This window comes from Polypterus senegalus, chromosome 1 (assembly GCF_016835505.1).
Source record: "Polypterus senegalus isolate Bchr_013 chromosome 1, ASM1683550v1, whole genome shotgun sequence".
NCBI classification, from domain to species: domain Eukaryota; kingdom Metazoa; phylum Chordata; class Cladistia; order Polypteriformes; family Polypteridae; genus Polypterus; species Polypterus senegalus.
Window position 1 is genome coordinate 54114753 of NC_053154.1, and position 72089 is coordinate 54186841.

The window sequence follows — 72089 nt, forward strand, 5'->3', positions numbered from 1 at the left end:
TCTGAGGTTTAATGGGCACAATCAGATGGGAGGAGACCCCGGGCTCACTGGGAGAATTATATCTCCCAGAAGAAGGTCTGGGAATGCTTTGGGATCCCATATAATGAGTTTGCAAATGTGGCTGGGGAAAACGATATACAGTATGGGTCTTACTGCTAAGACTGTTAACCTCATACCTGGCTTTGAATACATAGTGGAAAATTGAATGAACGAATGATTATTTACATTCCTTCATCAATTTAGATAGATGATAGATAGTTTATTAATCCCAAGGGGAAATTCACATTTACTCACTAAGCTGGGCAATACATAACAACAACAACAACAACATTTATTTATATAGCACATTTTCATACAAACAGTAGCTCAAAGTGCTTTACATATTAAAGAATAGAAAAATGAAAGACACAATTATAAAACAAAATAAATCAACATTAATTAACATCAAATAAGAGTAAGGTTCAATGGCCAGGGGGGACAGAAAAAACAAAAACTCCAGGCGGCTGGAGAAAAATAAAATCTGTAGGGATTCCAGACCATGAGACCGCCCAGTCCCCTCTGGGCATTCTACCTAACATAAATGAAACAGTCCTCTTTGGATTTAGGATTCTCACGGAATGGTTTGATGATGGTCACGTAGACTTCTGCCTTTTAATCCGTCCATCATTGTTAGAGCATCATGAAGCTTTGAGTAGGTGGTGGAAAAAGAAACAGAAAAGAGAGTAGGGGTCAGTACCGATTTTAGAGCCACCATGAATAGTTATTTTGAGGAGATTGAACATATAGAGTATCAGGATTAAGTTAAATTACGATTAAAATGAAGTTATAAAAAGGCCATGTTAAAGTAATGTGTTTTAAAGTGCTCTACTGTATCAGCCTGGCGAATTCCTATTGGCAGGCTATTCCAGATTTTAGGTACATAGCAGCAGAAGGCCGCCTCACCACTTCTTTTAAGTTTTGTTCTTGGAATTCTAAGGAGACACTCATTTGAGGATCTAAGGTTACGATTTGGAATATAAGGTGTCAGACATTCCGATATATAAGATGGGGTGAGATTATTTAAGGCTTTATAAACCATAAGCAGAATTTTAAAGTCAATTCTGAATGACACAGGTAACCAGTGTAGTGACATTAAAACTGGAGAAATGTGTTCGGATTTTCTTTTCCTAGTTAGGATTCTAGCAGCTGCATTCTGCACTAGTTGCAAACGATTTATATCTTTTTTGGGTAGTCCAGAGAGGAGTGTATTACAGAAATCTAGTCGACTGAAAACAAACGCGTGAACTAATTTCTCAACATCTTTCAGTGATATAAGCGGTCTAACTTTACTTATGTTTCTTAAGTGAAAAATGCTGTCCTAATGATCTGATTAATATGTGATTTAAAATTCAGATTACAGTCAACAATCACCCTAAGCTTTTTACCTCCGTCTTGACTTTTAATCCTAATGTATCCAGTTTATTTCTAATAGCCTCATTGTATCCATTATTGCTGATCACTAAAATTTCAGTTTTCTCTTTATTTAACTTGAGAAAATTACTATTCATCCATTCTGAGATACAAGTCAGACATTCTGTTAGTGAATCAATAGAATCAGGGTCATCAGGTGCTATTGATAAGTACAGCTGTGTGTCATCAGCATAGCTGTGGTAGCTCACGTTGTGCCCTGAGATAATCTGACCTAACGGAAGCATGTAGATTGAGAATAACAGCGGACCCAGGATAGAGCCTTGTGGAACACCATATTGGATATCATGTGTCTTGAGTTGTAATTCCCACAACTAACAAAATATTTTCTCCCTGTCAGGTAGGATTCAAACCAATTTAAGACCTGCCAGAGAGGCCCACCCATTGACTAAGGCGATTTCTAAGAATGTTGTGATCAATGGTGTCAAATGCAGCACTCAGATCTAAGAGGATGAGAACAGATAAATGGCCTCTGTCTGCATTTACCCATAAGTCATTTACTACTTTAACGAGTGCAGTTTCTGTGCTGTGATTTGTTCTAAAACTGAAATTTATCAAGAATAGCATGTTTATTGAGGTGGTCATTTAACTGCATAATGACTGCCTTCTCCAGAACTTTACTTAAGGCAGGTTGGAGATGGGTCTAAAATTTTCAAGAGCTGAAGGGTCGAGATTATGTTTCTTAAGTAGGGGTTTAACTACAGCAGTCTTAAGACAGTCTGGGAAGACCCCAGTATCTAGTGACAATTTACTATGTCCAGAACATTATCAATTAGCACGCCTGATACTTCTTTGAAAAACCTTGTTGGTATCGGGTCAAGGACGCAGGTGGAGGGTTTTAATTGAGAGATTATTTTCTTTAAATCAGGTAAATCTATCCTAGTGAAAGAGTTTAATTTGTTTATAACAGGATGCTGGGGTTTAGGAGGATCCTTAGTGTTGGGGAGATATACTATGTTATTTCTAATATCATTAATTTTTGATTGAAAAATACAGCGACAGCCTCACAGGTTTCACTGGAAGCACTTAGGAGGCATTCCTTTGAGCTACCTGGGTTTAGTAGGCGATCAATTGTTGAAAATAAGACTCTGGGATTACTAGCATTGTTATTTATAATCTTGGAGAAATAGCAGCGTCTCTCAAGACGGACAGTGTTATTGTATTCTGTTATTTTGACTTTTAATATTTCGTGGTGGATAGTAAGTTTAGTCTTCCTCCATTGACGCTCAGCTCTACGGCATGTTCTTTTTAAATCAGACACTCTTTGGGTCTTCCATGGTATAACAATGCTAGAAGATTTTTTCACTGTCTTTTCAGGTGCAACTATGTCAACAGCAGCTCTTACTTTAGAATTAAATCTTTCCACCTTACTATTTACATTGTCCTCGCTATTATAGCTGGCACTATAAACAGACTGATTGCTTAAAATCATAGAAACTATTCAATTTGAATTATTGTGTTTTGTCCTGTTAGGGTCCAAGGTGACAGTTTTCACTTTTAGACTTTAAAATGCAGACCTGAACAGAATGCCCCAAACTCTCTAGCCCTGGTCTGTTTTCTTTTACCAGCCAGCACACTGTCAGGAATGACTGCTATTGTAGTTCAATACTTCCCCCTTTATTTTACATCTATAACCCCATTCAATTATGTGGAGTACCAGAACAGGCAGGAGAGAAAGTTAAAACTATATTTATAGATTGACTTAAGGTTTCCAATTGTTCAAAGAATATAAAATGGGGTAAAATAGTATGACAAGAACACAAAACCAACCTGTATAATAATTACTTTTATTTGCTCAGGCTACCAGGTGGCTCTCTGTCTCACTATGCTGATTGGTCTAATGTTCAATGTGGTACAGCATAACACTTGGTTGGAATGGTGGTAAAAACAGTATAGCCCATTTATTAGTGAGATAGCAGAGAGTGTAGCATGCCACAGTAAATCTCAGTTTATCCAGTCCAGATGGACCTTGGCACACATCTTGCACCAGTGCGGGTGTATTTCATCAGACTCATTGTATCCTTGCCCTTTCATCTCAATCACCTGTTACGTTGGGCTACTTATTTTCTCCTGCAAGTATAACTTTAATATGTCACTGTGCTCTATGCAAATATTTTATAAAATCTGATTTTTACTCACATGCAGTACAGCAGACACAGCCAGATTAAGCACAGAAGCAGACAACTGCCAAGCAAGCAACATAACAAAAAGATAGACTACAACAAATGGAAACTGTGCGCAGTCAAACTGAGAGATATTACAAAACTGTGTGCTATTCCTATTTGTTATGTCAGCTCAAAGTTGTATCCTTGTTTGGAGGGCACTGTTGCCTTGTTTGGAATTGCATGCTCATCCGAGGGAGCCCTGGATGTGGAAAACAGTGTAAAGCCTTGGGACATTGCCAGTCACACCTCTGAAGCCAACGAACAGATGGAAGACTGTGCCACCTGTTTCTGAGAATGCCTTCCACATCTGCATTGAAGACACAGACAGACTCCACTCCTCGGGCCCCCATTCCAGGACTGGGTCTTGTCACTGGATTCATTCGTCTTTATACTATTTGCAGTATAAGCAGACATTAAACAAAGTTATCTCTTTTCTCTTATGTGATTTCTTAGCACCATATCATTAGGGAGGGGTATCATCTTTTATGTTGTAACTATATAGATTCAGGTTAAGTAACACACCGTGGACACTTCCCCTTGCTTGTTTTGAGGGTGTAGATACTCTAATTGGGGGGGTTTTAAATACCAGATTATTAATCTTTAGGTTTTTTTATTCTTTTAAGCTTTTTTGGCAATTTACTTCTGCCATTATTGCTGCCATTTTGGATAGTTATGGTTGGTGCTGTCTTGTGTTGGTATGTCTAGGGTTGCTGTTGCTTATCCAGGGGTCGTGACCTCTGAGCAATTACCCTGAAGGTTTAAAAGTTGCTCAGAAAGTTTAGTTTCCCATCTGAACTGATGGATTCCAGAACCCTTTATTGATCATTCTTGTGTTTATTAAATCCTCATTCTGGAAGATTTTCTGGTTTTGACTAGTTTTCTAGTAGAACACCTTTCCAGAAAGAGAAGGTGTGTTAATGCATATAAGACTTGTCCTTCTTCTGGAGGCTCATGAATTCTACCTGTACGACTAAATCCATACTTCTGATGTCACAGAACAAATATCAAAACAGTAATGTCTATCCTCAGTGAGGGGAATATGTTATAGCAAAGCACTCAAAACCAGATTGATATAGAGCCTTCAACCCTCCTACCAGACATTGCAAAGCTCAGTGTTCAAACTTCAAAATGAAAGCCAGAAAAAATTTGAGGAAGGAACAAGAAAAGAGACAAGTTTGAGGAGAGTAAAGGTTAAAACCCAGGTGAGCACATACTTTGTGATTCAATCTCCCTTGAACTAGACCTGCAATTTGTGACATTTACATAATGGCAATAATGTCACACCACCCCAAAGCATTGTGGGTGATATTATGGTAATGAGTGTCACAAAACTAGCAAAATGGAGGTGCCAATTGGAAAAACAAAACTGCATCAAAAATATTAAAATTCTAAACTATTAAATAAGGTCTCTAAATGAAAAACAGAAGTCAGATTCTCTTGGTCAGAAAACTCCAGAAAAAATGTATAACAATTTAAAAGCTTCAGGAAAGCCCCCAAAAATTAAATAAAAACAAGACTAACAGAGGCCATCTAGTCTAATCTGTAAGGCTTATCCTGGACCTGAACATAAAACCTGAATAGCAGTTTAGGAGCTTGAATCTCACCAGAGTGGACCCAAAAATGATCCTTTGGAACAAAATGCTTCCAAAGCTCCAGGTATTCTACCCACCCACCCTGGCAATGAGAGTCTATAATGGATAGAATTTCATATTTATTCAAACTGTCCACCGAAACAGGGGGTGAGACAGGTTTGCTCGAATAGGAAGGACTATGCCCTACTAAATTCAGAAAGGTTATATGAATTTTAAAATGAGCAGGTAATGGTAGACTAAGATACCAGACCCACACATTTCACAACAGCATAAGGTCCAACATTTGATGCCAGTTTACATCGATGGAACATAGGTGATGTATTTGTGATTGGAGATTAAATCGTACGAAACCTTAACATCTCATGCCCCAATCAGAAATCTTTTGTCTCTTGTTTTCCCTGTGCTCGTGTCCGATATGTTATGAGATGAACACCAGTCTTTGAGAGGCACAAGAACAGGTCAGTGGGATCCATTGTGATACACGCCAGGGAAAACAATGTGAGATACCAACAGTTGGAGATTCTCAAAAGCGGACTTCTCGGCACTAATTAAAGCCACAAAAGGAGAGGACCCCGGCTACAAGAATTTTCATCTCGGGTCCCCTAACTCTCATTAGATCGAATACGTATTACAGTCGTCGGTTGGCATTAAACATCTGGCTGAAAGGATTCTGCAAGAGTCAAAACATCAGGTTCGTAGACAACTGGGAACTCTTTTGGAAGAGACTGCATTTCTTCAAGTGGGATGGTCTGCATCCAAATAGATTCAGCGCACAGGTCCTCTCTGAAAACATCACTAAGGTAATTCGTCGCTCTATTTTTACTCCTAACCCTTTCTGTAATGACTTTGCTAGGATGTGATAATTCAGTAACAAAATCTTCCTCAAAAGTGCACTGCATTAATACAGTAATAATTAACCTTAAATGCATGTATATAAAAAAAAAAAAAACTAGGCAGTGTGGCATAAATGCAAATAAATTACATTTGCACCTCTAGATGAACAATTAAAAATGTAAAAAACATATTATAGATTAAATAAAAAATATGCACAGAGCACCACGAATAAAAATAACCTAATTTCTATCTAGAATACCCATAAACGCACATACAATTCAGTTCTGCTCTTCCGAAACATTAAATATGGCTTTATTAAATGTTAGAGCATTAACCAACAAGATGTTTTCCATCAACAATCTTATTATTGCAATAAAATCAATTTTCCTATCACTAAGTGAAACATGGCTTAGCTCTGATGGTGCAGCCGTTTTAATCAAATCTGTACATCTGAATTACAGTTTTGCTCATGCGGATCGGCAAGGATAGAGGCGTAGGTTTAGCAAACATTTACTCGAGCCGGTTAAAGTGTAAAGATGTCAGCTTTGGTAAATTCAAGTCCTTTGAGCATCTTGCTGTTATTCATGGAGTTTCTCAGTTTCTAGTATTATCTGTGTATAGACCTCCTAAATACAATACGTCTTTCTTTGAAGAATTCTGAGACTTGGTGTCAATTATAATTACAAACTATGACATGTTCCTAATAGTCTGTGACTTTAGCTTTCATATCGATAATCAGTGTGACCTGAAAATAAAACAATTCATGAACCTTCTGGACTCTTGATTTGAGCCAGCACAATAGTCAGGCTACACAAAAAGCAGGGCATACATTAGACATAGTAATTACTAAAGGACAAAAAGTTGATGTGAAGCAGATCATTGATATTGGTCTATCAGACCATTTTCTCTTACTATTTAATATAGAAATAATGACAGAAAATATTCAGGAGAAGCATAGTGTTAAAAAAAACAGTTCTTTGTAAATTTTGAAGCTGCTGATGAATCAAACATTCTGTAGTGCTTACTACAATAGTGAGAATACAATACAATTTATTTTTGTATAGCTCAAAAATCACACAAAAAGTGCTGCAATGGGCTATAACGGGCATTACCTCTTGACAGCCCCCCAGCCTTGACTCTCTAAGAAGACAAGGAAAACTGTAAAAAAAAACCCTTGTAGGGGAAAAAAATGGAAGAAACCTTGGGAAAGACAGTTCAAAAAGAGACCCCTTTCCAGATAGGTTGGGCGTGCAGTGGGTGTCAAAAAGAAGGGGGTCAATACAATACAAATATCAGAACAACTCCTCAATACAGTATAAAAATAAAAATTTTACAAGTACAGACCAGAATTTAACAGTAGATGATATCACATAATATAATTTGGATTTGCTTAGAGTCCTGGAGACCTCAGCTATCAAGCTGCCTCCCACATTTGGCCATTCCACGATTCCTGCGATCCTCCATCAGGGATGACTTTACCTTAGGCAGGTAAAACTTGTCAAACTAGGTGGGCCATGGCACCGAGTGCCAAATTTGAGTACCAAGAAAAGAAACAGAATAGGTTAGTAACAAATTATAACTATCATGTTAGTAGTGTGTGTGAATAAAAATAACCTAATTTCTATCTAGAATACCCATAAACGCACATGCAAACCGCCAGGGAAAAAGGGGGGGCGGATTGGCTAACATTTACTCGAGCCAATTAAAATGTAAAGATGTCAGTTTTGGTAAGTTCAAGTCCTTTGAGTATCTCGCCGTTGTTATTCATGGAGATTCTCAAGTTCTAGTACTATCCGTGTATAGACCTCCTAAATATAACGCGTCGTTTTTTGAGGAATTCTCTGACTTAATGTCAATTTTAATTACTAACTATGACACACTCCTAATAGTTGGCGACTTTAATTTTCATATAGATAATCAGTGTGATCTAAAAGTAAAAGAATTTATGAACCTCCTGGATTCTTTTGATTTGAGACAACTCATAAATCAGCCTACACATAAAGCAGGTCATACATTAGACTTAGTGATTACTAAAGGACTGAAAGTTGATATAAAACAGATCATTGATATTGGTCTATCAGACCATTTTCTTCTACTTTTTAATATAGAAATAATGATAAAAACACTCATGAGAAGCATATTGTTAAAAACGCTTCTTTGATTCGGCAGCAGCTTTAAAACTTACAAACATTTTAAGCAATCAGTCCGTTTATAGTGCCAGCTATAATAGCGAGGACAATGTAAATAGTAAGGTGGAAAGATTTAATTCTAAAGTGAGAGCTGCTGTTGACATAGTTGCACCTGAAAAGACAGTGAAAAAATCTTCTAGCATTGGTATACCATGGAAGACCCAAAGAGTGTCTGATTTAAAGAGAACATGCCGTAGAGCTGGGCGTCAATGGAGGAAGACTAAACTTACTATCCACCACGAAATATTAAAAGTCAAAATAACAGAATACAATAACACTGTCCGTCTTGAGAGACGCTGCTATTTCTCCAAGATTATAAATAACAATGCTAGTAATCCCAGAGTCTTATTTTCAACAATTGATCGCCTACTAAACCCAGGTAGCTCAAAGGAATGCCTCCTAAGTGCTTCCAGTGAAACCTGTGAGGCTGTCGCTGTATTTTCAATCAAAAATTAATGATATTAGAAATAACATAGTATATCTCCCCAACACTAAGGATCCCCTAAACCCCAACATCCTGTTATAAACAAATTAAACTCTTTCACTAGGATAGATTTACCTGATTTAAAAAAATAATCTCAATTAAAACCCTCCACCTGCGCCCTTGACCCGATACCAACAAGGTTTTTCAAAGAAGTATCAGGCGTGCTAATTGATAATGTTCTTGACATAGTAAATTCGTCACTAGATACTGGGGTCTTCCCAGACTGTCTTAAGACTGCTGTAGTTAAACCCCTACTTAAGAAACATAATCTTGACCCCTCAGCTCTTGAAAATTTTAGACCCATCTCTAACCTGCCCTTCTTAAGTAAAGTTCTGGAGAAGGCAGTCATTATGCAGTTAAATGACCACCTAAATAAACATGCTATTCTTGATAAATTTCAGTCAGGTTTTAGAACAAATCACAGCACAGAAACTGCACTCGTTAAAGTAGTAAATGACTTGCGGGTAAATGCAGACAGAGGCCATTTATCTGTTCTCATCCTCTTAGATCTGAGTGCTGCATTTGACACCATTGATCACAACATTCTTAGAAATCGCCTTAGTCAATGGGTGGGCCTCTCTGGCAGTGTCTTAAATTGGTTTGAATCCTACCTGACAGGGAGAAAATATTTTGTTAGTTGTGGGAATTACAACTCAAGACACATGATATCCAATATGGTGTTCCACAAGGCTCTATCCTGGGTCCGCTGTTATTCTCAATCTACATGCTTCCGTTAGGTCAGATTATCTCAGGGCACAACGTGAGCTACCACAGCTATGCTGATGACACACAGCTGTACTTATCAATAGCACCTGATGACCCTGATTCTATTGATTCACTAACACAATGTCTGACTAGTATCTCAGAATGGATGAATAGTAATTTTCTCAAGTTAAATAAAGAGAAACTGAAATTTTAGTGATCAGCAATAATGGATACAATGAGGCTATTAGAAATAAACTGGATACATTAGGATTAAAAGTCAAGACGGAGGTAAAAAGCTTAGGGGTGATTGTTGACTGTAATCTGAATTTTAAATCACATATTAATCAGATCATTAGGACAGCATTTTTCACTTAAGAAACATAAGTAAAGTTAGACCTCTTATATCACTGAAAGATGCTGAGAAATTAGTTCACGCTTTTGTTTTCAGTCGACTAGATTACTGTAACGCACTCCTCTCAGGACTACCCAAACAAGATATAAATCGTTTGCAACTAGTGCAGAATGCAGCTGCTAGAATCCTAACTAGGAAAAGAAAATCAGAACACATCACACCAGTCTTAGTCACTACACTGGTTACCTGTGTCATTCAGAATTGACTTTAAAATTCTGCTTATGGTTTATAAAGCCTTAAATAATCTCGCCCCATCTTATATATCGGAATGTCTGACACCTTATATTCCAAATCGTAACCTCAGATCCTCAAATGAGTGTCTCCTTAGAATTCCAAGAACAAAACTTAAAAGAAGTGGTGAGGCGGCCTTCTGCTGTTATGCACCGAAAATCTGGAATAGCCTGCCAATAGGAATTCGCCAGGCTGATACAGTAGAGCACTTTAAAACACTGCTGAAAACACATTACTTTAACATGGCCTTTTATAACTTCATTTTAATCTTAATTTAACTTAATCCTGATACTCTGTATGTTCAATTCATCATAATAACTATTCATGGTGGCTCTAAAATCGGTACTGACCCCTACTCTCTTTTCTGTTTCTTTTTCCGGTTTCTTTGTGGTGGTGGCCTGCGCCACCTCCACCTACTCAAAGCTTCATGATGCTCCAACAATGATGGATGGATTAAAAGGAAGAAGTCTACGTGACCATCATCAAGCCCTTCCGTGAGAATCCTAAATCCAAAGAGGACTGTTTCATTTATGTTAGGTAGAATGCCCAGAGGGGACTGGGCGGTATCATGGTCTGGAATCCCTACAGATTTTATTTTTTCTCCAGCCGTCTGGAGTTTTTTTGTTTTTTCTGTCCCCTGGCCATTGAACCTTACTCTTATTCGATGTTAATGTTGATTTATTTTGTTTTATAATTGTGTCTTTCATTTTTCTATTCTTTAATATGTAAAGCACTTTGAGCTACTGTTTGTATGAAAATGTGCTATAGAAATAAATGTTGTTGTTGTTGTTGTTGTAGTGCTAATGGTTGACAGAGATGCAGTCTGTACAGTTAATCAGCAGCTCTAGTCAGGATATGCTAAACTGAAGTAGTGAATCTTCAGCCAGGATTTAAAAGCCGTGACCGAAGGGGCATCTCTTATAGTAGCAGGCAGACAATTCCACAGTTTAGGGGCCCTGTAACTAAAAGCGTGACCTCCCACTGTTATTGTATTAATCCTTGGAATCTTAAGCAGACTGGCATCTTGAGATCTTAATGTGCGCTCTGGTTTGTAAGTCATGATAAGTTCAGACAAGTAAGCCGGACCTTGGCCATTTAATGCTTTACTGTATATGTTAAAAGGAGGATTTTGAAATCTGCCCTAAACTTAACTGGGAGCCAGTGTAATGATTTAAGAACTGGAGTTATATGTTCATATTTTCTTGTTCTTGTGATAATTCTTGCAGCAGCATTTTGGATTAACTGGAGGCTGTATAAAGAACAGTTTGAACATCCAGTGAACACTGCATTGCAGTATTCAATCCTACTAGAAATAAATGCATGAATTAAGTTCTCAGAATCCTGTTTATTTAGAAAGTGCCTTAATTTCCCAACATTTTCAAGATGGAAGAAACATGATTTGGACAACTTTATAATATGCACTTTAAATGACATGCTAGAGTCAAAGATAACCCCTAGATTGCAGGCTGATTCAGTAAAATTAATGGTGATTCCAACTGAGTTAAATGACAGAATATTGTTGTGATCAGCATCATTCCCTCCAACAATTAACATCTCTGTTTTATCTGTGTTTAAAGACAAGTAGTTCTCATCCATCCACTCCTTTAATACTAGAATTACCAAAGCTTACGAGAAAACTTGTAAATCCGGCCCACCCTAAATCCACTCACATGTCTCCATTCAGCATCTTTTGTCTTGTAAATGTGTCGAAAATCCCAAGCAGCAAGCCTTCTATACCATCCCTTAAAGTTCTGTACAAGACACTATAAATATTTTGCAAACCCTGCCTGGGTATAATTACTCTTGACTGTAATTTGGTTCAATTCCATAATCAATTCATGGACTTAAACCTCCACCTTTTTTCTCAAAGAAGAAAAAACAGCTCCCACTGGACTATTGGACAGCACAATAAAACCCTTTTCTAAATTATACTTAATATATTCTTCCATTGGTAAAGATCCCATTTTATTGAGAGCATAAATAATCTCCTTGGAGAAAGGAGCATTAGATAGTTATTCTATTGAACAGTCATGTTTTCTGTTAGGAGGTAACCTTTGAGATAAACTTTTGCTAAACACTTAATGTAATACACTATACTCAGGTGGAATGATGGTGACATCAGAGCAAAGGATAGATGTATGTAAGTAATATTGAACCAATTTTTGTACCACCAGGAGCTCTACGGTTGTATTGTATATCATTGGCCCTCTAATCAGTACATAGATTGTGCTATAATTACCAGGGCATACTCTCAAGGAGAAAGAAAATGGACAACTAAAAAAACAAAAAAGGTGATAATATCTTTATGGAATATACATACTTGCAGTTGTAATGGAGGAGATATAAATTCTAAAGACCCACTTTCAATGGGTTTACCATTGACCAATACTACATGTAGTTTGACAGATCCCAAATTCCCTGAACAAAGCTTACTAATAAAATCCTTAACTGCTCTGCAATAAATTAATACAGAAACCTCCCTATTTAAAATCATAGGTAAAAAGATTTTTACAAAATGTTTGACTGAATAAAACTTACTTTCCCCACTTTCACAGATCATTTTTCTTTTTCATAAGTTACAGTTAATAATTTTAAGTTGAATATATTTTTTTATTATTATCTGCCCTGTTTCCTTTTATGTAATCTTATTTCTTCAGCTAAAGACACTAGTGTATCAAAAATTCCATTATAAAGACTTGAGACAAGATGTCCTGTTCTTTTGATTGTTTTTCAACTCCTCCTGCAATTCCCTTAAATCCCAACAAATTCTGTCTCTTCTCAGGGTTTCCCCAAGATTTAGTTCTGACTCAAAAGTGATAACCAGAAGAATTTTATGAGAAAGGAACAGGAAAAGAGACAAGATTTATATATATATATATATATATATATATATATATATATATATATATATATATATATATAACACCTAAGGTAACAAAAGGTAAAAAAAAATATAACCAAATATATAAATAAATATAAACAAATAAAAAAAAAAACTACTATCTCAAAACTTCACCAAAACCCTCCCCTCCCATTTAGAAATAAATCCAATCTCAGATGAGCTAGAGCTGCAAGTGGTGACCTTTATATAGTTGCACTAATGATGACATCACATCATCCCCAAGGGATTGTGGGAGGCGTTACTATGGTAACAAGTGTCACAAAACCTCAAAATGGTGGAGGCCACTGGAAAAACAAAGTGGTATCGGAAATAATTTGAAAGAATTATACAATTTTAAATAGGATATCCAAATGAAAAACATATTTCAGAAACAGATTAGCTGGGTCATAAAACAACAGAAAAGATGTTTAATACAATTTTAAAGGATTGGGAAAGCCCTGAAAAATGAAACATAAATGTGAATTACAACACTCAGAGCAGCACTTAACAAAAATTCACATCTGGTCTAGTAGGGTCATTAATGTGCAACAACAAGTTTACCCAGCTTTTCCTTAAACATATTTGGTAATTTTTCAAATGAATTATCTAAGGTGACCAGAATGTTTTGGGACAATCTGGGGACATGGGGGGAGGGGCTAGAGGACCGTAGAATCTACAGATCACAAGTACGGACTCTAAACACTACAGATTACAAAGCGAAAGCTTATCACGTGATTTCTTGCCAAAGTTGCAGGATGTGGTAAAGCATAACCTCTGTCAAAACAATGTGAACGCTGCAGGCGCACCGAGTTCAAATTATCGTGGTGATGAGATACATTCAAAAAAGTGAACCAGCTGAAACCGGGGACAAAATCTTAAACCAGGGGCAAGACGGGGACATGTTTCTGAGTGGAGACTGTTGTCCGAAATAGGGGACTGTCCCCGGAAAACAGGGACGGATGGTCACCTTAAATTATCACTATATACACTAGATATTACCAATGGTATACAGCAATTATTTCTACTGTTGAAGTCTTAGCATGACAAGCACCTTGTCCAGGTTCACTCAGTATGTCAAAGGTGGGGAATGATTTGCTTTACAGCCACTTCATTGTAGCCACTACACCATAATGCCTTCTTTGATGAGTATAAGACAAATATTTCAAACATTTTATCTATTTAAAATTATATTGTTGAGTGACTGAAATTCTGAAGCTACAGTGTATAGTGTAGACCAGTGATATTTCAGTTCTGATATTAATTGTAGTTTTCGTTTTTATTCTATTTTATAAAATTAATTTTTATTTTGTTCTAGTTTTCAGTGGAGTCAACAATTTTTATTTTTATTTAGTTCTGTGTTTAAAATTTAATTTTTTATTTTATTTAGTTCTGGCTTTTTTACATAATATTAGTACAATTTTAGTTTTTCTCTGTTATAAGACCACAAATGCTGGCTTACACATACAGTATTTCAATGCAAGTTATGTTTCAGTCAACAAAATACACCCACAATTCAAAATGCCGTTAAACACAGCTTGACTATCAATGATCAAACAGATCAAGTGGCCTAATGAGCAATGTTTCAACCCAAGCAACCAGTCTGTGCAAGAACATTACTGTTAAGCTTTAAACAAGCACGCATTTCAAGAGATTTGTTCATGTTGCAATGACACCCACTGCACAGATAGCCACACAGTGAAAATATTCGCTTGACAAGCACCTGTAATGCTGGTGCACAGATGAGGTCCTCAGCGCTGTACGTTGACGATTTCTGCTGCCTGTACTGTAGCAGTGACGTGCAGTTACGCTCATGGCTTCTTAGGCACTGACTCCAGAGTCAGATTTACAAACATATGAACCAAAAAGAGTAGCTTATTCACTATTCGATTGACAGCATGCACATTAAATACTGGTTATGTTTCATATCTCATCAGCATTCTTAACACACAGATAGGTATCGTCAACCACAAGCGCTTACTACTTCAACACGATGAGCTAAATGTGTTCTTAAACAAACAATGGTCCTTTATGGAAGTTGCGCCATGTGACTATAGTAAGCCCAAGTTACAATATCACTGCATAATGAACAGCGCAACGTACCAGTAACTGAACGCTCAGGGATTGAACAAAAATGCTATTGCTGTTTTTTCATTTTTACTCAATTTTCATTCTCATCTTAGTTCGTTCACAAATCACTAATTTTTATTTTTATTTAGTTTTAGTTTCTGTTTGCCCTAATTTCAGTTCTCGTTCTTGAAAAATGAAAAACAATATTTTTAGTTCTAGTTCTCATTTTCATTATGAAAATATCACTGGTGTAGAAATCAGTCAAAGCAATGCTTTAAATAAGCAAGTCATCAGCATTTCTTTTGCTGTTTGTGCTTATCAAGAAGCAGTATTAGGCATATTGAAATAACATTAGCTAATGTAAAGCTGCCATATAACAATATCAAAATTAATTAATCTCCATTTATTCGATTATTTTACTTGTTAATCCTTTTTTTCATTAAATACTTTACAAAGGCTTGCATTAATTTTTCCAAGGATACTAACTTAAAACAATCAGATAGAGGCAGTTCTGAACACTGTGAAACCTAACCCACCAGCTTATTTATATTGTGCTCTAGCTTGATTGAAAATTGATTGAATTATTTTTTCTTGGTACTTACTCATTTTTACATTTTTTCTTAGGTTGTTTTTCATATTGCTAGGATGTAAAACTTCAGAGAGAGAGCGTTGTAAAGGTGGCATTTGAAAAAGGCAATAATAGTTTAGAAATACAAATAAACCACATGATGGTATGCGTGGAGCATAACATGATATTCAAGCCACAAAGAAAAGTGATGTCTATCTTGTAAGATCATATCTTTACAAAGAATATTTATAATTTTCTGTATAATGTTTTTCTGCCAAACAAATCAAAGGCTTGGCACTTGCAACTAATCAAAATTCCAAGAATATTTTTTTAAAACTGACCAACAAAAATGATATCATATGTCACAGCCTAGCAATAGATCACTTCTGAGAAATCTATGTCTGAGTTTGCTACAGTTACTAACTTTAAAAAGTCTCATGATTAAAGGTCACAAGCTGGTGCTAAAATATTCATATTGCCTGATGACACTAATAAAAGGAGATGCAGATTACATACTCTATCTGTTACACTACTGCCAATGATGAATTATTCAAAGAAATATACTGAACCTTCTTCCTCACCAACACTACAGCACTGATGCTCCATACTACACTGATCCTGTCTTCCCAAGGCTTTTCCTTAACCACTGATTTAATGTTTCCATCTGCTCATATGGGGTCTGAGGTAACATCTTTATTGTTCCCCAACTCTGTTAGCTGAGAACCATTCAATGAGAAGTACTCACCTTTAAGACCAACAGATTTCAGCACAGGAGAGCCTCATGAGTACTTATATCTGACAGGTAAGTGCTTCCTTCCTCTTTTCCGTTCTCTGCATGGGGCCCTTTTAATGCAAGTTCCTCCGAATGGCTCTGCCCCTTTCAATAGACACAGAACAATTCATAGATACTTTACCAGCATCTCTCTCTCGCTCTCTCAGGTCTGGTCTGTAGACAATACAATACAATACAATACATAATTTGCATGAAACGTTTATTTAAGACTGTGAATCAGACTGTCATTTTAAGCTCTTAATAGCAGTGATCACTCCTCATGCTACAAAAGGGTTTTCAATGTTCACCAACACATAAAGCTAGGAAGGCTGCAAGAGTCATTTTATTATAACGGATTTCGTTTTTTTTTTTTGTTTGTTTGTAGTGCTCATCTTTAGTACCAACTTTTATCTGTTGATGTTTTCATTTGCAGTGGTTTATCTTTTTTCTTTATCACTCAGTTGAATTTCTGAAATTTTCTCTTGAATTGTCTTCTGGTTTTGCTGGACTCAAATGCATGTCTACAGTAAACAGAACAAGTAATTTTTGACATTTATTAGATCCTCCAGGTGGAGTTTTATTAGAGAATGTACACCATCAACAAGATATCACATGTAGACTGTGATAGTAACAACAGCAGACAAAGTTATTTATAATTGGTATCCTGACAGTGAGACATAATGATAGCAGTAAAGTGCTGGAGGCAAGAAGCAAGTGGTAATTAAAAGCATCCATCTTTTAATTTTATGAGACTTCATAGTCCTATAACAGGTGATATGATGCCAAAATCTCTCTGGGAAGTATTGTTTACAAAGCAGGTACCAGCTTTCAACAATGCACCATCACTTTCGCAAGTTAAATTTGTGTGTTTGTTTATTGGATGTGTGAAGAAGTCAGCTTACTCACAGAAAACCTCCACAAAAATGAAAAAATGTGCAACCTCCATAACCTAATGGCTGGGTCAGGAACTGAACCTTTTAGAAGTGTGAAACAGCTCTTGTAGCAGTGTGTTGCCCTTTTCTCAAAGACAGAATTTATTTCATGACTTTGCAGTTTAGGTATGTGGTAGCAGGGCCATTCTTAGGCATAGGCGAGCAGGGCAGTTGCCCGGGGCCCCGAGACAAAAGGGGCCCCATCATTTGAGGGTTTTTTTTTTTTAATAAGATCAATGCAAGCTATGTATCTGTACTATGAAGTTTAATGCTAAGCTTACTGCCCTTTCCCGGGCCAGGGACGCTGCAACAGGGAACTGGGGCTTGGGGCGTTCACTATGGCCAGGGCCCTGTGCAGGCGGAGCCCTGTTATGACACGCCCCCACAAAAGTCAATAAATAGAGTTCTCTCGTCAGAGGAGACCATTCCATTCCAGACCAAGGTTGCATCGTTAGCGTGGACTTCTTCCCGTGCTTTTCTGTCATGTATAACATTTTCTTCCCTTTTTTTGCCTTGGCATTGGCCTTATCGTACTCCGCTCGTAACTGCGTCTTACTCACGTTAGCAGTTTCGCACGTACCATATTAATATGAAACACAGTTATCCATCCGGTGCTGCTAAACGAAAGAAAAAGGCAGACGATGTGGAAAACTGTATAAAAAACACACTTTTTAATTATGACAAAAAAATAAATAAAATGCTCTAAAATTTATAAAAATATGCACCACTGCACTGCACATTTTGCACACACTGAGCTTAGCTACATACCTCGACACAGTGCCCAGTGGAAACAGGTCAAATCTGGCTGAACTGTAGCTAATACTACATGCATCAGGGCCCCCAATGTCCTAAGAACGGTCCTGGCGGTAGTCTTGCAGTGCCAGATGTAAAAAAAATATATATACGTCTGGAGACAACCATAAGTGAATCTAGCTTAATACTGGGTAGAAACAGAATGCTCACTGAGTGTCACATTTCTGAATTAATCCAACTCTCATGAAGGTGACCGTGAAAGTAGGGATGGTGATTTTGAACTGTAGAACAATGATGCTCTTATTAGCTTTATCTTAAAAAGAGCATGCTTCTGATGACAAACTTCTATCGCCAACAAGTCTTCTAAACAAGCCACTATTAAACACATGCTAAAATAAACATAACCTGTTGCAAGCACAAAATCTTTCTGTAAAATCAGATTATACATTGGCACCCGAGGACATCAATGGACGAGTAGTAAATGTGAATGATACGTTGTTGCAGGTGCTGTGTGTGCTGTCTGTTGATCACAGTTTTGATAATAGTGTAGGAGTTGATGTATGGCTTGAAAGAATTGGCAGCTACTTCTATGAAATTATGAATTGCAAGATATGAATTTGAAATAAATGATTCATGAAACCCCATCAAAAGGAATGTCGTTGAGAGATCTGATATAAAAGATCCACAGGAGATGTAGACTTCAGTACTCAAAACAACTGAATTAAGTAGATGCACAGATGAGGCTGCACAGCATCCACCTTCTAACTACATGTCAAATATAAAGTAAGTTAACATTACCATGACAAAATATAGCCACACCTTTTTAACATTTACTGTAGTACTGTATATCCATAGATCATAGTGCTTATCTAAACTCAGCTTGCTTTTCGTATGCCATAAGGTGATACAATTGCCTTTATGAAAGAAAGAAATTGTAGCAGACAGAAATGTTTTCAAACACATGGAGCCAAGTAGCTGCAGTGGTCTGTGTGTGTGCGTTTGTGTGTGTATTTGTTTGGCTACTCTGTCATAGCAGTCACTGCAATGTACAAATTGTATCATTAAGCTTCATTTAACATCTTCCGCTACTAAGCTCCTGAATTGACAACAGCAATTTTATCTTTTTATTTGCTCTTATCATCAAGTCTTTTATTCAGTTTCCTTTGCTCTTTCACTGAAACCCTGGTGGTTTTAAGTGCAAGGCCTGGAGGAAATGGGGGAAGTGTGTTTCACTACAAACCTTTTAATCATTTGTCCCCCGCTGCGTATTCACATTTGAGAATCATGTCTCACCTCACAAGACTAGATATGCAGTATTACAAGGCACCACAGTGACAGATCTCCTTATTCCTTAACTATTTCTTTGGTTTCCGGGCACAACGGTGGCAGCTGCCATTTACGGGAGCTCCCCATCTTTGGTTTTTTTTGGGAATTTTTTTTTTAAGATTATTAACCAATTTATTTATATATTATTAAGATTAAGATTTGGCATCTGGCAATTGTTTTGCTATTAATCTTAAATGAATTTTTAAATTAAAGTTTTGCAGACACAGACCTGAGCAGATGGTACATATCAAATGCCTTTTGGATGAACTGGACACTTGAAGGTTGTCACAGGCTGAGCATAAAGGAATCTGATGGCTACCTAAGTCTATAACATCTGATTATGTAACGAGGCAAGTATTAAATGTTCCCATACTCAGACGGTAGCACTGTGATCACTGCTGCCTGGTGCACCTTACCACAGGAGCAGCTTGTCTGAAGATGGAAAGAATAATGAGCAATAATAAAAATAATTTGGGATGTACTCAAAACTAGCCTGTCTCCATAAATGTGTAATGTTCAGCTGCTTTCAAATAAATTGGATGAACTTTTACATGTCATGGCAAGTAACAGTGAGTTCAGGCACTGGGACATTTGTTTATCGCACTATTTTAATGCTGGATGGTTTTTCACCTGATACAATCAGATATTCTGGAAAAACCATGTTTTTTGGTCCTATTTCTGCACATAACTTACTGCACCTGCTGAATCGGTTAAGGGTAGCCCCAAGTGTCTAGCCCTTATAGGGCCGGAGATATTATTTTTTTTGGGTCAGACCCCTGGAAACATAACAATTCTTTAGAAAATACACAGTGGTAAAAAGATCAGGGGCCTCATGTAAAAGCAGTGTGTACACACAAAAATGTTGCATACACCCATTTCCACACTCCCATCCCAATGTATAAAAATTAATTTGCCGTAGAACCACGCACATTTTCATGCCAGCTAAATCCACTCGGTTTTGCAAATTGGCGGCACCCAGTATCAAAGCAGTGCTACTGTTCCTTTGTGGTTTCCCTTTCTTTTTTAGATCCACATCCCTGACGCGGCTTTATCAAATACACTGAAATTAACTGCATATTGTTTATTAGTTTAAGGCATCTGACTGTAATTAACCTGTAACAATATATTTGTCCACGGAATGGCCAAACTATTCCAAATACCATAGCTTCTTTACCATTGTTACTCTGCACTTTCTTCTTCTTCTTTCAGCTGCTCCCGTTATGGGTTGCCACAGTGGATCATCTTTTCCCATATTACTCTCATTGCACCACTCGGAGTATTTATATCACTGTATCTGAGTGTGGAATCACAGCTCTACAGAAGCTGATCGGAAAGCGAATTATCAGTATACAGCTTCTAGCACATGCTGCCTCAGCCATGCTCTCTATTTGAACTGCTCTCATACGGGAAACACTTCAGAGCCTTTCCTGTACGAACGTCGTGGTTCAGAAACAGTTTCATCCTAAGAACTATAAACACAATCAATCAGTCCATCAAGTGCTCCTTGTAATTGTACTTATAAGTACAAGCAGTTCTACCTCACGGTAAACTTGTGATACAGTTATAATATTGCACAACCTGAGCCACTTTATAAAGCACGTATTTAAATATGATGACAATATCATTTTTAAGGTGATATTCTTGTTGGGGCTGGCGCCACACTGGAAGGGTAGATGGATAGAATAATTAAACATGTACCATGAAGATATTTCAATGTTCCTTAAAAGTTTTGAACAATTAGCGTTCTAAGCTTAACATCTATTGCAGAGCTGATTGTGTGGCAATTGGTTTCTTGGAGAAAGAAAAGGAAGGACAGGAATTGGGGGTTAGAATGTTTGAAAGAGACAGTACTGCTGCAATTAATTATTTAATCGAAGGTTGCGCATGGCGCAGCAAGCTTCTTGCGGGAGGTAGGAACAATCTCTGAACACATTGCCAGCTCGTTACTATCACTGTGCCACTGTGTTCCCATGGTTAATAACATGCTTTAACTCCTATCATCATGAAAATGATATCAAGTATACTTCTCAGTATTTTAATTACTCAGAGAGCTGTAATATCATGAATGTAATGGATTCTGTGTCCTGTTGGAGGAAGAGAAAGTCTGTTTAAGAAACAAGTAGTGATTCACACTTAGAGCACATAGAAGAACATATACAAAACAAAGCATTTAACGTGCTACTTTAGTTATGATGGGATTTGAGAAACTAGTAAATTAAACGATTTAAAGATTAAGTTTATGATGTTCTACTTTAATGACAAAATAAACTACATGATTAAAGTGGAAATGTTGAGATTAAAGTTGACATTTTGAGCTATTGTCCCTATTTTTTTTTCTCTGTACCCTAATAAGCTTTCATATGACACTCAGATAGTGGGCTACTACTATTCTTCTATTATTATTATTATTATATATTATTATTAGTAGTACTTTTGCCATTGTCTTTTCACAGAACGCTGAGCTTAAGGGCTATTTATATTGATTTGCATATTCAAAGAAGCATAATTTTGGGAGGAGTTGGGGAGTGGCAGCGGGCGCATACACATGCTATACTTTTCACGCTGACCGGGATTTATGTAGAGGAAGAACATGGAAGATGGCCCATGCACAGATGTATGCAGCTGGATTTTTTTGTGCATATGCCATTTCTGCTTTTGTCCTTACACCATGTTTTAGTGTGAATTCTACGCACAGCGTTATGCATGAGGCCCCAGGTTACTACTTATCAAACTGATGAAAATAATGTAATGGTAAGAATATAGAGTACCTATAGTAATGCATTTGTACAGAAGTTAAAATCTAAATTTCTCAGTTAGCTCATAAATGAGAAATGTGGAAGTGTTACAGTTTTTTTGGCTGGTGAGTGTATCTAAATCTAATACATATTATGAGTGTATATAAATCTAATGGTTTAAAAAAAATGATAAAAGTATTAAACATTTAAGGTAAATAATATTTACATTTAGTTACAATCAAATGTGAAATCGCGGGGGTTGCGTTCCAGACCGACCCCGCGATAGGTGAAAATCTGCGAAGTAGAAACCATATGTTTGTATTTTTATATATTTTAAGCCCTTATAAACTCTCTCACACTGTTTATAAATATTCCCTGCACAGTTATACAGCATAATCCCTTTGTATTCTCTTAGATATTATGTAAGATTCATTGAAATTATGTATGTAAACACACTGTTTATATACAGTAAAACCAAAATATTATTTTAAAGATATCGAGTGTCTCTGATATCACATATGTTACAGCCATTACGATAGATAGGCCACCAGCAATAAATACGTACAATGCAAGAAAAAATGTATACAGTAAATGTGTGTACAGTGACACTAAACGTACGTACATGTACTAAGTACTGTAAGTAGAAAATCAATTATTGTTACTCACCAACAATGACACGATGGCTTGTCCGATAACGATGAGTTTAATTTTACTTTGCACAACAATGGAGAGCGTTACAGCCCTTCTAAAGGAGCCACTTCAGGCGACTGTGTAGCACCATCGTTGTTGTTCATCTGGCAGTCTTCAATCCAATCCCTAAAGTAGATTCCATCCAGACTACTGTCTTATTACATCCACTTACAACTCGTTTTGCACCCTGGTTAAAAGGACACTGCGGCCGTAGATCTTATATTCCTTTCCTACTTTTTAAATTAAAATAATCGTAGCCTCATTGATACTGTAATGGCATCCTACAGCGTTGTAGCTTTTCCCTTCCTTCAACAAATCCAAAACGTTTACCTTTTCGGTAATCGTTAACATCTTCCATTGGCGCTTGGGCACGGCCCCTGAAGCAGCAGCAGGAGCAGATCATTTTGGAGCCATAATGAAGGGCTTGACTATGCACAAAGATAAACCCAAAAGAGCACAAAAGTTAACTCTTTACACAGCGAAACACGTTGATGCTGAATGAGCGAGACGAGACTTCCTGGTTAACACCGCATTCAGCACACAAGAACTTAACTGCGTGCTCTGATTGGTTAGCTTCTCAGTCATACGCCAATAGCGTCCCTTGTTTGAAATCAACTGGGCAAACCAACTGAGGAAGCATGTACAGGAAGTAAAAAGACCCATTCTCCGCAGAACCCACGAAGCAGCGAAAAATCTGCGTTATACATTTAGTTATGCTTACATATAAAATCCGCAATAGAGTGAAGCCGCGAAAGTCGAAGCGCGATATAGCGAGGGATTACTGTATATGGAGTATTTGTCAATTGACACAATAAAAGATCAAATCAACTTTCCCATCAAATTCCTCAATTTTCTGACTCCAACTGGAATGCCTGCACATCAAACTAAATTAAAAATAGGAGCCATTATTACTCTATTGCGGAACATCAATATCAAAAAAGGATTATGTATTGCGGCAAGCTTTATTGTTACGCCCTACCCCCTGTGGAACTGGACCTGGACACAGACATCGTTTTTGCACCCAACACACGTTTATTTACTAATTACATGTACAACAAAGTCAGTGCACGTCCCAGTGCCTCCAGCACTGATGCCCCAAAGTCCAGGCCTCACAGTTATCAAATGCCTTTCCTTCTGGCCGCCTCCACTTCTCTGTTGTGCTCCGTCCTCTTCCACCCGACTCTTGCTGCTGAGGGAAGGGAGGCGGCCCCTTAAATAGCAACCCAGATGGGCTCCAGCTATTTTCACACCCCCGTGTGGCGGAAGTGCCGGCTGCACATCTGGAAGCCCTCCGGGTGTCCCCAGTCTTCTCCCACTCCAGGTTTCTTCTGGCACAGGGGCGCCGCCTGGCAGTGGCCACGGGCCTCTACAGGGTTGGGCTTCCAACCCCTCTACCCGTGGCCCCCAACACAAAAAGGGCGGTCGCCCCTTCGCGGTCTGGAGGAGGCAGAAGCCCTCCTCCAGTCCTCCTGGGCGTCCTGGCTGGGCTCCACCCCCAGCCGCATGCGACAGTGCAGGCACAGGGGCGCCGCCTGGCGGTGGCCATAGTGCCCTACAGGGTTGGACTTCCAAGCCCTCTACCCGTGGCCCCCAACACAACCAGGGCGGTCACCCCCTTGCGGTCTGGAGGAGGCAGAAGTCGCCCCAGCCGCATGCGACACCCCCTAACCCTAACCCTAATTAAAAACTCTCATATTCGGAGAAGTTCTTACTAGACCTGTTAAAGAACAAATTATTTTTATACCACATATACTTTTGGATGATCAATGTCAAGATATTTTTTTTCAACTTAAGTGATGACAATTTCCTATAAGAGTTGCATTTGTTGTTGAAATTTACTTACTTTGTCTTCTTATATGGGCAACTGTGTGTTGCTGTCTCAAGACCAACATCATGTGAAAATGTCAAAGTTCAAACTGAGAAAACTGTGATTTAAGGAAAACTAATATCAAGGAGCTCCAAAGTTTTTACTCGGAATGTTGTTTATCCTGAAATTTCGTAACTTTTGAAATTCAATATAAAGAAATATATACTTAAACTCCTTATTTTGTAATAAAAGATTTCCTTATAACCTATTTCTTATTACCTAATAAGAGGATGGGTGGTTAGTTTGGGATCATGTGTCTCGGGATTAAAATAGAAAAAAAAATATGTGCATAGTGTTGGCTAAATACTAGTATATATATATATATATATATATATATATATCTATATATATATATATATCTATATATATATATATATATATATATATATATATATATATATACTAATAAAAGGCAAAGCCCTCACTCACTCACTCACTCACTCACTGATCACTAATTCTCCACCTTCCCGTGTAGGTAGAAGGCTGAAATTTGGCAGGCTCATTCCTTACAGCTTACTTACAAAAGTTGGGCAGGTTTCATTTCGAAATTCTACGCCTAATGGTCATAACTGGAAGGTATTTTTCTCCATTAACTGTAATGGAGTTGAGCTGGAATGACGGGGGCGGAGTTTTGTGTGACATCATCACGCCTCCCACGTAATCACGTGAACTGACTGTCAACGCGAGCGAGAAAACCAGGAAGACTTACAAAAGCGCTTAAGAAAACATGCATTTTATAATTGAGAAGGCAGCGAAACAATAAGAAGTGAGCGAGTGACATATACTACCATATTCATGAGTGTTGCCAGCTCGGAAAGAAAGCAAGGTGTAAACCTAAACTTTAAATTAAGTTCATAGACAGGCTACCGCTGGCGTTTCACATACCCACAGGTAATACGGGATACAAGTTTAATGAGAGGACGCAGGATATAAACGAGAGTTTTGATCACTTTGTAACTAAGTTAAAATTGTAGGTGAAGGGTGTGCTTATGCAAATTCGAGACTGTGTTTGTGGGGATTGACAGTTAAGGCGGGTGGGGAGTCACGCCATCATCTCCCTCCCACCTCATTTTGCTCTGAGCTGAGCTCCGCGGTTAACGCTGTCTTCCGAAGCAACTTCGTCAGACTGCCACCAAATACTCACAGAAAAATCCACAAGTTAATACACACGCTGTCTCTAGAGTTTCTACACACTGAATCCTCCAGGCACTACTTACAAAAGGTCACATTGACAATCGTGTTACGCTATTTTAAAATCTTTCCTTTTCTTAGCACAAGCACAGCCGAGAAGCTTCGATGCATGTGCTCCATAACGCGTTAAAAAATAATGCATTTAATCACACTTTGCATTACAAGCAAAGGGGAGCTTTTGTCAATGCATGATTTCCTGGTACACGGATTACATTGATCAGCGCATCACGATTCATTTTACCCTCGCACCACCTTAGTTTGAGAAGAAGTATGAAAAAATATGAGGTTAACACAGAAACAGATCACCAATTCAAGCTTTATGAATAATCGATTCGCCATCAATAATTGTTTTGGTAAAGCCATCCTCCTTCCATTTTATAATTTTTCCGCCACTAGCCATGATTAAATGAACGGTAAAAAGTAAGAGCAAAGCGAGGGTGACTTATTTAGGCAGGCATATATATGACAGCAACACTCATGACAATGTCAATCATGTTACGTTATTATTAAAATGTTTCCTTTTCTTTTCATTACTTCTTTAACACACTACTTCTCCGCTCTAGGCGCGGTATATTGCTATATATATATATATGAATGACCTCCAAAGAGCGCTGACACTTTTGATATCATGAACGTGTCTGCAAACTGGGGTCTCCTGCCCAGCAAAAGTCGAGCAGCCAGCACGCGCATAGCTGTGCCGGCCTTTGAGACGCTGACTGCGCTTCTGCCTTAAGTCAAAGTGAGCACTTTTAATTTTTTTCATCCTCCCCCTGCGCTATAGCCCAGACAAGTGCAAACACGGACCCCTTTTCTACACCACGGCAAAATAATATTAAGGCGATTCACACTTTCTTTGCACGCATACGATTATCAGGTCCTCACCTCGAATTATGAAGACACGCACACGAGTGCAGGACTGACAGTGCCATCACAGCCGATTAATGGCGGGACGTCTCACCAGTCTACACAAGACCCACCGCGACTGTTCCCAAAAGGCGATCATAACGTCAGCGAACACATCTCTATACTATATAAAAGAAAAAGGCAACTTTCCTTTCTTTACACCTTTTTTCCTTTTATCCCAAACCAAAGCCTTTCTCTCTTAACACTGCAGACGACACAAAACTAATTTTCTTTAAATGCCGGTAAGGCACATTACCAGAGGCACAAATTTGAACGCTCACATAGAAAATGTAATTTCAGTGTACCTGTACTTCTTAAAACGTTAATGTTTTACTGTTTAATAACTTATAGACTATAATTTATTATTTTTCCCTTGCACTCAGTGACCAAACCTATACACACACATATAGACACATACAAACATACACACAAGTATATGTATGTGTATATATATACACACACACATACATACGCACATATATATAATTTGTGTGTGTGTATGTATGTATGTGTGTGTATATATGATGTAGATAGGTATGTATGTATATATATATATATATATATGTTTGTATATGTAGATATGTATATAGATATGTAGATATGAAGATATGTATGTGTATATATGTATATATATATATGTATGTATATATGTATGTATGTATGTATGTGTGTGTGTGTATATATATATGACAGCAGCAATTCAAGCTGTGAGAAAACAGTAAAAAGGAGGCGTGTCAGACGTCATGGTACATTTTCTGATGCAGCTGCCGAAAAAACTTTGTGACGCTGCCGCCAAATACACAAAACAATTACTTTGACAATCATGTTACATTATTTTTTAACCCTAACCCTAACCCTAACCCTTTTATTTTTCATAACTTCTTTAACACATGACATCGCTGTGAAGCGCGGGTATTTTGCTATATATATATATATCACAGCGACACTCATAACAGTGACAAAACAATTACATTGACAATCATGTTACGTTATTTTCAAAATGTTTCCTTTTCTTTCTCTTTTCTTCTTTAACACACTACTTCTCCGCTATATATATAGATAGATAGAGATATATATATATAGATAGATATGAGAACAACATATATATATATATATATAGATACATAGATATATATATATATATATATATATATATATATATATATATATATATATATATACAGTAATCCTCCTCGATCAAGGGGTTATGCTTCCAGACCCTCGCGATAGGTGAAAATCCAAGTAGAAACCATATGTTTGTGTGGTTATTTTTATATATTTTAAGCCCTTATAAACTCTCCCACCCTGTTAACATTATTAGAGCCCTCTAGACATGAAATAACACCCTTTAGTCAAACGTTTAAACTGTGCTCCATGACAAGACAGAGATGACAGTTCTTTCTCACAATTAAAAGAAAGCAAACATATCTTATCTTCAAAGGAGCGCCATAAAGGAGCGTGTCAGGAGCAGAGAATGTCAGAGAGAGCGCTCGCAAAGAAAAGCAAACAATCAAAAAATCAATACATGCTTTTAAGTATACAGAAGCACCGCGATAAAGCTGCATTTCGAGAGGAGCGCCGTTCCTCTGTGCAAACAGCCCTCTGCTCACACCCCCTCCGTCAGGCAGAGAGAGCGAGAAAGATAGAGAGAAGCAAACAAGCACAGCGTGGGAAGCATATCTTATAGCATTGAGGAGTTTTAGTTAATATGCAATACATGCTCTGATTGGGTAGCTTCTAAGCCATCCGCCAATAGCGTCCCTTGTATGAAATCAACTGGGCAATCAAACTGAGGAAGCATGTAACCTAAATTAAAAGACCCATTGTCCAGAAAGCGCGAACCAGCTTAAAAATCTGTGATATATATTTAGATGTGCTTACATTTAAAATACGCGATAGAGTGAAACCGCGAAAGTCAAAGCGCGATATAGCGAGGGATTACTGTATATATAGATAGATATGAGAACAACACTCATATCAATGACAAAACAATTACATTAACAACCATGTTACGTTATTTTTAAAATTTTTCCTTTTCTTTTTCGTACCTTCTTTAACACACTACTTCTCCACTGCGAAGCGCGGGTATTCTGCTAGTATATATATATAGGAGACCTGGGTTCGCTTCCCGAGTTTTTCCTGCATGGAGTTTGCATGTTCTCCCCGTTTCTGCGTGGGTTTCCTCCCACAGTCCAAAGACATGCAGGTTAGGTGCATTGGCAATTCTAAATTGGCCCTAGTGTGTGCTTGGTGTGTGGGTGTGTTTGTGTATGTCCTGCGGTGGGTTGGCACCCTGCCCAGGATTGGTTCCTGCCTTGTGCCCTGTGTTGGCTGGGATTGGCTCCAGCAGACCCCTGTGACCCTGTGTTCGGATTCAGCGGGTTGGAAAATGGATGGATATATCTATATTAATAAAAGGCAAAGCCCTCACTGACTGACTGACTCACTCACTCACTCACTCACTCACTGACTCATCACTAATTCTCCAAGTTCCCGTGTAGGTAGAAAGCTGAAATTTGGCAGGCTCATTCCTTACAGCTTTCTTGCAAAAGTTTGGCAGGTTTCATGTCGAAATTCTACGCGTAATGGTCATAACTGGAAGCTATTTTTCTCCATTTACTGTAATGGAGTTGAGCTCGAAAGCCGTGGGGGGCAGAGTTTCGTGTGACATCATCACGCCTCCCCCATAATCACGTGAACTGACTATCAGCGCAGTGCGTAGAAAACCAGGAAGAGCTCCAAAAAGCGCTGAAGAAAACATGCAATTGAGAAGGCAGCGAAACAATAAGAAGCGAGCGAATGACATATACAACCATATTCATGAGTGCTGCTACTTCGGAAACAAAGCAAGGTGTAAACCTAAAGTTTAAATTAAGTTCATAGACAGGCTGCCGCTGGCGTTTGTCATGCCTATGGGTAATGCGGGATACAAGTTTAATGAGAGGACGCAGGATATAAACGAGAGTTTTGATTACTTTGTAACTAAGTTAAAATTGCAGGTGAAGGGCTTTGCTTATGCAAATTCTGAGAGACTGTGTTTGTGGAGGATTGACAGTTAAGGCGGGTGAGGGAGTCACGTCATCATCTCCCCTCCCATTCACCTCATTTCGCTCTGAGCTGAGCTCCGCAGCTAACGCACGCAGTGTTACGGAAGCTCACAGAAAAATCCACAAGTTAATACACACGCTGTCTCTACAGTTATACACACTGAATCCTCCAGGCTCTACTTACAAAAGGTTACATTGACAATCGTGTTATGTTATTTTTAAAATGTTTCATTTTCTTAGCACAAACACAGCAGAGAAGCTTTGATGAATGTGCTTCATAAAGCGTTAAAAAATCACACATTTAATCACACTTTGCAATACAAGCAAAGGGGAACTTATGTCACTGCATTATTTCATGGCACACCGATTACATTGATCAACGCTTCCCGATTCATTTTACCCTCGCACACCCTTGGTTTGAGAAGAAGTATGAACAAATATGAGGTTAACACAGAAAAACAGATCACCAATTGAAGCTTTATGAATAATCGATTCGCCATCAATAATTGTTTTGGTAAAGTCATACTCAGTGTAATCCTCCTTCCATTTTATAATTTTTCAGCCACTAACCATGATTAAATGAAAAAAATAAGAGCGAAGCGAGGTGACTTATTCAGGCAGGCAGGCTTACAGCTCAATAGCTCGAATTTGGATATAAGTAGGTTCTATTTAGTCGCCAGAAATATCTTTGTTAGGAATGGAAGTTGATCTTTAAATTTCTATGGTAAAGAAAAAGTTACGCAATGATGACTACATTTAACTATATATAAGTCAAAACTTGATTATATAAAGTCACTGTCGGAATAAATAAAGTCAAAACTTGAATATATAAAGTCAGCGTCGGTATATATAAAGTAAGTGCTGGAATATCCATCCATTTCCCAACCCATTGAATCCGACCACAGGGTCACGGGGGTCTGCTGGAGCCAATCCCAGCCAACACTGGGCGCAAGGCAGGAACCAATCCTGGGCAGGGCACATGCATCATTTTCAAAACATTAACCGAACAGTGTTTTTTTTATTTATTTTTCTGAATACATTTTTGTTCACTTAGTTCAGTTCAGAGTCGTTTCAATCAATAGATTTTGACTTTGACTTTATATATTCAGGAATGAGTTTATATATTCCAATGTTGACTTTATATAATCAGGAATGACTTTATATATACCGATGCTGACTTTCTATATTCAAGTTTTGACTTTATATATTCCAGCGCTGACTTTATATATTCTAACGCTGACTTTATATATTCAAGTTTTTACTTTATATATTCCAGCGATGACTTTATATATTCAAGTTTTGACTTTATATATTCTGACTTACTTTATATATTCACAAAATCAATTTATTTGCCTGTTTGGCACCCCATAGTATATGTGTATGTGTATATATGTACACATGTATGTATATATATATATATGCCAGCAACACTCATGACAATGACAAAACAATTACATTGTCAATCATTTTACGTTATTATTAAAATGCTTTCTTTTCTTTTTATATATATATATATATATAAATAGATATGAGAACAACACTCATATCAATGACAAAACAATTACATTAACAATCATGTTACGCTATTTTTAAATTTTTCCTTTTCTTTTTCATAACTTCTTTAACACACTACTCTCCGCCGAAGCTTGGGTATTCTGTTAGTATATATATATATATATATATATATATATAGTCATGCACGCGTGAGTAGGGGACCGCGGATGGACCTTAATACGCTTGGGAAGACATTCGCCGGCAGGGAGTCTACATAACAAAAAAGACGCTCCGCCGCCATAAGCGTGCTTCTTCCCGCAGTACGTTACTTCCGCCCTTCCTCCGTCCACTACTACTGACGTCATCAATCCCATCTTTCACCACGGTTCCTTCCCAACTTTCCTCCACTCCTGGCTCCTCCTCCATAAAATGTCCGCCGACGCCATCTTTCGTGTTGTGCATTGGGAAAATTTCATTTCATGTACCTGACTTGTATTATTTTGTTTTTGCTGTGGATAACTCTTCAGTATACGGGGCCAGAAACCCCAAACCTTTATGTTGTCTTTTGCTTCGTCTTTTATATATATGGGTATAGGGGACAGCTGAAGGGCTCTAGTGACTGCAGTTCTACTGCCATTCCAGGGCTTGGTGTTGTGTTCCAATGCCAGTTTCTCTTCCTCCCTCCACAGACCAATTGATGGCTAGAAAACCTATGATATCACTTGTCAGCAGGGCCCAAAACTGGAAGCCCCATCATCTTGGGAAAATTTGGTTTTAAACTTGCATCTGCAGAAACAAATCCGCAATAATTGCATTTTTTTTTTACTTTGCTTCAAACAATTATACAGGGTGCCCTGCTTGGCACCCCTCTTTTCTGTTATTATATACAGTATTATATGTTGTTTTTCTTGAGCTTCTGTAAAGTTTTGCTTTAATTTCCCATTTAGGATAAATAAACTATATGTATCTATTTAAACTTTAAGGTAGTAGTTAACATTAAGTAAGTTTTGGGAAAATGATGGTATGGGCAATGAAGAGGAGAGTAGTGGCAAGCTTTTATGCCTAGCTTTAGTGACAACTTTAATGCTGCAGACAATTACATATCATTTATTTTGTGATGACTTCATTGAAATCTGTATAGTTCCAATAACTTTGTATGAACTGTTCCCTAAACTCCAGTAATGAATATGTTGAAAGTAAGCTAATAACATTATTCTAATATAATGGATAATTTTATGATCAACCTGAATAATCTATATTAGCTTTCTGTTTGTCTCAGAATTCTTCATCAAGACTGTTAGTCAAATATTGTGAGGTGGTCTTGTTGAAGACCTATAAACACAGGAAAAATACCAAGGACACAAATTAAGCACCTTTAATGAAGAGGCTATGTATAAATGTTTAGTCAGCTTATTTTGGCATGCACTAATAACTGGACATTTGCAACTGTGACTACAATCTATTATAATGAAGAAAAGGAGATTTTGGCAATTATATAACAATAATGTTTACTTGTATCCAGTGGATAAAGATGTAAACTATAATCATAAATTACTTAGAAGGCTATTTACAGTGGATTCAGAAAGTGTTCGATCCCCTTCACTTTGTACATAGTTATTGTGTTGTAGATTTAATTTTGAACATATAAACTTGTCATTTTTGTCCATCAGTCTACTTTGAATAGCCCATAATGACAAAGTGAAAACATGTTTTCAGAAAGGTTTACAAATGTATTAAAAATCAACAACTGAAATCTTTTGTTCATATAAAAATTAAGACCCTTAATTCAGTACTTTGTAGAAGCCCCTTTTGGCAACAGTTACAGCTTTGAGTTTTCTTAGGTAGGCATCTACAAGCTTTGCAGAAATGATGAAATAAATATTCAAGTTGTATTTTATGTTGCATTTGGAGAAATATTATGGACTAAACTAAATAAATAAATATGTAACAAAAAACATATACCACAACACATTTATTTATTTATATGCACATTTGATGCTCTTTTTCTTTATTTACTGTCACATTTCACAGAACTTTTATTAATTTGCATATTTATTTATTATGTCCAAAATATTCCTGCATACTTTTGGTAGACTTGAGCCTTCCGTTTCCATCAAAGGAAAAGGTCATCAAGGCAGCACCCCACGCACAGGTGGCACAGTCCCCTGTTTTCCCTCACCATATGCCCTTTACTAGCCAGGAAGTGTTGCCATTTCTGACACTTCATTCCTGGTCTTAATATGGAGAGTGTCCCTGCTGAATAGCCTGCCCACTGGTGTCAGAGGGGAGGACAGCATTCTTCCACCTGGATCATCTCTTTCTCTGTCTCTCACACCCACATTAGTGCTGATGCTTCTGCCTAATGCCCTTCATCGGCACACAGCACACTACAGTACATATCACCCTCTGGTGGCCCCCATGTTACCACACTTAATGTACTTGAGTTTTCTTGCTGTCTGTGTCTCTCACCCACCCCTTCCCCATAGGAGGGCGGTAGGACTTGGCTCTGCCCGAGTGCTAACCTTGTGGTAGACTTGCCTTGGCAATCTTTGACTGTCTAGGCACCACTTCGCAATATACAGTCCTTGCAGTGAATTTCTAAATATCCTTTCTGACTGCTGCCCCATATTAATTTTCTCTACTCTCATGTACCTACTTTTCTGCACACTTTGTGTAATTGACACAAACCCTTATTCTCTGTTTTAAAATGTTTTATAACAATGACCACTTTCAAAGGCACTTTGTAAAACACATATTGACTGATTCAGATAAAGTACTGCTAGCCGTAAAGGTTGAAATATTAGACATAAAGCCATTTCATTATTTTAAATGTGTAAAGATACAGTTTCTCAAAAAAGTAAAATAAAGGAATACAATGTTCCATTATTCACTATTACAAGCCTTTACAAAAAATAGCATGGTTCTTAAAAATATGCTTTTCTGACAGGAAGAAAATGATTCCTCATTTACATTTACCTCTGCAAATTACATTGTCAGCCCATATTGCAAGATAGGCTAAGCAAAATGTACAGTGCACTGAAGTAGAAAAAATATTCTCCTACAAAAATTAAAGAGATTACACATTTTCACTTACAGCACTGCAGAAGCTGATAATGTACTGCCAGTAATACCGCCATATATTTTTTGTATAAAGCAGGACTTCTAGTATAACAATGCACACTAACACAAAAGGTTACTTTCTACAGTCATAAAGGCTAAGCAGATCCATTTTAAGCCTGTTTATTTGTGTTCAGACTCACAAGGCACCAGAGCGTTTCCTGGCAACAACGAGCTCAAGGTGGAACTACAGCAAGAAGATTCAGACACACACAAACACCTACATGCAGACAGGAGAAATTTACAAGTTTTCATAAAATTAATAATACTTTTACATTTGGAAGAAAACCCTAACACCAAAACAGAGAGACCAAGTACCGATTATTGAAAGAGTTTTCATTAGAAAATAGAAAGTAAACATACTCTATGAGTAACTCTTTCCTTTTGACAGTATAGCTGCTGACTTCACACAAAACAGTTTAGATAAAATGTTTACATTTTGGAAAGGAATAAATGTATGTTTTGCAGCAATAATGACATAAGTAAAGTAGGTTCTGCTTACATGTAATCTTTTACAACAAAGGTATAGCTCGAATAATATTCTAGAAGATGTCAGGAGGTTGTCCTATTCTTTGGAATGATACTGCACCCCTCATGTACAGAGGTTTCCCCTTTTAAAAGATTTATGATATAGCAGTAAAAATTGTTGCTGACAACATGGAAGGCATTACTGTTGTTGTGCATCACAGAGGCAGTGTGTGTAAGGTTGCTAAATATTTCTTGGTGTCATATTCTGGCTACATACATGGATGCTACCTTCAGTACAGGGAATGGTAAATTCTTGTTGGTGAAGTAATAAAGGTCTACAAAATGATGGACACTCTTACTGCCTTGCCGTTGTTAAACAGGACACCTTCATCGATTGAACTGATTTTAAGTTATACTACTGTATATACCTATTTATTTAGGATTGTGAATCAATTCTGAAAAATTCTAAACTAGTCAGGAAGACATGTGGGAATCAGAATACTAGCCAAAATTATGTTTTCCAAACAAATTAGTACAAAACAATACAAAAATATGGAGCATATAGAGCAAATAGATAGATAGATAGCATATAGTAGAAGAGAAATACCAAAATCAGGAATATAAAAAACGGGGAAGCACACAACAAAACAAACCTCAGAGAAATCGTTTAAAGTCTAAGGCAGAGTTTCACATGTTACTGATAAACACCTCAAACGTGGGAAACCATGGTAGAATTCAGATGGAATGAAGCAACATTACTTACAAATAACTGGGCACTTCCCAATGTGAAAATGATAGATAAGTCATAGCTTCAGTGATCCCAAAACCTATACATTGAGGATCCTGAGGTGGATTGTGGAAACAGAGAATGTTATTGTCAACGCTAAAATATAAAACTCTACAATGTAGATAGATAGACAGATAGATCTTTCTTTGTCTCCAGGGGAAATCTGACTTTTTACAGAAGCTATATATATAAATATATAGATATATACATATATATACTGTACACACCAGAATGACTAAAAGGAGGAAAAAATTTAAATGAAATAAAAGAAAACATCATACTTGCCTGTCACAGTCACAGTGAGACATAATGCAAACATATTGCTGTGGGTATAAAGGAGCCCCAGTAGTGTTTCTATTTTTTTTAATTAGAATATTTTAATTCTATTTTTAATTTTAATTAGAAACAGATACCATTACATATAATTAAGCCAAACTTAAGAAAGCAAATAAACAAAGCAAAATTCAACCCCCACCCAAGAGAAAGAGAAGAGAGCCAGCACCCAGAACTACTCAATAAAAGGAAACAAGATAGGTAGAGTACCCTTTTCCCTGAAGTAGAAGTTTATTCTAAAATGTTATTAATTAGATCCTGCCATGTTTTTAAAAGGTTTTGAACAGATCCACTGAGTGAGAATTAGATTTTTTCGAGTTTCAAATTGTATATAACATCAGTTAACCACTGACTTAAAAGAGGTGAGTTAAGATTCTTCCAGCTGAGCAACATAAGTCTACATGACAGTAGTATAGTAGTATAGTAAAGGCAATTACAGTTTGTCCTTCTCCACTTTATGCCCATCTGGGAGTACACCAAACACAGCTATTAATGGATTAGGAGAGATTGTGACACCAAGGCTGTCTGAGAGGCATGCAATGTTTTTTGTCCAAAATGTTGTTAATTTGGTGCATATGCAGAACATGGGGTCCAATGAGGCTGGAGCTCGATTGCAATGTTCACAGATTGAATCTTGTCCTGGAAACATTTTGGATAATTTTAAATGTGATAAATGTGCTCAATAAAAGATTTTAACTTGAACGATTGAGTATTTTGCACATATGGAGCTAGACCGTATTCTGTGCATGGCTGCCTTCCACTCCTTTTCTGAAATATTAAGTAACAGATCCTTTCCCCAATGTACTTTGGGGTCTTTGAAAGGAAGGGACTTTAAAATATTTTTATAAATTGTAGAGATGCTATCTGAATGTTCAAGACTGATCAATAAAGGTGGAAGGTGAGGAAAATTGGACAGGTTCTGTTTAGCAAAGTTTCTAGATTGAAAGTAGTGGAAAAATATGTTAATAAGAGGTTGAATCTGAAGTGTAATTGTTCTTAGGATGCAAAGACATTATCTATGTACAAGTCTCTAAGTGTTTTAATCCCATACATTTTCCAGACATTAAATAGTGTATAAGTTTGAGAGGGTGGAAAAAGGTAGTTGTTATGTAGAGGTGCAATAGATTAAAGGTTCTCTGTCTTAAAGTGCTTCCTACATTAACTACATATTCTGAGAGAATGAATGGCAATTGGATTATTAATGTATTGACAGTAATTTGTATAAACTGGGGCACAGAGCAGGGAATATAAAGAAGTACTGCAAGATTTTATTTCTAATGCAGACCAGGCTTGTATAAATTAATGGATTTGTGTCAATGTCCAGGGGCCTCATGTATAAATGGTGCGTACGCACAGAAATGTTGCGTAAGAACTTTTCCACGTTCAAATCGCGATGTATAAAACCTACACTTGGCGTAAAGCCACGCACTTTTCCACGGTACCTCATGCCTTGTCGTGACGCAAGTTCTCCGCTCGGTTTTGCAAACTGGCGGCACCCAGCGTCAAAGCAGTGCTACTGTTCTTGTGTGATTACTCATTATTTTCATGACGCGGCTTTATAAATACACAGAAACTAACCGCATATTGTTTATTAGTGTAATGCATCTGATTGTAATTAACTCGTAACAATATAATGGTCCAGGGAGCAGCCATAGTATTCCAAATATCATAGCTGCTTTAGCGTTGTTACTCTCACTTCTTCTTCTTCTTCTTCTTTCAGCTCCTCCCGTTAGGAGTTGCCACAGCGGATCATCTTTTTCCATATTTCTCTCACTGCACCACTCGGAGTATTTATATCACTGTATCTGAGTGTGAATCACAGCAGCAGCTGATCGGAAAGAGAATTATCGATATACGGCATTAAGCACACGCTGTCTCTGCCACGGCAAAACGTTTCAAAGCCTTTCCTGTACGGACCTCGCGGTTCAAAAACAGTTTCATCCCAAGAACTTTAAATGCAGCCAATCAAGTGCTCCTTGTAGAACTGTTTGTACTTATAAGTACAATCAACCCATTGTAAACTTTCACTATAGTTATAATATCGCACAACCTGAGCCACTTTATAAAGCGCGTATTTACATATGATGACGATATCATTTTTAAGGTGAAATGCAGCAAAATATGTTTGTTAAATTATACAGATAAAACTTTAACTTCATTAAAATAATCTATATTCTTCACTGGGAATAATTAAACATGTACTACGAAGATATTTCAATGTTCTTTAAACGTTTTGAAGAATCGGCGCTAAGCTTACAGATGGCTTAACTTCTATTACAGAGCTGATTGTATGGTGATCGGTTACTTGGGGAAAGAAAAGCAAGGACTCTTGGGCGGCCACCAATATATATTGAATATAAAACAGAAAGATAAAATAACAACACAGCTAAAAACACAGCGACAAATTTCGGCAAAAGTGAAATGCTTGTGTCATGAGCACAAACGTTCTTTAACTCCTATCATCATGAAAATGACATCACGTATACATCTCAGTATTTTAGTTATTCAGAGAGCTGTAATATCACGAATGTAATTGATTCTGTGTCCAGTTGGAGGAAGAGAGCCGGTTTAAGAAGCAAGTAGTGATTCACACACATAGATCACATAGAAGATCAAATACAAAACAAAGCATTTAACGTGCTACTTTAATTACGATGTGATTTTAGAAACTGGTTAATTAAACGATTTTAAGATGAAGTTTATGATGTTCTACTTTAATGACAAAATAAACTACGTGATTAAAGTGGAAATGTCGAGATTGAAGTGGACATTTCGTGCTTTTTCCCCACTGTGTGCCTTTTTTCTCTGTACCCTAATAAGCTTTCATATGACATTCAGACAGTGGGCTTACAACTCGGCTTTCCACGGCGACTTTGATATGCGACTTCTTTTTTATTTCCGGCACTGTGCGATTTTGTGAATGTGAGCTTTCATGTTTCTCCAACACGCTATGCCACTCGATCAACTTCCTTTTGTTGATTATACCACGGCTTATTTGAACAAATAGTATGTTTTTCCTTTGCCTCCACTTGGTATTCGCTGAAATTCTTATATTTTCCCCGTGCTTTTCCCATTGTCTTTTCACAGAAGGCTGCGCTTAAGGGCGATTTATATTGATTTGCATATTCAAAGAGGCGTAATTCTGGGAGGATTTGGGGCGTTACAAAATGCGCGTGCACGAGAGTTAGTTTTCACGCTGGTCGGGATTTATGTAGCGGAAGAACGTGGAAGTTGGAGTACGCACAGATTCCTGCATCTGGATTTTTCTGTGCGTAAGCACATTTCGGCTTTTGTGCTTACGCCATGTTATAGTGCGAGTTCTACGCACGGCGTTATACATGAGGCCCCAGGACTTTATAGCTTGATATTTGCTACCCAGTAATAGAATTGAAAGTTAGGTAGTGCCATGCCACCTTCTGCTTTAGGTCATTGTAGAGTCATCCTTTCCATTGTGTATGTTTTGAATTCAAAATAAAATAAGTTATGATTGAGTCTATTGTCTTAAAAATGTTAATGCATTTGAGGATGTTTTTAAATTTAGAAGAGAAGCTTGGAAAGAATGGCCATCCTAACAAAGTTGATTCTCCCTGCTAATGTAAGATGGAAGGGTAGATCATCTATTCATATCATTTCATTATTTTCATGCAGACAGCAACATTTTATTGAAACAGAGCTTTATATTTGCTTGTGATATTTAAACTGATCTGCTAAAATAAATGAGAAAGTATCCAGTCCAACATTTTGAGCTGGAGAATTCACTGAAAAGAGCTCAATGTTATTTAAATTGTATTTTGAGTCCAGATATCTCTTGAAAATCTGCTAATGCTTTTGGCACAGGATTTTGTTGGTCAGATATATTTAGTACCATATCATCTGCCTATAGTGATATTTTCTGTTCAAGTCCTTCTCTGAGAATCCTCTTTATCTCTGATGCAGTTCAAAAGTAAACAACTAGTGGTTCAATGGTGATTGCAAAGAGCTAAGAGGATAAGGGGCATCTTTGTCAAGTACCACATTCTAGTTTGAAGTTGTCTGAAATAATGTTGTTAACACAAACTGAGGTTTCTGGACTAGTATAAAGTAGTTTGATCCATATGTTTGGGCCAAACCCAAATTTGTGCAATTTGGTGAATAGGAAGTCCCATTCAAACATATCAAATTCTTTTTCTGCATTTAAAGATAATGAGATCTCTAGGATGTTAGACTTAATGGGAGATTATATTATATTACACAGACGTCAAAGGTTAGAAGTTAAGTGTCTGCCTTTAATTAATTTGAGTTTGGTCTTGTAATATTACAAAAGGAAGCACTTTATTAATCCTTCTGGCTAGAACTTTGGAGAGTATCTTAATGTCATTATTCAGAAGAGAGACTGGTCTGTATGATGTACATTGCAATAAGTCCTATTTTTCTTAGGAAATATGTTAATTAATGCTTGGCGAATATTTTGAGGTAGAATTTTGTTGTCAGTTGCATTTCTTAACACACTACTGCAGAATAATTTGTTGGCTGAAAGTACTCAATGTGTCAGGGAGAGGATGTGCAGAATTGTTCATAATGGTACTCAGATTTGTTTTATTTGTCTCCTTTGCTACCACCTCCAGAGAGTCAAGAGTGCATCCCATAACTGAGTGAGCCTGCCCTTTTGGTCAGTTTGTTGATTTGGTGAGCCTCTCTTGAAGTGACACCACCAGCTCAGCACACTGCAGAATAGAAAATTACATTGGCCAACACAGAGCTGCAAAAGATGTGAAGGATGTCATTCCCCAGTAAAATTTAAATTCTACAAATTATACTAAATGAACTATTAAAACAAGAAAAATAAACTATTAAAAAAAGAAAATTATTATTGGTCTCGTCCGATGCGAGAGATGGACGTCTGAAGTGGAGCTCCGCTAGCAGTGGTGCTATTTTTCATATTATTTGCTTATTATTCTGAGATATCCTGTATTTATTCAACCCGAGAGGGACCGCTACAGTATATGTAAACACATATAAACATGGCCAACAAGAAGGGGGTCCGAAAGAATCGAAGACTAAAGCTACATCCAAGCTGCGATCAGCAAGCCCTAGTTCGAGATACGGCCTCTCAGAGACAGACCTGGATCAGATGGGCGAAAGTACAGACTCCTCGGGACCACGGTCCGCTACATCGTCGCCGGCTGAGAGCGAAAAGGGGAGCGAAGGTGCGATCGTGAGTGCAGATGTGGATAGCTCGCCGATTGGAGAGGATTACCTGAAACTGGAAAAGGCCGGGAGGTCCGCGGCTTCAGTTACGCAATTACGCGGGACTGGAGCAGCGGGGACACCGGCTTCAGCAGAGTCTGCTGCTTCATCTACGGTACAAGAAGGCACATTTGAGCTATCTGAACTGAAAGTGTTGCTCGCTGAGCTCAGGCAAGATATAAAGAAAAGCGAGAGGCTAATGAGAAAGCAACGGCAAAGGCACTTGAGAGACTGAAACAGGAATTAAAACAGGAAATCCAACAGGCAAATGAAAGGCTGCGTCAAGAAGTACAACTTGAACTTCGACAGGTGCTGGGTAAAATTGAAGAGCGCATTGAGAAAAACTCGGTTAAACTGAGCCCGCTTGCTGATCGATTGGAGCATCTTAGTGAGACATTCACGAATCGGATCGAAATAGCCGAACATCTAGCTGCCAGTGCCGAGGAAAGAGCAGTAAATGTCAGTTGAATGTAAAAACTCGGAGAAAAACTTGGAGACAGACTGGCTGCTTTAGAAGATGGGAATAGAAGGTATAATGTCAGAATTGAAGGCCTGCGGAGAATCGAGAAAGTTTAAACCCGTGAAATTCGAACTGAACTTTTTCTAAAATAATCGGGGCGACTTTAAAGCAGAATCTGAGATAGCAGCGGCTTACAGCGCTGATCAAACACCGTCAGACCCGACCAAGATCTTTTATAGTTCGTTTTGAACGATTATCATTTAAGTTAGAGGTGATGGAACTCCTCAGGAAAAAAGGAAGATATTATATATGAAGATTGCCACATTCGCGTCTTCCCTGACTTCTCTCCAGCAACAGCTATCAAACGCCGCCTTCTATAATATTAAACAGCGCTACGGCAAGCCAATGTCAAATACGGCCTCCTGTATCCGCAAAACTGAAAGTGGAATGGCAGGGTCATTTCTATGTTTTCGCTAGCAAGGAGGAGGCAGAAAATGAGTTAAGAAAGCTGATCCGGGACTATTCTGATACATAATTGTGAGTCATGGCGGTAAATGATAAAGCTAGGATTAATAATCTACTGTCTGATCTATTTGTTTTAAAATACGGGTTTTTATCAGCATATATTCTCATATTCTTATATTATTATTACTTACTTATTACTTATCATTACTTAGTATTACTAGGGCTAAATGTTTATGTTTTATTGTGCTTAATTACGTTTTCCTCCTCTTTTTCTTTTCTAATTATTTCATGTGTACCCTAAATGAGACTGTTCAATATCATACCCTTGGTTTGCTGTTATTGCTATTACTGCATTAAGACTTGTTATGCTTGTTTTGGACACATCTTTAACACCATCACCTGGGTTTATTATCTGGGGATATCATCTTAATGCACTAAAATTGATGAAGATTATATATATATATATATATATATATATATATATATATATATATATATATAAGTGCAAAATTCTTTTCTTTTTTTTTTTCCTCTTTTAAAGACTATATTGGTAACAGATATCTCTATCTTTTAACCTTAAAGCCCACTGCATGGGGGCTTGATGTGCTTTGGACGTGCTCTGTCTCTGGGTATGTCAGAGGACTGGGACTGCATGAAGTGGGTTTTAGCCTCACCTGGGGAGGCAAAAAGGGAGGGTGGGGGTTAAGGGGAAGAGAAAGAGAGCAGGCTTGATCTATATCTAATCTATCATCTCAATCTTTATAATTATAACTATCAACGTAATAATAAGCTGCATGGCAACAACTCTTGGGGAATAGGAAATTAAGACCTAAACTATTTCACTTCCAGTTAAGACTATAATATGACACCAAAAACTCAGAATCAGTGTCTCCATGATGGGACAGTTAACTTCGTAAGCTGGAATGTTAAAGGCCTGAATCACGAATTAAAGAGAAAGAAAGTACTTTCTCACCTAACAGGTCTAAATGCTAAAATAGTATTTTTACAGGAAACCCACTTACTAAGTAAGGATCAGTTCCGGCTGCAAAAGACTGGACTGGCCAAATGTTCCATTCTAGTTTTACAAAGAAAACTAGAGGGGTGGGAATTCTCATACATAGAACAGTACCATTTGTAGCATCAGATGTAGTATTGGATCCTGAAGGGAGATATGTGATGGTCATGGGAGACTTATCTAACTGTAAAATGATTTTGATAAATGTTTATGCACCTAATGTTGATGATAAGGAATTTATACAAAATTTATTTGCATCCATTCCCAATCTGAACACTCATAAACTTATAATGGCTGGGGACTTTAATTGTGTTCTAAATCCACTTTTAGATAAGACTTCCTCCACAGGGGAACGCAACTAACACCGCAAAGATAATTACAAAGTTTATAACTGATCACAACTTATCAGATCCCTGGAGGTTTTAAACCCAAATTCAAGAACATATTCTTTCTACTCACCAGTACATCATTGCTACTCAAGGATTGATTACTTCTTTATAGATAATAACTTCTTGCCTAAGATTAAATCTTGTAAATACGATGCTATTGTTATTTCAGACCATGCTCCGATGATCTTGGAGCTGAAATTACTAAGCCCCATACACTCACCCCAGATGGCGTCTCAATCCGCTTCTATTAGCTGACGAGAATTGTACTGAATTTATATCCAAACAAATTGAATTCTTTCTAGAGACAAATACATCCCCTGAGATCTCTGCAGGAATACTCTGGGAAACTCTTAAGGCCTTCTTAAGAGGACAGATTATCTCATATCTTTCCCACAGAAATAAATCCGAAGCGAAGAAAGTAGCAGAGATAAAAGCGAAATTACTAAAATAGATGAAGAACATGCCAGACTACCAAGCGAGACTCTACATAAGAGGAGGCAGGCTCTACATTCAGAATTAAACCTCTTGACAACTAAAGAAACCGAACAACTAATTTACAAATCCAGACATCATTATTATGAACATGGAGAGAAAGCTAATAAGCTTTTAGCGCAACAAATTCACAAGCAAGATGTATGCAACGCAATCTCGTAATTACTAACACGAACGGAGATAAAATCATCGAACACAAAAATATAATGTACACTTTTAGAGACTACTATAAATCCCTATATACTACTGAGTTTAAAGAAGACAATATACAATCTAATGCATTTCTGGATAAATTACAGATACCACAAATTGACGCTTTAAGTGTGGAGGAGCTCGATAAACCTCTGTCATTATCAGAATTACTGGATGCTATAAAGTCACTCCAAGGTGGAAAAGCAGCAGGCCCTGATGGCTACCCTGCAGAGTTTTACAAGAAATTCTCCGCTCAGCTAGCTCCCTCCTATTAGCAACATTTACAGAAGCCAGAGATAACCAATCTCTTCCACAAACCTTTCGCCAAGCACTAATCACTGTCTTTCCAAAACAAAATAAGGACTTATTACAATGTGCATCATACAGACCAATTTCACTTCTGAATAACGACGTTAAAATACTCTCTAAAATCATAGCTAGAAGGATGGAGAAAGTGCTCCCCTCAGTAATATCACAAGACCAAACTGGATTTATTAGGGGCCGACACTTATCTTCAAATCTTCGACGCCTGTTTAATGTAATATACTCACCAACTAAATCAAACACCCCAGAAATATTATTATCATTGGATGCAGAAAAGCATTCGACATGATTGAATGGAAATACCTTTTACTATTTTGGAGAAGTTTGGGTTTGGCCCAACATTTGTGCATGGATTAAATTACTGTATACTAACCCAGAAGCTTCAGTTTGCATCAATAACATTTGCTCAGACTACTTTAAACTAGAACGTGGCACAAGACAAGGATGCCCTTTGTCACCACTGCTGTTTGCAATTGCCATTGAACCACTGGCAATACATTGTCGAAATACTGATCAGATAAAGGGGATTAGCAGAGAAGGACTGGAACAGAAAATCTCATTATATGCAGATGACATGGTACTGTATATATCGGACCCAGAAAATTCTGTGCCTGCAGTCTTAGCAGCACTCACAGAATTTCAAAAGCTCTCTGGTCTCAGAATTAATCTGAATAAAAGTGTACTCTTTCCGTGAATTCGCAAGCATATAATATTAGATTAGACACCCTTCCTTTTATCATTGCAGAACAGTTTAAATACCTCGGGGTAAACATCACAAGTAAACATAAAGCTCTTTATCAACAAAATTTCGTCGTCTGCATGGAAAAAATTAAACAAGACTTGCATAGATGGTCAACCCTTCATCTCACACTAGCTGGAAGAATTAACACTGTTAAGATGAATATTCTTCCTAAGCTCCTTTTTATTTCAAAACATACCAATATACATTAATAAATCGTTCTTTAAGCAATTAGATTCAACAATAACCTCATTTATTTGGAATTCTAAACATCCACGCATCAAAAGAGCGACCCTACAAAGACAAAAGGCAGAAGGCGGCATGGCTCTACCTAACTTCCAGTTTTATTACTGGGCGCAAATATACAGTCGATAAGAACCTGGACACAAATAGAAGAACATACACAGGCATGGACCGCAATAGAAGTAAAATCCTGCAGTACTTCTTTGTATTCCTTGCTTTGTGCTCCAATAAACACACGTTATCGGCAATACACTAATAACCCAATTGTGCTCCACTCACTTAGAATCTGGAACCAATGTAGAAAGCATTTTAAGACGGAGAAGCTTCTTTCTGTGGCACCCTGCAAAAGAACCACCTCTTTCAACCCTCACAAACATATGCAGTTTTAATATCTGGAAAAATTTGGAATTAACTTGCTTAGAGATCTTTATATAGACAACGTCTTTGCATCCTATGAACAATTACATTCCAAATTTAACATTCCAGCTACAAATTTCTTTCACTATCTTCAAATCAGGAACTTTGTTAAACAGAACCTTCCAGATTTTCCTCATCTTGCACCCTCATCCACGCTGGAAAAATTATTGCTCAATTTCAAGGAGTTAGACTCCATCTCTACAATATATAAAATCCTTTTACAATCCCTTCCTTTCAAAGATCCAAGAGGACACTGGGAAAATGACCTCTCAATTAATATATCAGAAAAGGAGTGGAAAGTAGCAATGCAGAGAATTCACTCAAGCTCCATATGCAAAGCATACAATTATACAACTCAAAATTATATATCGAGCACATCTGTCTCGACTAAAACTCTCCAAAATGTTTCCAGGGCATGATCCAACCTGCGAACGTTGCAACCAAGCCCCAGCCTCACTAGGTCACATGTTCTGGGCCTGCTCCAAATTAACATTATTCTGGACAAAAATTTTTAATTACCTCTCAGACAGTCTTGGACTCACAATCCCTCCTAACCCATTAACAGCTGTGTTTGGGGTTCTTCCAGAGGGTCTTAAAGTGGAGAAAGACAAACAAATTGTGATTGCATTCACTACACTGTTGGCACGCAGACTTATTCTGATAAACTGGAAGAACCCAAACTCTCCTCTTTTAAGTCAGTGGGAAACTGATGTGTTATATTATTTAAAATTGGAAAAAATCAAATACTCAGTTAGAGGATCTGTGCAGACTTTTTTCAAAACATGGCAGGATCTAATCAGTAATATTTTGAAATGATTTTATAAAGCACAGAGAATTTGTTGATTTAGGTATTTTTACAAGCCTTAAATTTTACACCGTTTGGCTTGCTCTCTCTCTCAAGGGTGGGGATCGATCTGTTCTTAGCATAATTCTTTTTTTTGTAAAACTTGATTGCTATGTATTGATTGTAATAAAATTAATAAATAAAAAAAAAAAAAAAGAAAATTCCACAAGTATCAACCTCCTTTGGAAATCACTCTAGTGCAACTAGTTATCTATGGAAGTGATTGATACATGTGTGTACACAAGTGTCCATGCAATGAGTGTGAAATGTACATATTTGGTTGGTACAGTCTTTAAAGTTGTTGCAAAGATTCAATCAAAAGAACAGTATACGAAAGTTTTCAAAACAGTTTACTTTTAGAAAAATTATGACAATATGGCATAACCGCGTCTTTGAAGAACAAGGTGTCCTCCTAGTCTGAGCATTAAGATGAGAATGGAAAAGCTACACATATGACAACTGTTACTTCAGGAGGGCACAGCACAAGCAAAGTAACTTTTTGATGGAAGTGGGCATAAAGATCATGAGTGCAGTTTTCTAGAAGTCGCAAGAATAGGTGGAATCAAAATATAGTATAATCTTCACTGTACAGCATAGTGGTGCATTGTGATGTTCTGTGAATGATTCTCATTGCAAAAGTGTGATCAATGCCTGAAGCCAGAAAACAAAATGAATGCAGCAATGTACAAATAGATCAGAAAAGAAAAGAATACAACAGTGTGCGAGACACCTTAACCTTTGTGTAATTCAAGTGTGGTAGGAGCTAAAACTTGCAGTGTTGTCCTGCTTGAGAAAGCTTGAACAATTTGGAAAAGTAAAATGTACAAAAAGTGCAATGTCCTAATGAGACAACAAGACTCATGGTTGTAATCTCTGCTAATGGTATCTCTAGCAAACAAGGAATAGATAGAACTTTATTTGTCCCGAAGGAAAATGTAACAAGAATTGTAAAATTTTACAAGAAAAAACATACAAAATAAATTAATGAAAAAAAAACAAAAACTTTTGTCTAATGATAACAGAGCAGTCACAGTGAGGTATTATAAAGGTATACTGTCATTAGTATAACGTTTCTTGACACACTTTAGCTGATTCATTTGTTGGCCAAAAGACCTCAGTGTTTGTGTGTCAGAGAGAGGATGTACAGCATTATTCAGAGTGTCCATCTGTTTTGTGTTTTTCTTCTCCTTTGCTACTACCTCCAGCTGGTCGAGACTGTTTCTCATAACTGACCCTGCCTTTTTAATCAATTTCTTTAGTTGATTAATTGGACCTCACTTGAAGTGTTACTGGCCCAGGACACCACAGTGTTGTAGAATATGTAAAGAATGTCACTATACACATTACAGGAATGTAATTTCCTAGAAAAATCAGTCTGCTCTGCCCTTTCATATATACAGGGAGATTAATTTGAAAGAGGCCCCGAATATTCTGTAATAACTCTCTCTAGAATGGAAACAAAGTGCAATGTGCTCCTCAGTATATGGAGCTTCTAACAACCTGGGATGCCCCCGCGTTGGAGCAATGAGGTAGGCACCAGACAGCTGTCACAATGTTTAATCTTCTGGGTGCATATCGCCAGTACCCCTTCACTCAGTCACTCGACTTCTTATTAGGGTAGTGGTATACAGTATTGAGCAGTGCGTCTTCATGGTGCAAACCTATTGGGTCACCATTTTGTTTAAGCAATGTCAGAATCAACTGGATGATCATGAGTTAATGGAAAGTTTCTTCCAGCAAGATGGTGCAATGTGTCACACACGTTGTTAGAAACTTAGTCCTTCTTCAGCAACAGGGTAATTTCAAAGGGGCTTTTTCACAGTCGCCGGATCTGACACAACCAGACTTCTTCCTTTGGGGTGCTCAAAGAGAAAGTCTGTCAGAACAAGCCATGCACTGTGGAAGATCTGATGGAAAACATCCAATGTGAAATTGCTGCTATTCCCCCCAAGACGCTTGCCGATGCTTTCAGGAAAATGGAGCGCCACGTTGAAATCTGTCTGGGAGAAAACCGAAACCACTTCCAGAATCGCATGTAATGCAATCGATTACACATACGTCAAGGTATATCAAGTGTTTTTTTGGTTTAGATTGCTTCCTAATGGGAGTTACAACAGAATATTCCAGGTCTCTTTCGAGTGAATCTCCCTTTATTTCATCTGTTTTACTAGACAAGTGCAGGCTGTCATTAATTTGGACCCAAGACTACTAATAACAGAAAAACCATCACATCCACTCCCTGAATATAGACCAGTTATAGAGTCAATAAAAGTCAATAACCAGATCCTTTGTTTTGCTAATGTTAAATCAAATCAAATTTTATTTGTCACATAAACATTATACATACAGTGCAATATGCTGCCAGAAGGAAGGACCCAAGGTCTCTGATTTATGCACATACAAGTTCAACTGAACACACATTAAAATGGGACGCAGTGCAAGTAAAATTCAAGGCTGATACTAAAAGTGCCAGAGAGCTTGCTGTATCATGGCTATACAATGAAAACGCCATTAACAGATATTTGGACATGAACCCAGCATGTGCAGACTTGAAAAGAAGAACATGTACATAATAAATAAGACTTTATGACCAACACCCTTCGAACTCCAGCTCATTAATCAACCTCACCACATCCACCTCCCCTCCTTATTTGTTATATATTGCCTTTATATATTGTTATATATCAGATATCATTTTCCTCTGATTATGACTCCTGATAGGAGTTGAAAGCTTAGGAATAAAAAACTATTTTAAAGGTACGTGATTTATTTTCTCCTTTTGTGGATTTCCAGCTACAAATATGTGATCACAGCACTGTATCACAGACCTTTGCTTCCACAGTACAATATGCAGTGAAATGCTCTGTTGGTCAACTCCAATAGCTGTGCCTTTAAGTAGAATATAAAAGGTCAATAACAATACTACTTGACTTTACAATATCAAAAGCATTAATACAATTATACATATGTGATAAATTATATTTTGATAAATAACTTAATGACTTAAACAATTCAATGTAAGAGAGTTAACAATAGGGCATCATGTTGCACATACCATAAGTTGCAAACAATTCTCTTAGCACCAAGAAACAAAGATCTCCATAGAGTCCTATACTCTGTCTCATGCCATATTTTCATTTCATTTTGATATTTACACTTTTACATTTTTTTCATTTATTTTGGGAAAAATAAACAAGTGTAGTCAATTCTCCATTGAAAATACTTTGTCCTATACCTGAGCTTAAGAACAGGCCATTCAGCCAAATCAAGCTTACCGATCCCTATACAGCTAACTTATCCAAAATAACATCAAATCAAGATCTGAAAATCCATATGCCTTAATAGTTCATCACTCTGATGTGACTGCTCTTTTAAAATTTGAGCCAAGTCAGTAGGTTTTATTCGTTTTAGTAATTTTGGTGTGCATTATGGCGTAGCTGTTGTTTGTTATAACTAGCTGTGCTAGCCATCAAAGATGGGTTGAAATCCATGTAATATACATAGAGCTTGTTTTTTTTATTTGTTACATAGGTTGCCCATTTAGTCTGGTCTAATAACACATGCCTGATCCCTTTCTCTCAAGGCAACCTTTTCCTCTGTGGGTAGAGCTGACCATTTTGGCTGCTTCCTCTCTGTATCAATCATTGAACTGACCACTCTTGTAGTCACACTGTTTTGCTGGGAAAATGCAGTGGTGGTCGGTACCACATTGGCCTGGTTTAGCGACCCTAGCCTAGTCATGTTGGGGCTTTGGGTTCACAATGTGTGCAACAATTTATCATTATCTTCATGTGATGGGTAATGGGTAAGTGAAAATATGTCATTAGCATTAGAGCTATAAACCTCATTCACATGGCTAAAACGAGTCCAACAAAGTTACTACCATGCTGCCAACATATAATCCTGCACAGAAGAATGGGCCAATAACACTGAATTTTCTTATTTTTAGTCCTTTGTTCTTGTTTTTTAATCTTTATTCTACATGTTTTGCCTATTTTTTTATTTTTCTTCCTAACCCTAGCAACTGGACAGGCACACAGATAGGCAGAATTATAAACAGTCACTTTTTCTTTTGTTAAGCTATATATTTATTGAGCTTCTATAAAAAAAAAAAAAACTAAATTTGCCTAAAGTGCTCTCTCTGCATCTTTCACTCATGTAAAGTAACTATTTTATGTGCCCTTGTGTTCTTATTGAAGAAATCATTTCATATTATAACTACACCCATCATACTTATTCCTTTCACTATTCTGAATATTTCTGCCATGTCTTCTTTGAATCTGCAGTTTTCTGAAAACTGAAAACGTTAATCTACAATTTTTGTTCATTTCCCCGCAGTCCTACAATAAGTCTTTTTTGGAGTTTCGATAGTGCAGTCATTTCTATAATAAACCACCCAGGTGTCCATAGTATTTGAGTGGGCGGTACATTAAAACCTACCTATAATTCTGTGTGGAGGTCAGGGGTACAGGAACATCTCAGGTTGCTAGGAAACAGCATGACTTTGACTCCAGTTAGTGTATCAAAAGTATTGGCTAGGTAAGGCTTGACTTTGAGAAGAAGAGGAGAAAACTCACAGATAAAAATGAATTTTGATGAGGGTCAATCAGAGCAATGGGTGTCAAAGCTTAGAAATTTGACTGTGAATTATTATTGTGTATGTGTTGATACCTTAGAGTGTGTGCAGCTTGTGCACATACTAGAAGAAAAGTTCGCCTGAGGTTTGAAGTCAGCAATTACATCAAAAGTTAGCCCATATCAGTGATTATTCCTAGATACTGTACTTGTATTGCTTCATTATGTCCACAATCTCCCCTTTTATTACTATTGAAAGAGTGGAGGGAGGAGAACACATACAATCTACAGCCATATATTTGGTCTTTGAGATATTTAGCAGTATTGAACAAACTCATTGAGTCCATGGCTGTTGTCCTTATCTCACAGACTCACAATAATAGTGTCACCTGTAAATTTAAACATGTATGCTTATTCCTAAGTGAGCTCCTGTAGTAATTTGTATACAAAATAAAAGAAAATGAGATAGTCAGCAGCCTTGAAGTGATCCAATGAATAAAATGAAGATATCAGAAAAAAGTACCATTAGCACTCATTCTTTGCATTATTTAACCTACAAAGTTCACTATTCACCTCACTAAGTTCAAACAGAATTTATCAGTTTGTGAACTGTAATTGAATTGTATTAAAATCAGATGAGAAATCAATATAAAAAAATCTGTATTGAGTTTTCGGCCCTTTCAAGCCCTCTTACCGCAGATTTAGATGTGTTGCTGTGGGATCCTCCACCATCTTCATTGCTCTGTATGCAAATTGGCTATGGACCAGACAGACTGGGCTTCTTTTGACAGTTTCCTCTCTCTTAATCAGCTTCTCAGAGGATTTTGTGATGAAGGTTTTGATTATCTGGTTTTTCCTGTTGGATTAACATTTCCCTGTTTTCAGAATTTGGGCACCTGTTGTAAATCCAGAGACATCTCAGATATACTGGTATTATATCAGTTGTGCCACACAGGATGGAAGCAGGTGTCAATTTATTCTGTCTGGGCCACAGCTTTCAAATTTTAATTTTTGTCAAAGAAGGGCTGACCCCTAACTCCAGTCTTGAGTTTGTTCTTCTGTTGAAGATAAGGATCAGCTGTATTCCAAAGAGTCAAACATATCTCATTATAAAAATCAGTAAAGCAGATTGCGCCTCCGCAATTTTTTCAGTTACTTTTGAACACCTCCAAAGTTTCCTTCTTCCCTGGTTTATTACTGAATTAACAATACCTACGTACTGTTTAGACTTAGATTCATCCATGTTACATAGTATATCGGACAACAAGCGTTCTCCAACATTTCTTGTCTTTAGTAAAGTTTTTTTTAACCAGCATTTTTCTCCAAGTTTTCCACAGATGTCCTTTTGGCTGTTTGGTGTTGAGAGGTGCCCATGTCATTGCCGTCTTTGGGATCCAATGATTCTCCATTCGAAGGATGTGGCTGGCAAATCGGAGTCTTCTGCGGGCGATGATGATGTGGAGTTTGCACAAGCCACTTCCTCGCAAAACCTCTTTGTGATGTGATTGTAGTATCAGAACTTGAAAATTCATTGTAGACACCTCTGCTGGAAGACATCAAGCTTCTTGTTGATACTTGTCAACGCCTTCCATGTTTCATTGGCATAAATGGCTAAAGGAATCACAATACGGGTAAGCACGTGAAGCTTGATCTTCAGGGTTGTGAGAATTGCTCAGAAATGTGGTGGTAGATGTATTCAGGTACACCTCATATATGAAGGCAATGGTAGGCAGGTACCAATAGATAGTATACAGCTGCAATTCAGTAGGGTAATTGGATAGAGTGAAAGCATGGTAATGTTCGCATAAGGGAATAGTAATTCTCTCAATATCTTCACATAAAGCAATGTTAAGGACGTATCAAGAATAGACTACCATTGGTGAAAATGCTGAGCTTGGCCCTTGCAACTCTAAACTGAATAAAGTGGAAGTCTAAAATTGTTTGATGGATGGAAGCTTTCAATAGAAGGGGTAGGATGCAACTGAAGGATAACTGAAGAGGAAGGTCTGTTGTATGCCTAATGAAAATCGGAATCCAAAGGTAAGACACGTGGAGTTTATTTAGTAGTTTTTGAGTGTTTTTTGTATGGGTTAGTATTCATCTAGATTCCCTTTTAGAAAGCTGTCAATTTCCCGAGCACTAAAGTTCCTATAAGTTCATTTGGACCTCCCCAAGTATATTGTCATAATACTCTGTCTGATTGCTGAACTATAGGCTAGTATTAGTTTACCTTTCAATGGAAATTCATAGATATTTGGATCATCCATCTCTGTAGGCTATAGCAGGAAGACTGGAACAATGTGCATTGTTTAAAATGGAAATGTATATGACATTAAACTGTAATTCCATAATGCAGTATGATTCAGTTAAAATTAGCAGTGATCAGGTATAGCATATTGCTAATAACCTTTCTTTGTACATCTATAAAATCCACATGGTGTAAAATAAGTGGCCAATTAAAGTAGCACAGCACAGGACTGCTGTTTTTCATGCATGTACACTGCACTACAGTTTATGTGGAGGAGTGTTTTTTTGTAATGAATTATGCATAGTTTTTTTTTAATATATTATGGCCAATGTGGGAATCATAGTATCATAAAAAACTCACAGCTGAGCAATCAAAAACATTATTCCAGGGTAGGCAAAAGCCATAAAATAAATACCAGTTTACACTCCTTATGAGCTGTTTACTGAGCAACAAAGGCTTCTCTTCACCCTGACTAGTACATTTTGGGCAGAGTCTTCCTCTATCTCCAGTAGCACTGCTGCACCCGTGATGGGATGCACAAGCATGGCTTAAACCCCAGTACCTTGAAAGACAATAATTTAATCTCCCTCTGTTTATCAGTGTCCTTTAGAGAGAATGAAGTCTCTCTCATCACAATAATGTGAAATGTTTATCTTTAACTGACTGCATTATTGGTTAGCTCTGTGGACTACTGCACCTTCTCCAGCTGTGATTAATGCCACTGCTTGGTGTTGGTAAAGGGGAATAGGAATGTTCACCATGGTCTTATCTAAATCAAATGAAGGATCCTATACTTCCAATATATGAAGAGCATTTTGTTTTTGGATTTAGATGCAAGAAGTAGAATGGTGTTGCAGTACTGTTCCTTCATGCATCCATTGTCCTGAGATGAAATTCCATCCTCATGCAGGGTATGTAGATTTTCCACACATAACAAAGACATGTGTGCTAGGTTAATCTTCAATTAATAATAAGAATTTTACTATAGTTTTTTTTTTGTTTTGTTTTACAGGAGATGCTTTACATTTTTCAGGCAATAGGTCTTTTGCTTATAGTTTGAGTATTGTCAAGTTAAACAGGAGTGCAGTGCATGCTCAGGAAGTTGGAATATGAAGCAGGATTCTACAGTGGTTTGCTTAGTACGCTTTAAATTTCACAAAATTAACTTGAAGTTAGTGATAACAATGTACTTTAACATCTTTTATATTTTTTGACAAATTGTAAAATTTGAATAGACCCTCTAATAAATGTGAAAAAGTGAGCCAAATTGTTTAAGTTTGGTTGCAGAGGAATCTACCTTTGTTTATTTTAGATAACAATGACAGCTTCAGAGATCTCTCTCTCTCTTTCTCTCTCTCTCTCTCTCTCTCTCTATACAGTATATGCAATATAGTGTCTATATATATGTATGTATACAGTGTATATATATATATATATCCATCCATGCATTATCCAACCCGCTATATCCATAGCTACAGGGTCACGGGGGTCTGCTGGAGCCAATCCCAGCCAACACAGGCGCAAGGCAGGGAACAAACCCCGGGCAGGGCGCGCACACACACACCCACACACCAAGCACACACTAGGGACAATTTTAGGATCGCCAATGCACCTAACCAGCATGTCTTTGGACTGTGGGAGGAAACCGGAGTACTCAGAGGAAACCCACACAGACATGGGGAGAACATGCAAACTCTACACAGGGAGGACCCGGGACTATATATATATATATATATATATATAGTAAGCATGCAACTGAAATGAAATGGAATTGGAATATCAGGAAACAGAACTGATTTCAAATCAGTTCCATGCAATTACATTTTCTAGGATGATTTGACTTATTTGCTAAATAGTCCACAGTATATTAAATATTAGGAATCACATAAATCACAAACATAAAATTCAACAATATTGTATGTTTTATACATTATGTATGTTAATTTCCCAGTTATAAATCAAAAGTGAAATATGAAATTTGATTGTCTCATTTGCATATGCCACTCTGCACATTAATGTCCCTAACAACATTTTCTTAAATTTGATTAAAGCGATGTTGCCCAGAATTCCATTTAAAGTGAAGGTTCATAACCTATGAGTAAACAGTATACAGTTAATGAAAACCAATTAGGGCCCATGTTGAAGGTGTGAGACTGGAGATTTTCTGTGATTATTATTGGAAAGATTTTGAATGACCTTGAATTTCTTTGTGTGTATAATCTGGAACTGTTTTGTTGATCTGATTTGTGTATGAACTCTGCATTGCAATATTAACACATAGATTTGGAATCCCTATTCAACTGGAAATGACTGAGACATCTGAAATTTAGGGGAAGACCTTTATAAAGGATCATTTTGGGGAACCAGCTCCTACAACTTCAGGTAGCCACATTCATGGATTCAAGTGAGCTACATCAAACTTTAAATAACATCTTCAGGCGAGTATGTGTACTGGTTGTGGACCAAGTACTTTAAAAACATTTACATATGAACTCGATAATCATGCGCATAGGATTTAATCCATTGCTGATAATTATGTAGGTTTGGTTATTTACCAGTGTAAAATAAAAAAAAAGGTTCAGTTTATGTTGTTGCATGTAAAAAATTGTGCACTTCAAAAAATGCATATGTTTAAACTAGATAAAAAAAACTTTAAATGGGAATTTTTAAAGTTTTATTTAGCAAATAAATCTGCCAATGGAGGTAAGCAAAATTAATTTGACAATATTTCTTAAATTAAGCTAAACAATCATAAATACAACTTATGTGAATTCTTAGAATAAGGAAAATATGATTTAATCTAATGATTTAAATACTTTTCACTTGCTTAGATTTCATTTTTGTAGTGTGCATGGGGCAAAAAGAGTCAATGGAATCAGTAAGTAATATCAGTGAACATGTCTGGCACGTTTAGTCCACTTTCTCATGCAACAATGCTGAGTCCCAGAAATGTGCCTTTCCAGTTGCCATTATTTATTTGAATTGAATAATTGATTGTAGTCACAATATTATTCATGTATTGAACACATTTTTGGAGCCACATGTACATGTGAGTCAATCACAGTTGACCTAGCCTTTTTTGTTGCTATTTTCGTTTCCAGAGGAATTATCCTGAGATTCTCAGTGACAAAACTACCCTCACCACCAAAAGCTCAATTCAGTCTGGACAGAATGATTTGCTTGACCTCACTACAAAATTGCCAGCCAACAACCATCATCTGTTGTACCTTACAGATAGCATTGTAGACTTAATTGTTAATGGGATGGGTCTTCGGTCAACCATTGAAGACAGGGACTTTTGCAAGATTCTGCAATTGGCTGAGCCTCATTTTACAATACCAAGCCACAAGCACTTGCGTCAATTCATTCATCGGTTGAGAAACGCCTGACTCAGTTTGAAAATATGCAGTGGTTTCAGTTGGCTGCAACCCTGGACCCAGGATTTAAACTTGACCGGTGCATGGGTGGAGAAAGACAAAACATCAAAGACATTGTAACAAAGAGGGTTCCTTCAATCTCTTCACCAAAAGCAGCAACTACAAAGGATTGATATTCACCACAAAAAAAAGAACAAAACGTTCTATATTTATGGACACCCAAGTCCATTCTACAACTACAGAGTAACCAGCATCAGAGGATGTACTAAGTTGCCTAAACCTACTGTGCCATACTAAGGAGTTTGATCCTCTCCTGTCCTGGAAGGGCAACCAGAACTGATTCTCGTATTTGCCTCAAATTGCTTGTCAGTATCTAGCTATTCCTGCCTCATCTGCTCGTGTGGAACGTGTTTTCAGTATTTGCTGGCAAGGTATTTAGGCCTGAGAGATGCAATCTTAGTTATGAAAAAATTTAAGGAAATGATGATTGTTTGATGCAATAAAATCTTAATATATGTGAATGAAATACATGAATGAACATGACTCATTTTTTATGGTTTGAGACATATATCATGTGGTAGCATTTATCTATTTGAACTGGCAATCATATATGTGAGGTTTCTGAACTCTTTTAGGACCCTCCACCCCCCAACGTGATGACATGCCGATGCGCGACTGCCACATCTGTGGAGAACTGCTTGTCCATTGCCGAGACTACCACAGGTTTGAAGCGCAGCAGCAGAGCACCGTGGAAACAACTATGCGCCAATCGTATTATAAATGCAGGGAACAGTAAAACTTGGCCACTGACCTGACCCTGACTATATCCGTTTGTTGTGTCTGTGTATAGGAGAGTGGTATCTCCCGCTGCAATAAATAACTGCTGTTCCTGTTTCAAGTTGAATAAAGCTAGTTTTGCTAAAGTAGCCCGAGAATGGGAGTAATGATGTGCTGGACCCCACCAGACTTTTTCCTGTGGGGTTACCTAAAAGACAAGGCGTATCAATATCACATCTACAATTTGGCTGAGCTACATGCAACTATCACAGAAGAATTTTAGAGGATACCAGTACAGATGTGCCAAGCCACCTGTGACGTTGCTTTTCATCTTCAGGCGTGTATCAATCTGGATGCCGCATTGGAGGACCACGCCATGGAGAACAGGGGATGAAAAAACACTTAAGGTTCTTAATTTTCTTGTTCCATTATATGATAATAACATTGTTCGTTTTCTGATAATAACACCCTATCAATCATATACATAGATATGGGCCACCCTGCATATATATATATATATATTTTTTTTCATTTTGGCTGAGAACACATAATCTGCAACAAAGGAACTGGGCAAGTTGGATGTTCACCAGTTTCTTGTTGTTGCTGATAGGACAGCTTAAAGACTTGCACCACCCAGGCTGTTATTGGTTTTGATGAAAATAAATATTGTTTTTTAGTGAAAGCTAAAAGCAAGTGTCTTTGCCTGACTGCTTCTAAAGGACCAGGTGGTTAGATTGTCTATTCCTTGTCTAACTGAGGTTCCTTAAGGGCACAGGGGGATACCTTTGTTATGACCTCTTCCGGTGGTAAACTAAGTTGAAAGAAACATTAGAAACGTACTTGCTGTTAAAGAATGTCCTAGTCAGCTTGTCTTAGAGGTCCCAAAGTTGAAACACATGGGGTGCAGAATGGATAGTGGGAAAGATGCAATTTTACCACTAACAATTACATAGTTGTTTTTGACATTTCTTTCAATCCCCCATCTAGAAATCTAACCTAAGAGGGTAGTTGATTTCTATTGTTTTAGGTGCATTTCATTGATAACTTGATAACATGATAATATATATGAACGCTTGGACCTACAACTACTACTATTACTATTATTATGGTCTCCTTCTAATAAATTGACATCTATCCAGGGGTTGTTCCAACTTTGCACCCAGTAATGCTGGAATCTTTAGTTCTGACCCCCTGCAAACCCACATTGGATTTAGTGGGTATTTAATAACAGTGTGTAAACGTAAGTCTAGTTTTAAACTTGAATCAAAATATGAACGTAAAAATATGAAACTAGTATTGATTTATTCCTGAGCCTTGCATGCAATCAAAAATAAATAATGAAAAAGTACATTATAAAGAAACTGGCTGACACTTCTGACTTTACATAAAAGGAAGTCTCTCTGCTGATACAAAGTGAAGACTCCAACAGTAGGCAAGGCAGGCAGTGTTTCTTAAAGTTCTGTAATAATATATTATGGCCCAACTGCCCTTTTAAGTCTTCAACAATTGCTGTTATTTGTCTGCCTAGGAGGTAGCAGAATTGTTGCAAAAAGAGCTCATTAAGTCTGAGCATACGGTAGCTCATTCAGAGTTCACCACAAAGTAAAGTAGCCTACTTATGGAACACCTACTTATTTTTAGAGACTAGTCAAACGGAGCTCCATGTAATCTTAATTCAAATACTTCATTTCTGGATAGTTCTTTTAATCAGTTTTTGACATGAAATTTAAATTGAATCATGTGTTGAGCCTTAGTGCCAGAGGCAGTATTCTTAATTTAGATTCTTCTAAAAGGTTTTAAATGTTTATGCGTTTCTGTTTCATTGTAGGAGGAGAGCAAGCTGAGAAAGTAGTTCTCAGGGGATGCAGGAGTTTATGAGAAAATCAGAGCTTTTAATCCATTCTTTTCATATTTGTTTTTCTTTCTCTTATGGTTCTATTGAAATACTCTTTGTTGCTGCCCTTCCATGGGAGTTCCACTACCAGTATGCATTACCTGACTACTTAATATTCCATATGACCCTCACAGTATGTATTGTATGCAGTCCTCTTTTCTTCTCAGAGGCTTTTTAATATTTAAAGGAAGCACAGAGAAAGCCAAATCAAAAAGAATGAAATACATCAAAGAGCTCTCTGACTTATATATACCACATGAATGTTTCAATAGTCTCTCCTGTTCACTGTGATCGTAGTGACACTTCTACACTGTATATAGTGCCAACTTGAAAGCTCTAACGAAAATGTGTCAACTTTTACTGCGCTGTTACATTGTTTCTATCATTTCCACCATGTTCTCTTCTCTGTAGTTTTGTACTTTAACTGTGTTTGATTTCCAGGGCTTGTTTTCATAGTACATGATGGAAAAGAATGAAGGGGTGTCACCTGATTACCAACACCCTTATAAGATGCATTTATGTAACTGAGATGTTATGTCCCTTATAGGTTTTGCTGTACTGAATAGGCAACGGTGTCCCCACTCTTTCTGCCCAAACCCTCATTTATGTTTCCATGCGATTTACTCTCTCTGCAAGATCCTCTACCACCATTGTCTAAATATACCTTCTGCCCTCCACCCTTTTGGGGTTTTGTGATGTTTTTTCTAGGTTACCAAGATCTTTTTGTTTGTGTCTGGGTTCTTTGGGATTTTCAATTTCTGTGCCACTAAAGTACCACTTGTGCCCCTGAAATTTCCTTCCTTAGACTTGATAGATTTCATGCATATATTTAATATATTTTATCCATCCATCCATCCATTTTCCAACCCGTTATATCCTAACTACAGGGTCATGGGGGTCTGCTGGGGCCAATCCCAGCCAACACAGGGTGCAAGGCAGGAAGCAAACCCCGGGGAGGGTGCCAGCCCACCGCAGGGCACACACACACACACACACACATTTACACACCAAGCACACACTAGGGACAATTTAAGATCGCCAATGCACCTAACCTGCATGTCTTTGGACTGTGCGAGGAAACTGGAGTACCCGGAGGAATCCCACACAGACACAGGGAGAACATGCAAACTCCACGCAGGGAGGACCCGGGAAGTGAACTGCGAGGCAGCAGCGCTACCCACTGCGCCACCGTGCCACCCTTAAATATATTTTATTTCTTTACAAATCTTTATTGCAATTAGAAAAGTATACTATTCAAAAAAGATACTTAATTACAAATGATTTAATTTTTTGATCATTATAAAAAAATCCAATTAAATATGATCTAGGCCAGTTTACAGTATATTTAGATGATCTATTCATTGTTTTGTACAGACAATGTGAGGCAGATTCTGCACAAAACCCAGAGAAGTAGTCACAAATTTCTATAAATATTTTTGAAAACTGAAATGACACCCACTAAGAAAAGAACCATATTTTTTCATACCTAAGCAGAATATTTGGATTTCAATTGGGTGTCAGATGAATTTGATTATATTAAAAAAGAAAAGACGCAACATTAACAACATATGGCATTATGAATTTATGTAGACCTGAAAGCACTCTAAGAAAATACAAAATGCTCAAGTTAGTTGAAGATAATTGTACTCAACAAAGTTATTTTGTTTTCCCTATGCTATGGATGAAGCAGGTTGGATTTAGTGGTTTTGCTACTACATGCTAAGTTCGATTTCCAGCCAGGATTTATGTCAGTGTGCTGCACTTTACAGCCCAATATTTTCAGATCAAGCCTCATCTCTGACTTATGATACCCTCAGCAAGTCATTTAATCTGCCTGAGTCATCATTATCCTCAACATCACCACCACTTTTTTAGGTTTGCCAAATGTCCCCCAAATCTGTTCCCTCCAAATTCCATCATCCTGAGCATACATTGGGTTGAATCCATTTCTTTTCATTTCATATCACACTCCTACAACCATGTCTTCTTTGACCATTGCGTGGGCCTCATATTCTCCATCTCCATCTTGGTGCATATTTTCAGCCAATAACCTTCTGCCTTTTACTCCACATGCCCAAACCACATTAGCCCATTTCCCCTGAGTATAATATCCATTATATCTATTGCGTTTACACTTAGAATTTATGGTAATTCAGAATTCATTTTCTTGTTTATCTGTAACACTTCACACAGTGACTTGATACTTTTTATCTCTGTTCTTTCTAGCTGTCTTTTATTTTTGCCTTCATTGATCCCATAGAACAAACTATGCCTCACACAGCTATTAAAATATTTGCCCTTCAACATCACAAAGGATATTTTATAACCTGCATGTGTTTTAGTTACTAAAACTATAGGTAAACAGTTGAGCTATGGCTTTTTAATCAGTCTTTTTCACAATATTCAGAAGTGACACGACAACAAGTAAATCTACTTCATGTTAGTAAGCCAGCAATGGGTGATGTTCATTCCACCTCCACTTTCGCTTCTAATAATGAGTTTTGCAGTGTAAGAAGAATTATTGAAAAGCACTAAACATGAAAAGCATCAAAACTGGACAAGGCTATACATTTTCTGTGGATAAATGCCTTTATAATAACCAAAGTATGCTCGTTAATTTTCTAATGCCTGTTTTTTATACTTAATGCTAGCTTAAACAAAAGATGTTAGTATATTATAAAACAGAGTAAACTAGATAAATCAGCAATTACTTATCTTTGTATTGTTTTAAAACGTTTTGTTGTATGTGGGTTACTATGTTCCCATCATGAAACACACAGAAATTAAGCCGTTTAAATTTTGAGCCATACTGTTGGTCAGAAAAAAAATGATTCACATTGCAGTTATTGTTACTTAACAGTAGTGGGTGCTGATGCATACTCGAGTTCCACTGAGACGGGTCCTGCTGTGCTGTTTTCCATCAGCGCAGACTTTCAAACATTTACTCTATTTCATTCCACTCTACTCCATTTCAAAAGCCAATTTCTGTGTCAGTTCAACCCCAAAGTTATTTCAGCTAAAACGGCACAGCATCATTCTTAAAGCAAGAGCTAAATTTTATGTGCACATCAGATATGAAATGCAAGCTAAAAATATAAGTGCTGAGATGGTGTAAAAAAATGTTGTCCTTTGCCTATTTTGATAGTTAAATCCATTTTTCTTTTCTGTGTTTCATCAGTGGGAAGGCTGATGAAACTCAGGCAATTCATTTCTTTTTAGAATATGAATATACAGGAACATAAGAAACATAAGAAATTCAACAAACGAGAAGAGATCATTCAGTCCATCACGTCTGTTTGTTTAGGTAATTATTAAGTTATCCCAATATCTCATCCTGATTCTTCTTGAACTCCATGTCTCGGTAGATTAACCCAGAGTCCCACAACTCTTTGCATAAAGAAGTGCTTCCTAGCCTTAGTCTTAAATGCAGTTCCCCTTAATTTCCACTGGTGCCCTCAAGTACGTGATTCACCCTTAAGGTGAAAGAATGTTGCTGGAAACACTACTCTTGTTTTACGATTCTGTAATTGTTTTCAATATCTGGAAGAGCGTTTACATGTCAGTGATGCCTCCCTGGAGAAAAAATACTGAAGCTTAGAAAGGTTTATTTGTATAGTGCCTTTGGATTTTATTCACTATAACAATAACAACATATATTTTATACAGTATTAATGTAGCTCAATCTTTGTAAGTCTTTAACGGTTAAAATGAAAAAAGTCCATTTCCAATATGCTAGGTTAAAAATTCCAGCCTGCAAGATGCTGCAGAAAATAAATCTCTAAGTGTTTCAAGGCCAAAAGATTGCCAGATCCCATTTGGATATTCAATAATGCTTACTGTAAATGTGAAAAAAAGAGTTTGTTTATTTGTGTTTAAAAATAGCTAACTCTAAATGGTGTTTCACTGAACAGCAGCTGGTAAAATACTAGCACCTAGATATGTTGTATTCTGAAATACTAAATATTTGTAAAAGTGAAAGAGATGAATCCAAACACATAATTAGGTCAGAGCTCAGATGGCATTCTGAGAACTGTTATTCCTGCTGACTTCACACTCGGGAAAATATTTTCACATTATTTGATTTTTGAAAATGTTATGCCAATGATTTATATTTGTACTCAATTCCTTCAGCACCTGAAGATAAATGTTATTTGGTGCCAGTGATTTGTTAGATTTCAGCCTACTTAATCCAAGAACTGCTTCTTCCTCTACAACCTCCAAGTACCTCCATAATAGTCCCTGTTAATTTTGACATCTTCACACATATAAATTTCAATAAGATGCATTGTGCATGACTTGCCAATATTTCATTAAGAAGTATTTATTTGGGGAATGGATTTATGTGTTTAAGTTAGCCACCAGGCTGTAGACCTATGTAGACCCAACCCATTTGTTATTTATTTTATAGAAATTACACCTATTTAAAATGAGCAATGTAACATTTTATGTAGTAAGTTTGCATATAATATATCATTGAGTTCTTCAAATAGTTTACTTAATTAATAAATTATGTATTTTTTTGCTTTAAAGATATTAATGACTCAATAGCGTAAGTATTTCCCAGCATAAATTTAAATATTGTCACTCATACATGTCAGAGGGTCACCCTGGTTCTTCCCAGGTATGTAATTTCACTGCAGCCAAGAAAGAACACTAGCATTAACTGTGTTGTCTTGCTTTTCCTTTACAGTGCAGAGAAAACACCCAGTGAGGGCATTTGACTCCGCCTTTCAATCCCTGGCCCATAAAAGTGCAGCCACCGGGAAGGAGGCATCACTTATTGATTGGCAGAATGAAGAGATGTCAGCTCCTTCATGCCTTGACTATATATATATATATATATATATATATATATATATATATATATATATATATATATATATATATATATATATATATATAGTAAAGAAAGAACCAACAAAAATAAAGATTTGGTGTTTCTGGCCCCGTATACTGAAAAATAATCCACAGTTTAAACACAGAATTCCAAGGTCAAAGTCGATAACCAAACTCTAACAGTTGACAGCAGAAAATGGATCGGAGGCGTATTTAAGGAGGAGGGGCCGGAAGTGGAGGAATGCTGGGAAGGAGCCGTGGTGGATGATGGGGTCGATGACATCATAGGTGGAGGACGGAGGAAGGGTGGAAGTAACGCAGTGAGTGCAAGAACTATAGGAGGCAGAGTCATGGCGGCAGTGCGTCTTTTCTTCTGTGGGAAACAAAGAGAGAAAGGTTAGTACCCGCCACTCCCTCCTGGCATGTGTCTTCCCGATCGTATTAAGGTCTGTCCGCGGCCCCCTACTCGCGCGTGCGTGACTATATATATATGTATGTATGTATACAGTATATATATATATATATATATATATATATATATATATATACTGCTCAAAAGAATTAAAGGAACACTTTTTATTCAGAGTATAGCATAAAGTCAATGAAACTTATGGGATATTAATCTGGTCAGTTAAGTAGCAGAGGGGTTGTTAATCAGTTTCAGCTGCTGTGGTGTTAATGAAATTAGCAACAGATGCACTAGAGGGGCAACAATGAGATGACCCCAAAACAGGAATGGTTTAACAGGTGGAGGCCACTGACATTTTTCCCTCCTCATCTTTTCTGACTGTTTCTTCACTAGTTTTGCATTTGGCTACAGTCAGTGTCACTACTGGTAGCATGAGACGATACCTGGACCCTACAGAGGTTGCACAGGTAGTCCAACTTCTCCAGGATGGCACATCAATACGTGTCATTGCCAGAAGGTTTGCTGTGTCTCCCTGCACAGTCTCAAGGGCATGGAGGAGATTCTAGGAGACAAGCAGTTACTCTAGGAGAGCTGTAGAGGGCCATAAAGGTCCATAACCTATCAGCAGGACCAGTATCTGCTCCTTTGGGCAAGGAGGAACAGGATGAGCACTGCCAGAGCCCTACAAAATGACCTCCAGCAGGCCACTGGTGTGAATGTCTCTGACCAAACAACCAGAAAGACTTCATGAGGGTGACCCAAGGGCCCCATGTCCTCTAATGGGCCCTGAGCTCACTGCCCAGCAGCATGCAGCTCGATTGCATTCGCAATAGAATAACAGAATTGCCAGATGCACCACTGGTGCCCTGTGCTTTTTACAGATGAGAGCAGGTTCACCCTGAGCACGGGACAGAAGTGAAAGGGTCTGGAGAAGCCATGGAGAACATTATGCTGCCTGTAACATCATTCAGCATGAGCAGTTTGGTGGTGGGTTAATGATTGTCTGGGGAGGCATATCCATGGAGGGTCACACAGACCGCTACAGGCTTGACAAAGGCACCTTGGCTGCCATTAGGTATCAGGATGAAGTCCTTGAACCCATTGTCACACCCTATGCTGGTACAGTGGCTCCTGGTGCACGACAATTCCTGGCCTCATGTGATGAGAGTATGCAGGCAGTTCCTGGAGGATGAAGGAATTGATACCATTGACCAGCCACCACACTTTCCTGACCTAAATCCAATAGATCACCTCTGGGACATTATGTTTTGGTCCATCCAATGCCACCAGGTTGCACCTCAGACTGTCCAGGAGCTCAGTGATGCCCTGGTCCAGATCTGGGAGGAGATCCTCCACAACACCATATGTCATCTCATTAGAAGCATGCACCGATGTTGTCAGGCATGTATACAAGAACACAGGGGCCATACAAAGTGCTGCGTACAATTTTGAGTTGCTGCAATTAAATTTTGGCAAAATGGACTAGCCTGCCACATAATTTTTTCACTCTGATTTTTGGGGCGTCTTTGAATTCAGGGCTCTGTAGGTTGATCATTTTCATTTCCATCAAACGATGTGGCATCCTTTCATTCCTAACACATTACCCAGTCTATATCAGTATAGATATCCAGGAGGATTTCTTTTTCCCATTGAGATCTGATGTGTTTTCAAAGTGTTCCATTAATTTTTTTGAACAGTTTATATTATATGTATATATCCTAGGGGTCTGTGGTCCCTACTTGCTTTGCTCGCCCACCCCACAACCCCCACCCCCGGGGGCGTGCTTCACCTCTGCCACTTGCATTGTGAAGGGGGGGTGGCTGAACGCACGCTAAAGACGGATCAGCTGTTGGCTTGCTGCTAGGTGCTGCCATACTGCGTGATCTGCATGTCAGGCTGCACGTTGATCATTTAAAAGCCTATACAGGAGCTGTCCTTTTGTCTCACTTCCTTGTCTCATGGGACGTTGAAGTGTCTCCGAGAAATTGTTTGTAAGTAGTGCGTGACGTGCAAGAAGTCTCGCGGGACTTCAAAGTGTCTCTCCGAGATGATCACGCTGCACATGATATGTATATATAAGAGCCCTTGACAGGCAGTATTTGTGTTGATTATTACACCATTGCATGTTATTTTTGTTTGGACTATTGAAGTAAATGACCAGGCTGGCAGTCCATTTATCTTGTGTCACTAGCCATCATTCCCTCAGACAATCACAATAGGCCTATATATATAAAAATATAATAACAGTATACATATGGAAAAATGTATCTCTTCTTTAGATCCATAAAAAAAGGACTTTGAATAATTTGCAGATGTCAGCATGTGCTGTTATTTTTGTTTATTATTTGTTTGAATAATTTAATTCACACAAAATAATGTACCACTGACAACCTGATTTTTTTTTTTATAAAATTGCAATTTCAAACCCCATTATGAACAACTGAATTGTTTTCACTTACATAACATTAAAATGTGTTTTAAAGTTGTGGTTTAACCAGGCTTTTTAATTTTCTTTCTTTTTTGGGTTAAAATCCAGTAGTTTTTAATTGGAAATAATTCAAGTTAACATTTCATAATTATATAAAATATTTGCTGTTTTTGCACAAAGAACAACCTGATAGAGCCAAGCTATTGGTGCTGGGAGCAGCCACAGCTGCTAGTTAAAAAGACTACTGCAGTTAATAAGAATGAATTACTATATAATTTGCCACTGTTCTCAGATCTGAAGCCAAAAAATAGATTAATGAAACAGCCGAAAAAGGCAATCTAAGCCATTTTAATTTTTATACTGTATAATTTATTTAGTAAAGCTCCTTTTAAGAAAGAATAAATATACATCCATCCATTTTCCTAACCCACTTTTCCACAAAACCTGCCCAGGGCACCAGTCTATCACAGGGTGAACCCATATGCACAAACAGGAGCCAATTTAGCAATGCCAGTTCCACCTAACTTACATGTGCTTGGACTTTGGGAGGAAATTGGAGCACCTGGAGGAAACCTACAAGGACTGGGAACAGTCAGGATGCAAACCCCAGTCTCCACTGTGCTGTCCAAGACTAAATATAATATCCCCAACAAAGTCAATTAACAAAAATTCATTATTTTAAAACCTTTAGTAGAGTGCTTAATGATTCCATCACATTAGAATCAATATACTAAAATGCTAAGAGGTTTAACTTCAGTGCTGAGTTTGACTACTTACCCTCAATCAGAGATCAAGATGCTGTGTTATTTGAAAACCTTTATTTGAAACTGGGCAGAAATATTTCAGAATTGGAATTGCATATATATGGGAAAATTAACAAGTTAATTCTTTGCAATTAATGTAGCCTGTTTAACGCATTAAGAAAATCATCGCAGCCCAGGCCAGCAGTGAGGCAAATGCCTCAGGCAGTGCTTTGGACCAGTACCTTTAAAAATTTTCATTTAAACATTCTGTATTATGCAGTTCACAACGATACACCACATATCAATACATAGCACTGATAGATGTTCATTTTCTGATTTATGCATACTGACATAGGTACAGGGGATTGGGAGGAAAGGCGGTGGGAAGGGGGTGTTTATGGACGTCCGGGTGCAATGCTAGAGAAAAGCTGCAAAGGTAAAAATTAGGATCTCTTTTTTTTCATTTCATGCTTCTGTAAGATTATTGAATCAAAGTCATATCACATGAATGCTAAATAAGTTTGCTTTGAGTGGCACTAAAACCACAAAAAGTCTGTAGTAGCAATACAATGACAAAATTCTTTAAAATTGAAGTGTAATGATTATCTCTATCCATTATTCAGGTTTTCAGTTTTTTCAATAATTTATACAAAGAATGAAACATAGCCATCCAAGTAGCACAGTGTCAGTTTTTAAGCAAGGTAGCAGCTATGAAGATCTTTTTCAGCATGCCAGGAGCAAAGGTGTTTTCCAACCTGATTTCTCTGGTGGCAGATTTTCTGTAACCTAAAAAAATCATAATGCATACTACGATTCTACCAACCAAATAAGCATTAAATCTTGTAGATGTGCTAAACTGACCAAACGGATGGGAGGGGGGCTAAAAAAAGGAGATTGGGGATTGCGATTCTCTTAGTGACCACTTTGGATGTATTTCCCACCCACTTCGTTTCTTTTCCCACTCATACAGGTAGTCATCCGTCTGCCTCACTCCGCTGACCCAGGGTAAGAGGCATCTTGCATGCCCACTGTCCCTCAGCTCTGCAAACACTCCCCGACACATCTCCTGGCTGTTAAAGTGCTCTCTAAGTGCTGTGTCTTCGAAACGGTGATCACGGAGCAGTTTCATGTCAGCTTCTCCAGGTAGTCCTATCCTTCTCAGACAGGTCTCTATCACCTGAGGAGCTTGTCTCTCTCAGGTGAAGACCCACTATACTGTTACTTCCACAGTGTACCAATTGAAAAACACTTGTGTAGAATATATTTATCAATTCATTGATGTTGATGATCAAGTGAGGATAGTATTTAGGGAGTTTTAATACAACTTCTAATGTATGCCCATTTAAGTGATTCATATTATTTCAATTAAATCAATTTTCACCAGTGCAGTGCAGCAGTGCAGTTTTAATCATTTAATTTTTACTTTGACATATCTCATATGCTATACCAATATGAGAATTAATACATTTGTCTCCTTTTTTCAAACTCAGATTATACTTGTACAAGTAGTATTTTGTTTAAAGTTCAGGTTTAAGTTTAAACTATGCCATTAATTAATTTTATTCCTTTGTGTTGATTCTACATTAATTTTGTGACTGTGTTTTTACTTCATGATTTATGTATTAATTTTATAATTACATGTTTTAATGTTGCAATCAATCGTGATAAATTACATACATTTATGCAATTAATTGGTTAATTTTTTAATCGATTCCCAGCCCTAATATATCCTAATATATATATACAGTATATATATATATACAGTAATCCCTCCTCGATCGCTGGGGTTGCGTTCCAGAACCCCCCGCGATAGATGAAAATCCGCGAAGTAGAAACCATATGTTTGTATGGTTATTTTTATATATTTTAAGCCCTTATAAACTCTCCCACACTGTTAACATTATTAGAGCCCTCTAGACATGAAATAACACCCTTTAGTCAAAAGTTTAAACCATGCTTCATGACAAGACAGAGATGACAGTTCTTTCTCCCAATTAAAAGAATGCAAACATATCTTCCTCTTCAAAGAGTGCTTGTCAGGAGCAGAGAATGTCAGAGAGAGAGAGAGAGAGAAAAGCAAACAATCAAAAAATCAATACATGCTTTTGGGCTTTTAAGTATGCCGAAGCACCGCGATAAAACGGGATTTTCTAGAGGAGCATCCGTATCCTCTAGGCAAACAGCCTCTGTGCAAACAGCCCCTCTGCTCACACCCCCTCTCTCACACTCAGGCAGAGAGAGTGAGAGAGACAGAGAAAAGCAAACAATCAAGCACCGCGCGGGAAGCATATCGCATATCATTGAGGAGTTTTATTTAATACGTAATACATGCTCTGACTGGGTAGTTTCTAAGCCATCCATAAATTAAAAGACCCATTGTCCGCAGAAATCCGCAAACCAGCGAAAAATCCGTGATATATATTTAGATATGCTTACATTAAACAAAAATATGCTGCAAACAGAACTCTTGACATTCACACTCTATATTGGTGGCTGTAAAAATTATAACACGTAAATAACTTAATTGCAAAGCAAGGTCAGCACCAGCGCAAATTTAGCAGGGGAGCAATATGGAATTACAATACAAATAAAGCAATATTTTTGTTTCACAACACATATGCCTGAATGAGTGAATTCTCAACACAATATAGCAAACAAATCTTCATTCTACACAACACAGTGCTGCAGGATTGCATTGCTACAAGCCAAACACACATTGAATTGATAAAACAAGTGTAAGGTGGCACTGGTAGTTTTGGTTTTTCATTTTCTTTTTGAATATTTGTTGAAGGAATCCCAAATGAAGGGGTAGTACCAAAAATAAGGAGGGCGGAAGTGGAGGAGGCACTGAAAAAGAATGAAAAATGGAAAGGCAACAGAACTGGATGAAATACCAGTATAAGTGTGGAACAGTTTAGAAGAAGAAGGAGCAGATGTGTTAAGGGATCTAATACAGAAAATCTATGAACAGGAGAGAATACTAGAGGAGTGGAGCAACAGTGTGATTGTACCCATTTATAAGAAGAAGGGTGATATTCAAAATTTTGGAAACTGTAGAGGGATAATGCTGAAGTCACACACACATACAAATTTGGGAAAGTGTTATTGAGAGAAGTCTTAGAGAAGTGGCCACCATAGAGGAGGAGCAGTTTGGTTTTATGTCGGAGAGAGGAACAACTGATGCAGTCTTCGAATTGAGGCAATTCATAGACAAGCACTGAAAAAATCTGAAAGGTTTGCATATGGTGCTTATTTGTTTGGAGAAGGCTTATGACAGAGTGCCACGTCAAAAGTTCTGGAAATGCAATGAGAGAGAAAGGAGGTTCAGAGACATACTGTATTTGAGGACTGTAAAGAATAGTTATGAGGGATTGAGGATTCAAGCTAAAAGCTGTATTGTGGTAAAAGACAATATCCCAGTTACAGCCGGTCTGCACCAGGGATCTTCTGTTCGTCCTTAGCTCATTGATGTTATTATGGATGTGTTGACTCATGAAATAAAAGATCAATCCCTCTGCTGCATGCTTTTTGCTGATGACATTGTTGGAAGAATGGAAAAAGACTTTGGAAGATAAAGGATTAAAGATAAATTGGAAGAAGACAATATATGATTTTTAGTGATGATAATAAGGATTGAGAAGTTAGCCTGCAGAGAGAGCTATTGAAAGGAGTGGATACATTTAATTATCTAGGATCCGTGGTAGCTGGAGATGGAAAACTTGATACAGAGATAACCCATAATCTGCAGTGTGGGTAAAAAAAATTGGAAGAAGGTATCAGGAGTATTGTGTTATCGAAGAATTAAAGGTAAGGTTTTTAAGACAATAGTAAGACCTGAAATGATGTATGGAGGTGAGACTTGGGCAGTAAAGGGTGCAGAGGAGAAGATGGAGCAGAAATGAGAATGTTAAGATGAATGTGAGGAATTACATAAAAGGACAGAATAAGAAATGAAACAATAAGAAGTACAACAAAGTGGAAGAGAT

The 72089-nt window shown here is 37.5% G+C and overlaps 1 long non-coding RNA gene across 4 annotated transcripts; it reads left to right on the forward strand.

Moving 5' to 3' along the window:
- Positions 1-16137: 16137 nt before the first annotated feature.
- Positions 16138-57826, forward strand: LOC120526177. Of its 4 annotated transcripts, XR_005633088.1 has the most exons (6): positions 16138-16397; positions 52719-53022; positions 53235-53431; positions 54471-54550; positions 55921-56081; positions 56741-57826. It is a non-coding gene; the product is annotated as an uncharacterized LOC120526177 (long non-coding RNA). The 4 variants fall into 4 exon arrangements; XR_005633085.1 differs by lacking the exon at positions 16138-16397 and having other exon boundaries at positions 50259-53022; XR_005633089.1 differs by lacking the exon at positions 16138-16397 and having other exon boundaries at positions 50259-53022; positions 55921-56021.
- Positions 57827-72089: the final 14263 nt, after the last annotated feature.